The sequence below is a fragment of the Ambystoma mexicanum genome, chromosome 2q (genome assembly GCF_040938575.1).
Source record: "Ambystoma mexicanum isolate Mex_15411 chromosome 2q, UKY_AmexF1_1, whole genome shotgun sequence".
NCBI lineage: Eukaryota > Metazoa > Chordata > Amphibia > Caudata > Ambystomatidae > Ambystoma > Ambystoma mexicanum.
In genome coordinates, this window is record NC_090924.1 from 1,208,664,953 (window position 1) to 1,208,737,041 (window position 72,089).

Below are 72,089 nucleotides of genomic sequence, written 5' to 3' on the forward strand. Positions count from 1 at the left end.
TTAGATTTAGGCACTGCCCCACATACAGTTTTAGGAGCCAGTATCTCCCGAAAAAGATGTTTGACCATATCAATGTTAACCAGGTTTGCTGTAGTCATTGGCCGAGTAGTCTCTAAGTGACTCTGAACTGACCCTGATATACAGTTAGATAAGATAGTCGGGGATACTGCATCAATGGAGAAATCCTTTGCTTTAACAATAGCATTAGTAGTAGGCACAGTCAAGGCATTAACGGAAGTCGGCTTTGGTAAAGTTGGAGTTGTTGTCAGGGTACCAGAAGCCACAGAGTCCACAACCCCCTCGATATTGGGTCCCACTACTAGGGAAGGAATGTTGTTAGTCGAGAGACCATCAACCACACCATCCGGTAAGGGAGATAGAACTGCTGTAGTGGGAAGTAGGTCAGCTGCGGCTGCATTAGCCACCCTAATCGGAATAGGGGTCCTAGAAGCCACTGAATCAGCATGGTTCCCAGTCCCCTTCGGAACGAGAGTAGTAGATGAGGAAGCCACAGTATTCGCCAAGAAGAGATTTTTAAAAAATTGATTCGTATAAGAATTTAGATGTTTCACGTTTTTCTGATTTTTAGTTTTCTTCATTTGCTGAGTGATTTTCCTTTTCCTTCCTATACAGGGCACAACTTTTTGATGTAGGATTTCTTTGATGGGTTCAATGGAAATAGATGAATTCTCTGAAGTCGAAATAGATATGAACTCCAGGGAAGAGGCGATAGGGGGACCCTTGGAGAGATCTGCCAATTCTAAAGACCCTCCCATAAGGGGAAGACCTTGAACAATAGGATTAGGAAGCGGACCAGCCGCTTCCTCTTGGACTTTCTCCTCCATTGATACCATCGTAAGTTTGGTATGAGGGGTAGTTAGTAGTGGCTTCGATCCAGTAAACTTTCGCCGACCCTCAGAGGTAGTTATCGACATCTTAGCGGGTTGGGTACAAGAATTCAAAACTGGACCTTGAGGGACCGTAGGACTCTGGCCCTGAACTAAAACTACCTCCTGCATACTTGGCGTGATCACGGTAAGTCCTTTATGTACGGTATGGGCTGCAGAGGGTAGTTGATTAAGAGGAGTAGGGTCATGATCGTGTATAGGCAAAAGTGGATGTTCTTCCTTTATAATTTTAACTAGCTCTTCAAATCTGTCAAGGCCCTCTAACCTAGAATACATTTCAGATAAGAGGAGAGAGTGCGATCTGACCTCAGACCATATATTGTCATACAGACTCACAAAGGAACTCAGAACCATATTCAGAGCCGAAATAGTGGGTTGGGAAAGTTTAATTCTTTCATCTGCCTCCTTAAGAGTGTGATGTAAGATCGATTCGCTACCCTGATCCTTTTTTGAGTCTGGGAGTAAACCCCTTTCTTTCAACCAATTTTGTTTCTCTGTGTACTCATCAATAAAATTGATGAGATCAGAAGGAGAGCCTGCAAAGGAATCATCACAGATTTGCTGGGTGACATTATTAGTATTATTGCAATTAGGGGCCTGGTGACTATCAGCAATTGCCCTGTCTGCACATTCTATAATGCTGATATCGTCAATATCCTGAGCTGAAGGATCTTCAATCACCAATTTCTTAACTACATCAACTAGGTTAGTATGATCTAATGAAGACACTGTAGGAAGTGAGTGTAAAGATTTAACAAGGGTACTAGATGTAGACCTCTTTCCAAAGAAGTGTGAAATGTTTTTCCCTTGAATTGGTTTCCCTTGGGTGCCCAGATTGGATTTTGTTTTGAGGGTGGGATTATGGGATTTGTTAAATGGAGTTTTGAACAAGGTAGGTATCGATTTCCCTTTAGGCGTATATGGAGTACCAGCCACATTAGTAGACAGATTAACATGTATAGTCGAAGTATGATTAATGGCCCTAATTGCAGAGTTAACCTCGAGTGGAGGTTCAGTGGAAGGAAGAGCAGAGATCCCATTAACCGTTATCCTTGGTAATGCAGAGGCAGTAGCTACAGAGTCAGCCGCCCTAACAGATGTTGAAAGAACAGAATTAGCCACATTGTTATTGGAATAATCCAGATGGCCCTTATCCTTTTGAGGGGTAGCCCCTTTCGCAAGATTAGAGGCTAAGGTAGCTGCTAGGCGTTCTTCCTGTGTGTCTATCGAGATATCATGAGTTCCATTAAAAATGCAGCTATTGTAGACTGCATTGCGGGGTAAACTACCCATAGCATTGAGTACCTCGGACCTATCGCTGACATGAATTTGAGCCCGGGCTAGGGTTTTAAGAAGTAAAGGGTTATAAGGGGCATCTGGTGGAACATGCTGTAAATTCCCCATTGTAGCCGGGGAGGGACTGACAGTAGTAACTGATGAAACAGAGGGTAAATTACCAGTAGCAGACGGAGTCGTGGCCAGTGAGGCCTCCATAGCTGTCTGACTTCGCAGTCCCTTGCGTGTCATTCAGAGAGAACCAGAGCCCAGTAGTTAGAAACAGGGGACTTAAGAATATAACAGTGAAAGGTCAAGCTAAAAGTGGACTGAAATTGCAATGATACCTATTTTATACACCACAGTCGATAAAAATATGAACACAGCAATCTAATAAATGTTGCACTGAAGACCAAGGCAACCTCAGCCAACAAAAAAGAAAAAAATATTAATAACAATTGTCCCAAAAACACTCTTAGATTAAAAATACAGAAAGAAATGGATCTATGCAGCCCCCCCCCCAGAACAAAATAGTAAAAACAGATGTATTGTGAACTAAGGATAAAATGATCTTAGTCCATACGTAATCAAAGAATATTAATTTTGGCAGAAACCACAATTGTCAGAGGATCTAAGAGGAGCGCTCAGTCTCAGGGTAGGGAACGCCCGACAGCTTGTGGAGCTGCCAGAGTCCGACTCTCCACCCCAGACCCTTAGAGCTGATACAGTTTTATGTACTGTGCAACAGGATCCGAGTTCAGATTACTCACAGGTCACAGCCAAACAGCACAACAGCGACTCCAGCCCTTACTGCCTCCAGGGCTTAACGCCGCTAGGGTGGTTGGGCCGGCAATTTGTGTCGGATTAGTGACACGTGATCCGTCACGTGTGCAGGATAGGGTCCGCCCCCTCCAGGAAGCAGAATTGGCAGCAAGAGCTACGCTCGCAGTGCTGCTTGCAGGCAAATAAAGCACACAGGAGCAAGCGTTCGGGAGACAGAACACTCCTTCCAAGTTCCAATAACCACGCCGCTAGGGCGGTTGGGCCGGCAATTTGTGTCGGATTAGTGACACGTGATCCGTCACGTGTGCAGGATAGGGTCCGCCCCCTCCAGGAAGCAGAATTGGCAGCAAGAGCTACGCTCGCAGTGCTGCTTGCAGGCAAATAAAGCACACAGGAGCAAGCGTTCGGGAGACAGAACACTCCTTCCAAGTTCCAATAACCACGCCGCTAGGGCGGTTGGGCCGGCAATTTGTGTCGGATTAGTGACACGTGATCCGTCACGTGTGCAGGATAGGGTCCGCCCCCTCCAGGAAGCAGAATTGGCAGCAAGAGCTACGCTCGCAGTGCTGCTTGCAGGCAAATAAAGCACACAGGAGCAAGCGTTCGGGAGACAGAACACTCCTTCCAAGTTCCAATAACCACGCCGCTAGGGCGGTTGGGCCGGCAATTTGTGTCGGATTAGTGACACGTGATCCGTCACGTGTGCAGGATAGGGTCCGCCCCCTCCAGGAAGCAGAATTGGCAGCAAGAGCTACGCTCGCAGTGCTGCTTGCAGGCAAATAAAGCACACAGGAGCAAGCGTTCGGGAGACAGAACACTCCTTCCAAGTTCCAATAACCAGTAAGTAGGCCGGCTGGGACAGACACGTGCGTTACAATCATCCAATGTGCTACAAATTGAAGAAGCCACCACTGATGCATGTAAGGGGGTTGGAAGAACTGGGTGCATCTTGCACAAGACTCTGAGTTTAAAGTGATCTTGTTGACAGACCAGCCTGCTTGCACCTCCATAGAGATGCAGGAAGATATTTTAACACCCATATTATTTGACACTGATACTGACTGCGGACAGTAGGCCTAGGGATGGAGGCCAGAAGTTGGGTGTCTAGAGAGAAATGACAGATGGAGAGCCGATAATCAACACCTCTTCTTTATCGCTGTTCAGTTTAAGCCAATTCTGGCACATCCTATCCCCGACAGACCTCCGGCAGTGATTGAGAAAGATGGCCCTGGAAGGATTATCCAGTTTAAGGGGAACTATGATCTGCTTGTCATTTGCATACATAAAACAATGCAAACCAAAGGATTGAATGAGGTGAGCAAGCGCTGTATTGAAACAAATGGATGATGCTGACGAACCCTGGTGGACACTGCAGGTAACAAAGAGGGAGGTTGAAGTGAAGGGGTGTAGAGAGAGAGTTTGTGAGTGGTCAACAAGGAAGTACTGAAACCAGTCCAGCACTGCGCCAGCTATGCCAGCCCGCGGACAGCCAGTGAAGCAAAATGGTGTGATTTATAGTGTCAAAGTCAGGTGACAGTTCTAATAAGATGAGCATGCCTTGTTCACCCAGAACTGCAAGCCTCGCAAGACCATCCACAACCGACACCAGGACTGATTCGGTGCTGTGTCCCAGCCTGAAACCTGATTGGAAAGGGTCGAAAAAGGAAGAGTTTTCCAGAAAAGAGTTAAGCATGGGTGTGACTAGAGATTCCAACAGCTTTATCAAGAAGGAGAGCAAAGACATTGGATGATTGCTAGATGGAATTAGAGCATCAAGCAACAGCTTTTTCAGAAGTGGGATCACCAGGGTGTGCTTGAGGGTGACAGGGCTTGAACTAGAACGTAAACAGTGGTTTACAGCTGAAGTAACAAGGGATGCAACGTCAGGTATGAATTGCTTCAGAACAGAAAGAGGAATAGGGTCCTAAGGGGGAAGTTGATTTGAGTTTAAACATGGCCTGATTTATATAATTGGAGCCTATGGGTGGACCTTAAGGGGCCTCATTCCAAGTTGGGCGCCAAGGGATACCGGGCACCGGTAAGGACACTGGTGCTGGTAATCCCTTTGCACCCTATTCCGAGTACCCTTAGCCTGTCCCTTCCTTAATGCCTGGTTTTACCAGGTCTTAAGGACGGGACCCGTACAGGGACTTTAGAGCTAATAACGGTAGCGCAATTCGCAGTACCGTTATTAGCGCCTTCCCTCTTCCCATTGAGCCTTACGGGGGCTCAAATGGGAATGGGGAATGGTTTTTTCAATGGGGACTTACCAGTCCCGCAAAGGTCGGAATAGACCGGTAACTCCCCATCGAACGAGGGCGGACTCGGTACCGGTATTGGAGGTAGTCATGGTGCTAATAGCGCCATGATTACCTCCAAACTCGGAATGAGGCCCCATGACAATGAATCCATAGAGGCTACAGATGGAGCAGAACTGTCAGCATACAAGCTGGATGAAGATGCTGATATCGTTTGACGAATGACATTGATTTTGTCATTAATAAAATGTGATAATGTATCACACAAGGACTGCATGGGAGGAGTGCAGTCCGGAAGAGGGGGTCTAACTAAAAAGAATTTAACAACCTTAAAAGGTTCTCTAGGTTGATTAAAAGCCTGTGTAATTTGGCAAGAGAAGTAAGGGTGTTTAGTTTTTACTATGGCCTGCTGGTAGATATGAGTTGCCCTCCGAAAGAGAGATCTGGCAGGAGATGAATAGTCAGTCTGTCATTTCCTCTCAGCTTGGTTGAGTGCAGAATTCCTCATGGGATTTCTAGTCCTGATCCTGGTTAACATCTATATGAAGTCATTACATGACTTGATGACCAACAAGGGTGTGTCATTAAAAAACATGTGTCTGGGTTTGCTGTTGGTACTCTTGTTCAGAAGCGAATTGCCTGGCGTTTCGGTGCTGGACAGCTCTTGGGCAGGACAAAGACTGATATGTAGTGGACATTTCTCTTCTGTGAAAGAATGGTGAGCTAAAGAATCTGGTTGAGTCTCTAACCCGGTAAATTGGCCGGTTCACAGAGAAACTTCCAGAGCCCCTCTACTTATGCATATTAAGTAGCTTTGGGTTTTCACCCTAAGTTACTAGGGTAATCCAGATATGGAACCCTTGCTCACTGTTCTTAGAAAGACACAGCTCCACCTCACTGACAAGGCCCAACCAGGCCGAAACATGTGTCTGGGGTTGCTGTTGGTACTTTTGTTCAGAAGAGAATTGCCAGGTATTTTGGTGCTGGACTGCCCTTGGGCAGGAAAAAGACTGACATGTATTGGAAATGTCTCTTCTGTCAGGCGATGGTGAGCTAATGAATCTGGTTGAGACACTAACCCGGTACATAGGCCTGTAGATAGAGACACTGCCACAACCTCCATTACATGGTACCCATATGTGTAATAATTTGTCAGGGGATCTAGTCAGATGTCTTGATCAAATTCACAAACATTTTTAAACCAGCACCCACTTTTCACATCTGTCACCTTGTACACTGACTGCATTGCTCGACTTCTGTTTCTTCATGGTCTATTTGTGTGTTTTTCTTAGACGTTGGCTGTTGCTTTAAACGTTCACATCGCTTCCCCTTTATTAGGTCATAGTATCATGAAAGCACCACTGCCCAGGCTTGTGATGTAAAATAGACCCCTCTCCAACCACAATCATGTACAGCAACTTATCAGTAAGTCAGGGTTCACAGAAACAAGCTTTATCCTAATTTTCAGGCATCATTATGGGAAAAAGGGTCTGCCCACTCAATGTTTGCCTGCTGATGGAACATAGGCGGTATCACCTTCTTCTTGACACTATTGTTTTAAATATGTTTTCTTTTATGGTAGTTTAGAGTGATTTGCAACTGATGTCAGTCATGGCCGTGCTGGAACATAACATTGAGCTGGGCACCAAAGACAGACTGCTTAAATACTTGCCACAGATGGAGTTTTTTTTATATAATGTATTACACATTTCACATTATAAAGACTATTATTGGCCTCATTACGACCCTGGTGCTCACGTAATGAAGGGGGCCGGTATGGGACCAGCCTCCTTCATTACAGGAACGCCTATTACGAGTTTCCCTTAGCGGGACCCGGATCAGATGTTTGATAAAACCAGACGTCTTTTCCGGATCCCGCGAGGGGAAGAGGGTGGTAACAACGGGACACTTGTAATGTGCCAGTTGTTACCTCCCTCCCCATTCCTATTGAGCCCTATGGGGGCTCAAATGGGAAAGGGGAATGGTTCCTGCAAGGAGGATTTACCGGGTCCTCCTATGTAGGAATGACCCGGTAAGTCCCCATTGCAGGAACCCGGTAATGGAGCCCGGACTATGGGCCTCATTAAGACCCTGGCGCTCCCGTAATGAAGGGTGCCGGTACAGGACCGGTACCCTTCATTACGGGATGCGAAATAACGAGGTTCCCTTTGCGGGACCCTGTAAGGACGCCTGGTAAAACCAGGCGTCCTTTCCGGGTCCCGCTAGGGAAAGAGGGAGCTAATAACGGCCATTTGTAATGTGCCCGTTATTACCTCCCTCCCCATTCCTATTGAGCCCTATGGGAATGGGGATGGGTTCCTGCAGAAGGAATTACCGGGTCCTCCTATGTCGGAATGACCCGGTAAGTCCTCATTGCAGGGACCCGGTATTGGAGCCCGGTATGGAGGCAGCCATGGCGCTAATAGCACCATGGCTACCTCCATACTCGTAATGAGGCCCCTTTTGTTCAGTCATACAGGTCCATACTACTAGCTCCACTGTGAAGTATCCCATACAAGTATAACACTTTGACCAAAATACTGACCCTCTTAATAAAATAATCTGCACACAGTAACATGTTGGGACTGCACATTGTGCAATTTCATATTGCCCTGGAGGCCAGTACAGGCCTGTTTTGTATATGTAAACGTGATTTATGATGAACATGCGAGAGGGAGTAAAACTAGGGGCCAAGCGGAAAGAGGCATTCTAATGTTATGTTGGGTGTTTGTACAGCACTTTACACCATTGTCTGGCCATCTCAAGAGCTGAGGGTGAAGACAAAGGAGGAGCAGAGCAGAGAGACTATCTTGAAGTACTCAAAAGGCAGAGCAGTAGTTGGAGTGATGCCCGTGTTAGGTCTATGTTTTCTTCCTGAGGGTGTTCTCCCTCCTCACTATATCTATCTTTGTTTAGGGTCAGTGGCAGTTGGTGAATTGTTTGATTGGAGGGACGTATATGTTTCCCAGAAATCTAAGGTGACCGAACGTAGCAATGGTACTCAAGCCAAAAAAGAAGGGGTTGGTGTACTTTTTTTCCACTAGAGAAAATAATGGGTTTAAAACACACATTTCACAGTACACTTTCATTGAACATTTGGGTAAAAAGACAGTGTGTTTTTGTAAGGTAACGCCAATCCAAAAATGTAATAGATGCAAGTCACCAACCGTGCGCAGGAGCCTTAGCAAATGCATTGTTATGATGTATTTGCCCAAACTAAAAGCCAGTATAAGAAACATGTTCATGCTGGCTGTGTCCATACATTTGCGTGCTGGCTACACCAATATATGCCAGTATTCCTAGAGAATAAGACACTCATGATTGCTTTCTACATAATGCCTGTAATGATGCTATAAGAAAACATAGCCACACTGGCTCTGCTGATATATGGCAGTATCACCACAGAAGAACATACTCCTATTGGCTTTTCCTTTAAAAATTCAATAAGATAACATGTCCAAATTGGCTGTTCAATGCAAGCTAGTCTCGACACGTAATAGCACTTATCATGTTATATTTACCCTTCCTACCCAGTACACAATGCTGTGCCACATTAAGAAATGGCAAGACTGGCTGCACCAAAAAAGCTTGTCTATCCATGTAAGATGCTTAACATGCTGGCTCTATAAAAGATGCCCAGTAAAAAAGAAATTATGCTACTACAATAAATGGCTAGAACAGATGTCCCAGAATGCCTGTCTGGCCACTTAATAAGACTTAACATGCTTGCTTTTGCATAGTTGCCCAGTGAAAATACAATGTCATGCCACAGTAAGAAATGACTTAGACACCTGCCCCAAAATGCCAATCTAGCCACGTAATATTACTTATCCTGCTTGTTTTGTAAAACATGCTCAAAAATGCCAGTCAAGCCATGTAATAGCACATATCTGTTTTCACTGGACACCTAGGAGAGATTCCCTGTAAAAAATTACGTTGTTGCTGTGCCCTCCTCCTGCCCCACAAACCTCCAGAATCAGCGCCCCGGCTCAGTTCAAATACACGTGCATGTATATTAATTCATACAACGTTCACTCATTCATTCACACGCAGCATTCAGTCACTCATGCACGCATATTACATAATCAGGAATCTAAAATGAAATACATTCTTACCTGGATTCAGCAGTGGTCCGGACTCTGCTCGTCTCTGCTTCAAAGCCTCCACAAAAGCCCTCGTGCTCCTATGCAGTATTAATGCAATCAGGAAGCAAAGAGCCTTTCTTGTTTCCGGCATGTGTTTGCAGGCCCCAGAGTGCTTCTGACACACTACCCCGACTTCTTTCTATGTGCAGGGAGGTGCAGCAGCACCTCCTTGCACATACGCAGCTTGTATTTCCCCAGCCTTCATCCCCAATGGGCCATCCAAGGCTGAGCAAGCAAAACCTCTGTGGCCATGCATCATCCGTTAGGCATGCACGCTGGGGAACTAACCTGTAAAAGAGAAACCAGGTTTTACTTGGACAGTTTAAGCCAGCCCAGGCCAACAATCAGCTGAGGGAGCACTCCATGTGTCGTCTGGCCTGGTGTGGCTCCTCTATGACGGGTGAATGTTCTGACGGCGTGGCATCCCCTTGTCCATTATGGAGGGACTGTACCTGTTCAGGATATGTGCATCCAGACTGTATTTCACCCTTCATAGATTAGATGTGTCTATTCATTATGCATGTTCTTATTGAATATGTTGAAGCTTGGACTATACATCTGTCCTGTTTGTAAAACATCAATGAAAAAATGGGGTCCCCTGGAGCTGTGCAATCTTTTGTATATACTAGTCATAGATGGATTTTATTATTAGGAGTGAACTAAAGTTGAATTGTTTCTGCTCTATTAGAATGAAACATCATTTCTCAGTTTTGGTTACTTTGTGAACATTGTTAATTGGAATATTACCAATAGTATTTTATACCGCATAAAGTTTTGAATTTACAAAAGTTATTGATAATGGACTTGCCACTTCATACTTGGCACCTTAAGAACTCAAAAACTGTTTGTTTTAATATGCATCAGTTATCCTCACATCAAGATCAATTTATATAGATGTTACGTCTTAGACTGAGCTAACATTAGTATGGTTAACATTTGGGACAACATATGATATTTGCAAAGTGTTAACTGACAAAGCCATTGGGCCTCATTATAAGTTTGCCGGTCCGGTAACAACGGTACCGGGAAGCTTGTCGGTACTGTTGCTACCGGACTGTCAAACTACGAGGTCTGCTCGCGGGTGCCTTCCCACCTGCACTGGCTCGGCGGGTGTACCGGCACCCGCGAGCAGAGCATGTCGGATGCACCAGCACCATTCTGAAATGGGAATGGGGAGCATTTTTTTCTGGCGCCTGCGAATAGGCAATTACCGGGTCCGGCGGGGCCGTAATGACCCGCTAATTGTCCATTAGCGGGTGCCGTGAAAAAATCGCAAGTTTGGCCGACGCCGCCGGTTTTACCGGCAAGGTTACCGCCAAACTTGCAAAGCGTCCCATTGTGTTTGTTGAGCTGTTAACACCGAGCTGCTCAAGGAAAAGATGTCTGGCAATGTTGCCCTTTCTTTGGCACCTCTTAAGATGTGCTGCTAAAGTGTAGCCACTACATACATTATTGAACTCAAAAACAAATGGCCAGCAATTGAGACTTGCATGTGTCTGGGTAAGTGCTCTACAGCATTTTCTTCTGTATTTTCACTACAGCCACATTCATCCATTTCCATCTTGTTTTTCATGCAGAGCAGATGAGGGTTCTGTAAAATAGGTGTGTTCGTGCAAAGCATTGTTGCAGTCCATTGTGATGTGTAGCGATTGTATTGTGGGTTCAGATATGTTCTGGCATGTGGGGGACCTCCTTGGGGGCAGCTTATAAACATGGGACTGGCACCAACGAGAAGAAAGTTTAAACAAAATAAAAAATGTTTTGCAGGTGTTTAGTTATTTTTTCAGGGATTTGCAGACTTCTTCCTTGAATTGATCCCCCCAAACCCCTTGCAATTTCTCGCCTGCCTCATCATGGGACAGAGGGATAGCAAGGTTCCATCATTGTTGTAGTCACAGAGGTTAGATACAGCAGCTCCATGGTTTGTGGAGAATTTGATGTATTTGTACTGGCTTGCGTTTCTATCAGCTATAACAAGGTTCACACACACAGCAGCTGAAATGTTAGGGGTGATTGCGAGACAATTGTAACGCCTTGTGCTTCTGGTGATACGTTAGGGCACATATGGCAGCTGAAAATTCAGGGGTAACCGTGGGGTATTGACATTGCCGTCTTATCATAAGGCATATACAGCATCTTCCCAGTTGGGGCTGGTGTATTTGTATTGGCTTGTACCTCTGCATGCTTAGCATAAGGTACATAGCCTTGTGGCTAATAAACCATTATAGTGGTGGATGATGCAGTAAGGAAAAAGACAAAAAGAAACTCTTCACATATTATAACAGAAAAAAAACAACTTTGTCATCAACTTATTTCTGTTCCCTTATACACTTATCCATTCATGCACTTCACTACTTTGAGACTGCCTAGGAGCTTTTAGGGGCTACACAAGGAAACAGCACAATAACAGTATCTGCTTCCATGCTGTGTTCTGTAAGGATATTTGGCGTGTTACAGCACAGAGTACAGCACTACTGCACAGGTAGCAATTTTTCTTTGCAGCACCACCACAAGGGTGCGGTGCATTGCTATATGTGTTACCAGATTAACAAGGAAAGACAGGCCATTCAGTCAAAAACGATTTTAACATATAAGATGCAAATCTATTTTTACAGTTAAAAGCACACGTGCACATTCAAAAAATGCACACTATTTTTCACCTGAAATGCCTATGGTGCGAGAGACACATTTGAAAATAATAACTAACATTACTTATAACTAACCTGACTAATGAAACATAATCCACTAATAAAAATGTGTCTCCACTGCAGAATTAGGCCTATTCTGAAAGTGAACTTTTAAACGCACATCCATTTTTTTTTCTCTGCTGCCCTGTCCACATAAATTCAGGAAGCAAAAGGGCTCGAAAGAACAGGAAATCAGTTGGTTACAAAGTATTACTATAAAAATGAGCCATTGTGTAGAGAAGGAGGAGATGGCATGATTGATTCTGATTGGAGCAGCGTCATAGCAAGTATCATGCTAGAGGGAGTGATCAGAGTTTTGCTGGGGGGAGTTGGAGGAGAGAGAAGGAATCAAGATTTGGCAGAGCTGGGAGAAGGACCTATTTTTCCTGGTTGGAGCATTCCTATCTGCAAAAGCTGAGAATTCCAGGCAATGACCCCGGTTTGAGAAGGAAAGGCGATCCTTTTTACTGGGGTTAATCTTCAAGGGAGCCACATTCAGAAAGAGAACAGCTAAAGAAAACTTGACTGAACAGATAAGGTAATTACATAAGTGTGAGAGCTGAGTGTACGAGACGAGAATGTTCAGTCAGAGTAGGAAAAGAGATTCCGATGCCTTAATCACACTTTAATGTTGCAAATTATGTTCTGTTCTCTGCCAGTTTTTTTTTTCAGTGTATTTCAGACAATGCTGTTAATGTGCTGTTTTAGTTATTTCTGTAAAGAGTGAGATCGTGTTTAAATGCAACTTTTATAATACAGAAAAATATTTGAAAGCAGACGGGTGGTGTGTCTTCTATTTACCAATACAGTGCTGATGAGGGGAGATTTTTAAACAATGCAATTGTCATTTTAAGACAGATGTGTGCATGATCATATTCAGTATGGAGAGTTGAGAGTGATTGTTTGTAGCATAGCGCGTTGGAGGTACATGAGCCAACGGGAAGAGGGACTCTCTGAACATAGTTCCCTACCGTATATAAGGTAGTGGAAATTACCACAAAATTACCACATATAGCTCTCTGTCGTAAATAAGTCAGTGAGATCGCCCATGGTGGCACACTAACACTAACACTGAAAATGTGGTATTCCTAAAATGTAGGTCTGAGGTCTCTCTAGTGATTACACGAAAAATCTAAGCAAAGATAAGGGATTCTGGACATTGGGGCCACAAATAAAACAAGGGAATTATGCTCACCAAAATACCACCAACCACGCATACCAACCACGCATACCAAATATGCATGTCTGGGTGCTGAAATAATGCATGTCCACTGTATTATTGTTGTACAGGGCCCAATCTGAATACGAGGAGTGATTATTGCTAAGTTATTTTTCGGCGGTAATAAAATACCGTCAGGCCCCAAATCTCCACAAAATACCCTACATATTTATGGTGCGTTGCAGGCCGGGAAAGTGATCATAGAGTACCTACTGGGCGTGGCAAGCGTGTCTCACACTGCCATTTGCACATTAAAGGGAACCCATTTTATAATAGCAGTGTGCCACTAAAAACGAATTTCAGAATGTCACAAAGGGAAACCACATTCTCAGATCTAGTGCAATATTTAGAGGCAAAGTTGTTTGCACATGGGAATTGGTCGTCGAATAGCACGTTAGAATGGAGTAACCGCATTCAGGGTGAGGTGCAGAAAGAAAAACTAGACAATATTTTTGCAGAAGGCAGCATAATTCAGGTCTGCCTTACAAGATTATTGAATGCAGCCGATAAAAGTGCAGAGAAAGACTGTTTAATACGGCTATGCGGCAAAATATGGTTTATTTTAAACAAGTCCCTGCGAATGCAAGAGAATGATACTCAGCTAATTAACAGGTTAAAGACTGAATTAGAGGGGGCAAGTAAAAATCAGGAAATGTTGAGAGCAGAATTGGATGTATGCCAAAAAGACATGCAATTAAAATGCAGAGACTTTGATACTCAGTTATCCAAAAGCAAGAAACAATTTGAAGATAGTGAGCAAGAATTGGCACACTTAAAAGCCTTAGTGGATCACATTAGGCAGGATAAAGATGAGGTTGTTTCAGAAATGCAGATTTTACAAAAAGAACATTGTGAAAAAGAAGGTGATCTCCAGAGTGCAGAACAAGAAATGATTAAAATGATTCAAGAAAGAGACAAGAGAAATAAAGAGTTCAATGAATGCCAAATGCAAATGTGCGACATGCAGGAGGTGATTAATAAAATGAATGGTGAAAACAACTATTTGCAAGATGAAGCAAACAGACTCCTTAAAAAGTGTAAGGACTTAGAACAGCAAATGTGCATTCCCAGGTCCCAGGAGAGGCTGCAGGGTACCACATTCAATGGAGTGGAGGTGAATACTAGCTCTGCCCAAAGAGCTAGTGCTCCAGTGACTGGGCCTGTGACTGAACTTGGTTGCAGCGCCCTTGGGGGATTTAATACTCCCATTGGGGGCGGCCACCAATCTCATACACCTGAAAACAGGAGTGAATCACAAAATAGTGCAATTCCATGCATTGCAACAAGTAGCCCCATAAAAATAATGAAATCCATTAAAGCCCTGATCAAACCATTTAAAAAGGGAGGTGAATGCTGCATTGAGGATCACTTAGAAGCGGTGCATGACATTTTTAAAGCACTCCAGATACCTAAGGAACAGTACAGACAATATTTTCATTTAACTTTAGATGCCCCGACAGCCAGCATCATAAGGGGATTAAATGAACAGCAGAATATGACATGGCTGGAGTTTGAAAAAGAAATTAGGCGTCATTTTTCTCCTTTTCAGTCATTGCAGGAGGCAAAGAAAGTCGCGTACACAAGTACTGCTGGACCTAATATATCACCTCGCCAATTTTTACAAGACTTAAAAAGAGCATTTTCTCGCTTTGATGTATCTTTTGACTCAAATTCCAATGAGTTTAAAACTGCATACTTCTATGGGCTACAGAAAGACATCATATCCCAATTGGTCCGTGAATTTGACCGTGACAAGTCCCTTGAATGGATTGTACATCAAAGCACAAAACTATATGAGGTACTCTATTGTCAGGGTAGAGAAAGTGATAAAATGAAAGATACTAGACCTAAATCTAAAGAACCCTCAGCCACAGTAATGGAAATCAGGTCAGCCAAAATGTCCCTTGAGTCTGCTCAAAGCCAAGGTAAAAATAATGTGACACCTGAACAAAGGGGTAATCAACAAAGATCGCCATTTCCTGTACCAATGTTCCAATCACATGATCCTAGTAATAGATAGAGCTACATCAGCCCTAGGTATTTAGGGGACAGACCCCGGGTAGGATACCAGCCTGATATGGCAGGTATGAACAATAACCAGAGACAAAATCAAGATCAAAGAAATGATGGTCCCTACCAGTCATTGGGGACACAGAGCAGATTTGATCCCAGCACCATGATATATGGTAATCAGGATAGGCCCCGATATGTGGATCGATTTACTGATAATGGAAATCAACATAGGGGCCAGTTGCAGGCCGGGAAAGTGATCATAGAGTACCTACTGGGCGTGGCAAGCGTGTCTCACACTGCCATTTGCACATTAAAGGGAACCCATTTTATAATAGCAGTGTGCCACTAAAAACGAATTTCAGAATGTCACAAAGGGAAACCACATTCTCAAATCTAGTGCAATATTTAGAGGCAAAGTTGTTTGCACATGGGAATTGGTCGTCGAATAGCACGTTAGAATGGAGTAACCGCATTCAGGTTGAGGTGCAGAAAGAAAAACTAGACAATATTTTTGCAGAAGGCAGCATAATTCAGGTCTGCCTTACAAGATTATTGAATGCAGCCGATAAAAGTGCAGAGAAAGACTGTTTAATACGGCTATGCGGCAAAATATGGTTTATTTTAAACAAGTCCCTGCGAATGCAAGAGAATGATACTCAGCTAATTAACAGGTTAAAGACTGAATTAGAGGGGGCAAGTAAAAATCAGGAAATGTTGAGAGCAGAATTGGATGTATGCCAAAAAGACATGCAATTAAAATGCAGAGACTTTGATACTCAGTTATCCAAAAGCAAGAAACAATTTGAAGATAGTGAGCAAGAATTGGCACACTTAAAAGCCTTAGTGGATCACATTAGGCAGGATAAAGATGAGGTTGTTTCAGAAATGCAGATTTTACAAAAAGAACATTGTGAAAAAGAAGGTGATCTCCAGAGTGCAGAACAAGAAATGATTAAAATGATTCAAGAAAGAGACAAGAGAAATAAAGAGTTCAATGAATGCCAAATGCAAATGTGCGACATGCAGGAGGTGATTAATAAAATGAATGGTGAAAACAACTATTTGCAAGATGAAGCCAACAGACTCCTTAAAAAGTGTAAGGACTTAGAACAGCAAATGTGCATTCCCAGGTCCCAGGAGAGGCTGCAGGGTACCACATTCAATGGAGTGGAGGTGAATACTAGCTCTGCCCAAAGAGCTAGTGCTCCAGTGACTGGGCCTGTGACTGAACTTGGTTGCAGCGCCCTTGGGGGATTTAATACTCCCATTGGGGGCGGCCACCAATCTCATACACCTGAAAACAGGAGTGAATCACAAAATAGTGCAATTCCATGCATTGCAACAAGTAGCCCCATAAAAATAATGAAATCCATTAAAGCCCTGATCAAACCATTTAAAAAGGGAGGTGAATGCTGCATTGAGGATCACTTAGAAGCGGTGCATGACATTTTTAAAGCACTCCAGATACCTAAGGAACAGTACAGACAATATTTTCATTTAACTTTAGATGCCCCGACAGCCAGCATCATAAGGGGATTAAATGAACAGCAGAATATGACATGGCTGGAGTTTGAAAAAGAAATTAGGCGTCATTTTTCTCCTTTTCAGTCATTGCAGGAGGCAAAGAAAGTCGCGTACACAAGTACTGCTGGACCTAATATATCACCTCGCCAATTTTTACAAGACTTAAAAAGAGCATTTTCTCGCTTTGATGTATCTTTTGACTCAAATTCCAATGAGTTTAAAACTGCATACTTCTATGGGCTACAGAAAGACATCATATCCCAATTGGTCCGTGAATTTGACCGTGACAAGTCCCTTGAATGGATTGTACATCAAAGCACAAAACTATATGAGGTACTCTATTGTCAGGGTAGAGAAAGTGATAAAATGAAAGATACTAGACCTAAATCTAAAGAACCCTCAGCCACAGTAATGGAAATCAGGTCAGCCAAAATGTCCCTTGAGTCTGCTCAAAGCCAAGGTAAAAATAATGTGACACCTGAACAAAGGGGTAATCAACAAAGATCGCCATTTCCTGTACCAATGTTCCAATCACATGATCCTAGTAATAGATAGAGCTACATCAGCCCTAGGTATTTAGGGGACAGACCCCGGGTAGGATACCAGCCTGATATGGCAGGTATGAACAATAACCAGAGACAAAATCAAGATCAAAGAAATGATGGTCCCTACCAGTCATTGGGGACACAGAGCAGATTTGATCCCAGCACCATGATATATGGTAATCAGGATAGGCCCCGATATGTGGATCGATTTACTGATAATGGAAATCAACATAGGGGCCAGTACCCACAATCTGAGAGACAGGACATGAGGCAAAATGTGAACTACAGTCCACGCCAGTACAATGATTCCCCACCATGGGACTATAATCAAAGGATGGGTGCAACCCGCTCCCCTCCACAAATGAATCAAGAGTTCAGAAACCATCCCAACCGACATCAATCACCTGAGAGGTATCAGAATAGATCCAATCAGGGGGAAAACAATCAATATCGACCTAGGCCACAGAAAGAGGATCCTAGAGAGATGGAAAGGTTCCAGTGCCTTGAGGCCCAAGTGAAAATGTTGATGAGCAAATAGGAAAGCTCTATGCAGCGCAAAAACAACCTTCCAAAGAGGGGGCTGAAGGCCATAGCAATGACCGGGGGGCTTCCGAAAAGTGACTAAGTACTTATGATAACTGCAGTGCCAAAATGACAGATTGCTCTGATATAATTTTGCATAACGACTCTAAGATGCTGAATGGATTAAAAATGAAAGTACCAGTAAATGAATTTGTGACAGAAAGTGCAAATACTTCTAAAAAAGAGGTACGGTTTAACTTAGAGCTAAATAAAACAGTAAAGATTTGCACAAATGAAAAAGAAACATTAGGAATTCCAAAAGAACAAAGGGACAGATTTAAGAAAAATGATTCATGCATGGGGAATACCAGTGAACAGGGAGTAAGTGGGGATGCTATAGCTCCTTCCCTGGGCAAGCTAAACAATGACCAAACACAGACAGAAAAAGGAAATACTCACAAGGAGGGTACAAGTCAATCACCTGAAGAATTCTTTGAGCCACATATTTTTGAAGAGGCTGAAAGGGCTGGTATCACACTAAATGATCACAAATGCACAGAATTAAAAAATGACAAATTGCTGAATGATGTTGTTACACATGTTCAGTTGGAGGATTGTAATGTGGTCTCTGATGTTACCCAGATGGATGGGCGAACAGTGGCCACACTCCAAAAAACCTCTGAACATGGAGAAATGAATAAAACCTCTCGCGCAGAAATGGGTAAAAAGGAGGGAAAAATGTCTTTCCATTTACCAATGTGCTTAGCCAAAAGTGAAAAAGACCTGAGAAAGGTGAGCCCTGAAATCAGTAAGAATTCACATTTCTTATGTGTATTAGAGGAAGTTGAGGACAGATATTATGCACCCATCACTGTAGAAGAAAAATGCCACACCTTTGCTATGATTGACACTGGCGCACAGGCCACAATTATGTCCAAGGAGCTGGTAAAGAGTATCAATGAAGGGAGACCTCCACAGAGTCAGATCACAGTGAAGGAAAATCAAGGCCCAGTGCATAACTTTAATGGGGAGGAGGTGCACATCATAGGTGTAACTGAGGTTGACATAAAAATAGGAAAGCACAGAATGAAACAAGAGGTATTGATCACATCTATTTGTGAAATTCCATTTCTGATGGGGACAGATTGCCTGAAAAGATTGTCTCCTCTCATAGATGGGGTGAATGGAGTGCTGTGGTCCTTAACCAAAAAACCATTGAGGCCTAAGAAACTAAAATCACAAAACAGCAATATAAATGAATGTCACACCGTTGCCAAAACAAATGATGCTGTGGAGCTATATCTCCAGAATAGCTGCATACCCAGTGTCACTGTCATATTAATGTGTCAAGACAAAATGCAGAGCGACAATGAAAAACTACCTGTACAAATATACTTGGACCCAAGGAAAGATTGGCAGACTGCCATAGATGAGCACACATTATGTTTTTATCTAAAAGAGAAAACATGCAAACAGAATATTGCTCCTAAAACAGATTCAGAAAAACACATTACCACTCTGGCAGAAATACACATGGAAGATGAGCAACCATGGGTTCATGTTGGTATAAATGATTATTTTAAAACAATAAAAGCCACTTTAGCGCTTGAACATGAAAGGAGTTTCATTAATGAGAAATTGTTGCAAAAAATAATGGAAAGGGAAGAAATCCCGAGATTTAGGATTAAAAACCAATATGTTTCTGGCTTGGACAGTCCAAACTTTGAAAACCGAATTGCAGGCAGATGCATGCTTAAAATTAGCATTGGGCAGAAAACAATTTACCATAATGTATGGATAGTGAGTGGAGCACAAAATGAATTTTACATGGGAAATGACATCATGCACAGAATGTGTATGGTGTTACATTTCCTTAATCAAAAAATATGGTCACGCCTAGGTGGTCCGGCACCTGAGTTTGAAGACAAAAGAAGGGCTTATCATTGTGCACAACTGGTTCCTTATGCAATCGAATTACAAATGAGGAAAAATACTATTATTCCTGCATTTACAAAACAGTTTGCAATAACACTGAAATGCAAAAATGGACAGCAGATGAAGGGCTCTGATGCATTTGTATGCCTGAATGAATCCATAAAACAGCAAGGCCTGGATTGTGAATACATTCCATTGGTAGACATTGGTGAGGGATCTGTAAAAATCATGGTAAATAATAAAGGTTGTCAGGATATTCATTTAGAGGAAAACTCCCCATTAGGAATGGCCATACAAAAATCGCATTATACGGCAGATTTAAATAACATGGTGATTGGGAATATTCCTGAAAAATATGTAGATGCCAAGGGCGAGTTGCCAGAACACCTGGACTCTCAGCCCAAAGGAATATTTAAAATTCATTCTGTGTATCCTTATGATTCAAATGAGACAGTGTGCTGCCATCAAGAGGATTGCATAATATTTAATTTAAATGAAAATGAAACAGAAAATCAGCCCATTGAAGTGGAAGCTGATATGCCAAAATATTTAAAAGTGGCAGCTTTACAAAAAGACACAGCCACACAGTTAGAGGAAAGCGCCGAGATTCCCTTACCAGAAGATTTTCCAGAATTTTCCAAAATGGTAGAAGAGCAGATCTCCTTAGCGGATGCATGTGAAAGCAATGAAGAGAGGGACAATCTGAGGGAGATATTTATGGAGTTTAAGGATGTATTTGCAAAAGATGCTTATGATTGTGGTTTAACTGATTTACATGTGGCCACACTACCAGAAGGGTGTAGCAGAAATCCAGTGTTTGTGCGCCAGTATAGACTACCGCTGGCATGTTTAGAATCATTGGCAGAGATTATTAAAAATTTGGAATCGCGGGGAATCATCAGGCCCATTCATAGCACATCCAATACACCTATTTTAGGTGTGTTGAAGCCAAATGGTCAATGGCGGCTGTGTGCAGACTTGAGAGAGTTAAATAAAAGAGTACCAATATCTAGATGGCCACTGCCATTCATTGATCAGGGCCTAGCTCAGGTACATGGTTCAAATGTATTTACCACATTAGATCTCACCTCTGGATATTGGTGCGTGCCATTGGCAGAGGAGATACAACATTTATTTTCTTTTACATTTGACAGGACTCAATATGCCTGGCTTGGAACTCCGTTCGGGTACATCAATAGTGGGAGTGAATTTGGCATATTTTTGAGAAAGCCCATGCCGGATGCAGCGGAAAGAGGAACAATAGTTTATGTGGACGATGTCCTGATAAAAAATGAAAGCCTGAAAAGCCATTTTGATGAAATAAGACATGTACTTGGCCAATTGCAGAAAGCAGGCGCCAAAGTATCTTTGCAAAAAGCACAATGGTGCAAGAAAAAAGTGAACTTTCTAGGACATGAAGTGACTGAACATGGGCTAAATCCACAAAAGAAGAAAATAGAGGCCATACAAAGATTAAAAGATCCTAAAAATGTGAAAGGAGTAAAACGTTTATTAGGGATGACAGGCTATAACAGAAAGTTCATTGAAAATTATGCAGAAATCACTCAACCATTGACTAAACTGCTTAAACTGAATACTCCCTGGAAATGGGAAAAGGGGCAGTCTGATGCAGTGGCTAAATTAAAGGAATGTCTTGTAAAGGCACCATGTTTAGCATACCCCATAAAGGACAGGGATTTCTTTATAGAAATAGGTTTTTCTGAACATTGTATGTCAGCAGTGTTATCACAAAAACACGATTTGAATCACAAAACCATTGCATATGCAAGTAAGGCATTTTCCCAAGTTGAAATTAAATTTAATGAATGTGAAAAGGCCCTATTAACCACTGTGTGGGCGTTACAACATTTCCGCCCCATTGTTCAGGGAGAAAAGGTAATTATTGAAACAAATCATCAACCTTTGCAATTTTTAGAGAGTAAAAGAATTAGATCAGGTAATCTAGCGCAATCCAGAATCACTTCATGGACGCTGGCATTACAAGGTTTTCCGTAGAAGTGAGATATGGACAAAATAAAAAGAACCCAATTGCTCAAGGGTTAGCTGACTTACATGACTGTGCAGCTGAACAAATACCAAATGAAATGGAAGTAGAAACTAGTTTGCAGGAATTTGAACAATCACCACACAAAGCTTTTGATGAAAAAACATGCAAGGATTTGCCAACTGTATATGTGGATGGTTGTGCTTTTCACATTGAAAATGACAGTAATAAACAGTTAGTGGCAGGAATAGGAAATGTCTGGTTGAAATGTGAAGGTGTCCCCAGTATAGGGATGAGGATTGGAGATAGGAGCAGTCAGGTGGTGGAATTGGCAGCCATTTATAAAGCAATTGCTACTGCAGTTGATAAAAAGTTCAGTGAAATTGTCCTGGTGACTGATTCTGACTATGCACGGAATAGCTTTGTGGAGCATTTGCCTGGTTGGAAAGCAAGAGGCATGGTTACATATAAAAAAAAGCCACTTAAGCATGGAAAAATGATACAAGCCATAGACAAATTGGTGTCAGAGAATGAGTTAACAATATACTGGAGAAAAATTCGTGGGCATTTAAAAACACCAGGAGAGGATAAGGAGGGAAATGATAAGGCAGACCACCTGGCTAAGATTGGGGCTGTGATGGGAGAATTGCTACCTATTGATTATTTAATGGGTGAAATACAAATTGATGCAGTCACACGTTCTAAAGCACCAAAGGAGGTAGATCAACCGGTGGTGCAGTGGAGTCATGACACGCCAGACCAAGATTTGATTGAGGCACAAAAGAATGATCAAATTTTGGGAATCTATTATAATCATTTGATAGACCCCGAACAAAATCCTTTAACAGAAAATGATTGTATGGGAAAAGAAGAGTTGAGGGTGTTATTAAAGAACAAAACAAGAATTAGATTACAGGATGGACTCATGATTAGAGAGTCCATAATAGGACAAATACAGTGGGTAGTACCCCTTTCATTCAGAGGACTAATGCTACACCATGCACATGATGCCATAACCGCAGGCCATAGAGGTTCACAAAAAACATTAGAAATACTAAAAGATTATGCTTACTGGCCACATATGTCCCAAGATGTGGAATTATATACTAGAGGATGTCTAGTATGCGCCCAATTTAAACCTGCTTCACCAATGCATAGAGCACCATTGATGAAAAGAGGCCTAACTCTCCCATGGTCAGATTTGCAAATAGACTATGTAGGTCCTTTAAAAAGGTCGAGCAGGGGACACCGTTATATTTTGAGTGTGGTATGTTTGATGTTGAAGTGGATTGAATGCATTCCTGCACCAGATTGTAGTGCGCAAACAGCAGCCACATTGCTGGTGAACCATGTGTTCTCAAGGTTTGGGTTGCCACAAAGAATTGAGTCAGACAGAGGAAGTCATTTCACAAGTACTCTAATGAGTAAGGTATGGCAAATACTAGGTGTGAAAAGGAAACTACATATCGCATATCGGGCGGCGTCTTCAGGTACAGTTGAAAGAAGCAATAGGTCTGTTGTGGATATTTTAAAGAAATTTGTGGCAGAAGCAGGTTCCAGCTGGGATTTGCGTTTACCATTGGTTTTGATGGCAATCAGGTCGACTCCTGCCAAAGCAACAGGTGTTAGCCCCCATGAGGTCTTAACAGGTAGGAAAATGGTGTTACAACAACACCTACTATACAGAACACATGAGCAAACCCTTGTGAGTGCATCCACAGTTCATGAATATATTGATTAACTGAGGAGGCATTTGCAACATGCATTTGCTTTTGTGCAGAGAAATCTGGAAAGAGCTGCTGACAGTGCAAAATCGTATTATGATAAAAAGACATCAGTAAAGGAATACAGTGCAGGGGATCAGGTATACAAGTTTCATTTTGGAAAAAGTAAACAGAAAAATTCTAAATTTCTAGCAGCCTGGCAGGGGCCATTTCGAATTATAGATAAGGTCTCTCCTGTAGTGTATAACATTTTGAAAAATGAAGGTGAAACAGCAATAGAGCAGTTTGTCCATGTAAATCAAATCAAACCATGCCATCCCAGGCATGAGATCAGGCAGCTTGAGCATGTAGAAACAGATAAAGTCCCTTGAACACAAAAAGAGAAAATAAATGGGTGTAATCAGGAGGCAGTGACAAAGGAGTTAAAAAAGTTGATTGTTATGATGGCACATAAACACTGTAGTATATGTAAAAATATATAATATAAAATAAATAAATAAATAAATAAATAAATGCACATATAACGGAAGCTCATGGTTGGTGTGCAGAGAGAAAATGTATTAAATATTGAATGCTGTTTATGTGTGCTTGTTTTCTTTTAACTTGTGTTTAATTTCAGAAAAAAAGAAAAAACGAAATATTTTTACCAAGCATGTTTTATTTTTGGCAAAAGGGTGAAGTTAGTATTGTGCTATGTACTTAATTTGTTTATTTTCTATTTAATTTAGAAAATTAACATTATTTGGTCGGAGTTTCCGGGATCAGAGGCCACGGGAGACGATGGAGTCCTGGAGTCCCCTGGATGAAGACCAAAAGATGCCTGCCTCCAGGTGGAGGTGAAGACAAGATAACCAGAATGCTAAAAAAGATGACTCCTATGGATCTAAGATTGCCAAGATGAAAGTGTACTCGAATGAACCAAATAACATCGCTGGTCGGGACATATCAGAGACAGACAAGAGTGCTGACATATGGAGTTCCACGTATTTATTATTTTAATTATTTATTTTAATTTGTTATATTAATTATTTGTTTTGGTTAGTTGTTTTATTTCATTGTTTTTAATTGACTTGAAAAATATAAACTTAAAGTAATGCCACTTCCACTGAGAAGGCAAATGTAGAACATTTTGTAAACTAATGAACTCACCTTCTGAGCCACATTCAGAAAGAGAACAGCTAAAGAAAACTTGACTGAACAGATAAGGTAATTACATAAGTGTGAGAGCTGAGTGTACGAGACGAGAATGTTCAGTCAGAGTAGGAAAAGAGATTCCGATGCCTTAATCACACGTTAATGTTGCAAATTATGTTCTGTTCTCTGCCAGTTTTTTTTTCAGTGTATTTCAGACAATGCTGTTAATGTGCTGTTTTAGTTATTTCTGTAAAGAGTGAGATCGTGTTTAAATGCAACTTTTATAATACAGAAAAATATTTGAAAGCAGACAGGTGGTGTGTCTTCTATTTACCAATACAGTGCTGATGAGGGGAGATTTTTAAACAATGCAATTGTCATTTTAAGACAGATGTGTGCATGATCATATTCAGTATGGAGAGTTGAGAGTGATTGTTTGTAGCATAGCTCGTTGGAGGTACATGAGCCAACGGGAAGAGGGACTCTCTGAACATAGTTCCCTACCGTATATAAGGTAGTGGAAATTACCACAAAATTACCACATAGCTCTCTGTCGTAAATAAGTCAGTGAGATCGCCCATGGTGGCACACTAACACTAACACTGAAAATGTGGTATTCCTAAAATGTAGGTCTGAGGTCTCTCTGGTGATTACACGAAAAATCTAAGCAAAGATAAGGGATTCTGGACATTGGGGCCACAAATAAAACAAGGGAATTATGCTCACCAAAATACCACCAACCACGCATACCAACCACGCATACCAAATATGCATGTCTGGGTGCTGAAATAATGCATGTCCACTGTATTATTGTTGTACAGGGCCCAATCTGAATACGAGGAGTGATTATTGCTCGGCGGTAATAAAATACCGTCAGGCCCCAAATCTTCACAAAATACCCTACAGTTCCAGTGAATATGTCCCTACCCTATCAACATGTTCAACAGGCCAGGGCAGTTTGACAATTCGACATCCTCCTTTTGTCAGTGCAGGATGGGATCTCAATTGTTCTCCTTAATGGCAGAACATTGCAATGTGACAAAAAAACCTTGTCCTCTATTGCTGGCTTGGAGGAAGGTCTTGTATTTGGGGTGTGTGCATGTGTGTGGGAGGTTGAAGTGCGTGGCAGGTGGGGGAGGTTATTTTATCCTCTGTCTACTTCCTCATGCCACCAAGTGTGAAGAGAGCTGCATGTTACCCTTAGCTGGAGACTTCTTGAAAGAAGGCATTTGGACATATTTTGAATGCATGAACTAAAATACAATATGCTGCCAGAAACACTTTAGTGGTGGGTCCATGTTGTTGGGAATTACTGTGTGATTCCTCCGGTTTTAATGTAATTCCATCATGGTTTTGACACAGTTTTGGAAACATTCCCCAGTTTATCTACTGCTGAAATCCCCACTGATCCAGCTAAGGATCCAGACCTGGGAGTTCAGCTTTGCAGCAACTTCATTTTTCTTGTGAAATGTTTTAATGCAAGGCTTTCTGCCTGAGGTCCCTTTTTTTTGGAGGAAGGTCATGTGTTTTTCAACTCCATTCAGTCAATTCTGGGGATGAAGTATAGCTTTGGTCCTGAAATAGTTTGTTGCTGTAGAAGAGCAGGTGCCAGGATGCATGCGGGCAGGTCCTCTCCCGACCCCTCCTCACTTGGTGTGATGGCATCCTTGGAGCTGCAGGAAAACACAGAGCTGTTGCCACAGGAGAACATAAGAGAGACTTCTACAGAGGATGGCAGAGCCAACAGCTGCACAGTGCGATGTGACCTATGCCACAACGCAAGCAAGGCATCCCAAACCTGTCTGCTGCAGCCTGTGAAGTGGAATCCACTAACTAGCCCACCAGAGAAAATATTTTAGAAATATTTTCTACAACGGCCTATCTAACAGAAACTCACTAAACCAACAGGGATTCTACAGGGGGCCTGAAATAACTGGTCCCAAGTGTGGCGCTGCCCGATGAATGGGCGCGCATGCGGCGGCGTGACGTTGCACGCCGCCGCGTGCAACATAAATAAACGGGGCGTTCCCGGCCGCGTCAGAGCGACCGGGAAGCCCGAACCTAGAAGGACATGTCCGTGTTAGTCCATTGGTGCCGGGGCTTGCGGCGATGCGCAGGGGGGCGCCAGCAACCCCCAACAGTGGCGAAGAGGATGGCAGACGATGCCCAGGCCCGGCGGTGACTATGCATATAATTTTTTCACCGAAACGAAGTCGGATTGAAAACTTCGTTTCACGCCGCGGGTAGTGCGTTACCCACGCGGCTGGCGGCCATTTTGTCAAATGGCTGTGGGACTTCACGAAGCTCCGGTTTGGGCTCTGAAGCGGAACTCTTGATTGCAGGCAGGCATACCTGCATGCACATGTGCCTGAAGAGGATTTTTGGCTTTTCCTTGGGTCTTCTAAGTCGAGTGAAAGCAAGAAGGAGAGCCATAATGTCTGAGTTTGTATAGCCCACACATTTTCTTCTTCCAATTTTTGGAGCAGCTGAAGGCTGGGGGGCCTTCTTCATCCTCTTCATCATCAGACTGGTGGCCCCACTGATCTTCATCCTCTTCATCATCACAGAGGTGTGGTGCAGCAGCTGTTTTTCTCCATTGGTGCCCGCTGGAGGTTTTTGGACTGGATGTTTGAGTTGCGGCCCCTGTCTTCCACCCTGGGGGTGCCTGTGCGCTCGAACTGATGAGCGATACTGAGGAACAGGTTGGAGCGGCGGTGCAGCAGCCTCCACGTGCGCCAGCGGCACCTCTAGTTTTGCTGCCTCCAGTGCAGCCGGCACAGCAGCCTGTGGTGGGTCAGGCAGGCCTTCAGGGTCCTCTACTTCCAGCGCCGCCTGTGGCAGCACCTGTTGTTCAGTAGTTTCTCCCCGTTATGGCACAGGTACGTGCAGAAGCGGCTCGACAGCCCATTCCGGAGTTTGATGTATCGGGCCCACCAACCAGTTTGGGGCCCAGATGGAGGAGGTGGGTGGACCGCCTGGACATGTACTTTCGGGCTGCCCAGGTGGTGGATGATGATACCCGGCTGGCAACCATGCTGTACTCGGCAGGTCCATCTGTCCAGGAGACTTTTGAATCGCTTCCGCATGGGGATGGATCCTATGACCAGGCGAAGGCCGCTCTGCAGGCCTACTTCCTGCCTCTCGCCAATGCAGATTATGAACGTTTTGTCATGCTCTCTGCTAAACAGAAAGACGATGAGACTCTGGACACTTTCTACAGGCGCCTAAGGCGTCTCTCGCTGGCTTGCGCTTGGGGTGATGCGGAGAACATGATCAGGACGATGCTGATTCAGGCTTGTTCATCGGGCAAATTAAGGTGCCAGGTGCTAAGGGAGCCTGGAATGATGCTTCAGCGCATCCTTGAACTGGGGAGGTGCCATGAGGTGTCGGAGGCGAGGGCAGCTAGAATGGAGGCCGGGTCGCGCCCCATCAAGACCGAAGAGGTATGTGCGATGTGGTGAGGTGGCGGGGCACCCGAAGACCTGGCAGCAGTCCCCGGGACGAGCCGGGAGGGCAGGAGAAATCTACCAAAAATGTGGGTATGACCTGCCCCACCCTGCTGAATGCCCTGCGGCTGGAAAGACCTGTGGACGGTGTGGGCTACCCGATCATTTCTCGAGAGTATGCAAAGCAGCAATGCCGGTATTGGTACCGAGGGGCCCAGGGCGGTCCAGTCTCAATCGCCAGGGTCGACCATCCAACGTCGCTCAGGTGGATCAGACTGAGGAGGATGCCCAGGTGGAGGAAGCAGAAGAAGAAGACAAAGAGAACGTCTTCTTTGTCTCGAGTGTGGGGACCCTGAAAAGCAAGAACAGGAGACAGCCAAGGTGCGTGGTCGAGGTGAACCGGTCTCCAGTCCCCGTCCTCGTGGACAGTGGGGCGTCGGTGAGTGTAATGGCCCGTGGACACTATGATGCCATGGACAAGCCCCCCAAGCTGGCTACTCCCAAGGCCCGCATCTTTGCCTTCGGTGGTGTTGACCCCATTTCTCTGGACGGTGTGTTTGTGGCAAAAGTGGAACATGAGGGCTCCCAAATCACCGCACGATTCTACGTGACACCCGTGAGCACCAACACGCTGTTAAGTTGTGCGGCAGCAGAGGCTCTTGGTATCGTCAGCTTCGCATACTCTGTCTATTTAGAGGACATTAATGACCTGCTCGAGAAGTATGACGCACTTTTCAAGGGGATCGGGCAGATGGCTGGTGACCCAGTGAGGTTACACATTGATGAGTCAGTGCAGCCCATTGCCCTGAAACATCGAAGGGTGCCGTTCCACCTCTGTGACCTTGTCGACAAGGAGCTAGACAATTTGGTCAATCTTGACATTATAGAAAAGGTGGAAGGCCCGACGCCCTGGTTGTCCCCGATAGTGGTGGCACGGAAGCCTAAACAACCCGATGCTGTGAGAATCTGCGTCGACATGAGGCTCCCAAACAAGGCCATTAAGAGAGAGAGACACCTCACACGACGATCAATGACATCATTGTGGAGGTACAGGGCGCTCGTTTCTTTTCAAAACTGGACCTTCGAGCAGGCTATCACCAGGTTGTCCTCCACCCTGAGTCGAGGTACATTACCACCTTCACGACACACCGAGGGCTATACCGCTATAAGAGACTGAGTTTTGATGTGTCCTCGGCGGCGGAGGTGTTCCAGAACATTATTCGGGGCGCCCTGGCTGATCTACAGGGCGTTCTGAACATAAGCGACGACATCCTGGTGTTTGCAAGAACAGAAGTGGACCACCTGAGGTGGTTGGCGAAGACGTTCAGAAGACTACAATCTTTGGGACTCACCCTCCACAAAGAGAAGTGTGAATTTCTCCGACCATCGATAGAATTCTTTGGATTTGTATTCAAAGAAGGGGGGGTGTCTCCTGATCCCCGGAAGGTGCAGGACATAAAGAAGGCACGGCCTCCGGAGTCCGTGTCTGAGGTGCGAAGTTTCCTGGGCATGGTTACATACTGTGGACGGTTTATTAAAAATCTGACCTCCAGATCGGAGCCGCTCAGGGCACTGACCAGGAAGGATGTCATCTGGAATTGGGGCCCGCTAGAACAGGCGGCTTTTGAGGACATAAAGGGTGCCCTGGCGGCTGAAGACACCATGTCGTTCTTCGATCCAGCATTACCATCAGAGATCATCGTTGACGCCAGCCCTTTCGGCCTGGGCGCTGTGCTGACACAAATTGACAGTGGTGGGGGCGTCCGCCCGGTGGCATATGCCAGCAAGGCCCTGTCCGATGCGGAGCAGCGATACTCGCAGATCGAGCGCAAAGCGCTGGCAGTGCTGTGGGGATGCCAGTATTTCCGGCTCTACGTCCTTGGACGCCCGGTGACGGTGGTGACAGACCACAAGCCGCTGCTTCCCATCCTAGCAAGGTCATCATCCAAGTCACCGGCACGCATTGAGAGGTGGATGCTCGCTCTTTTGGAGTATGGAGTCACCTTGGTATACTGGCCAGGGGCGAACAACGCTGCAGACTATCTCTCCAGACACCCTGGGGCATCCGCAGGCGAAGTCCAGGACGTCTGTGCAGAAGAAGCAGAAGAGCACGCCCGTGTGGTGGTGGAGGCGCCACGCCAAATGTCATGCCTCTCCAGGAGCTGGAGGCAGCTGCAGCGCAAGATGAGTGCTTCCAGATCCTAAGGCACTCGAGGCAACAGGGCTCTTGGAAGTCGGTGCTGGAGGCTCTGGCGGGGCACACCCAGGAGGCCAGAACCGGACTGGAGCAACTATGGAAAGTCCGGGAGGAATTATCGTTCTCAACATCTGGCCTTCTGCTCCGTGGAGATCGGATTGTGGTGCCTCAATCGAAGGTGGACGAGGTGATCGCCTTGGCTCACCGTGGTCAACAGGGTGCCGCCAAGACCAAGGCACGTCTACGGCTGAAGGTGTGGTTCCCGGAGCTGGAACGCAAGGTGGATGACTTTGTGGCAGCCTGTGTGTGGTGCCAGGCGGCATCTCCCCTGCAGTGGGAACCTGCAATAGAGACAATGCCTAGGGGGACGCGCACTTGGGAGACTGTTCATGCGGACTTTGGATCCACCACCATGGGCACCCACTTCCTAGTTCTGGTCGACGAGTACTCGAGATACCCCGAGGTGGAGTTTGTGGACTCTGTGGCATTCGAGCACGTGGTGGTGGCCGTGGAAAAGGTGTTTGTGGCCCATGGGTTCCCACGCACTCTGTGCTCGGACAATGCGGCGCCATTCCAGAGTGAACGCTTCTCGGAGCTGATGGAGAGCTATGGGGTGGTGCACAGGAAGATCATGCCCCTCTGGCCCTGAGCCAATGGTGAAGCAGAACGGCTCATGAGGACTCTAAATAAGACTTTTAGAATTGCTCAGGGACAGGGGCAGTCACTCCAGAGAGCCCTGTACCAGTTTCTGAGGGTGTATCGCACCACGCCACATGCATCCACTGGAGTGGCCCCGGCGGAGGCATTTTTCAAGCGGTGTCCTCGGGGTTTGCTACCGGAGGTAGGAGAGAAGGAACCGGGGGTGATCAATGACCAACAGGTTGAGATGGACCGGCGGCTGAGGATCGAGCAAGAGAACATTCGGAGAGGGCTTCGCCCGCAGCGGCTGGAGCCTGGCGATGAGGTCCTCATTCGGAATAGGCATCCCCATGGGAAGCTCTCCCTGCCGTAGGAGCCGGAACCGCTCGATGTTGTCGCAGTCCGGGGATCCATGGTGACTGCATCGGATGGACGGTCGGCGGTAACTCGCAATGTGAGTTTCTTCAAGAAACTGCGGGATCCAAGAACTGATCCACCTCCTGATCCAGACCCAGGAGAAATCCCTGGGGATGAAGGGGAAACACCATGTCTGCCCGAGTCCCCGGCCCGGGGCATGCCCGTGGACAGATCACCCGTGCCGGAGGTGAGCAGGAGGCACCCCCAGAGGGCTGGGCGAGGGAAACCTGCTCACCTCAGCGACTACGTGTTGGGTCACCTGGCTGATTGTCCTGATGATGAGTACTGTTAAGTAAGGGGACCCGGGTGGATGTCAATAAAGGGGTGTTTTGAACATGGGGCCTTGTGAAATGTTAAGTATTCGTTTTGGTGTGGTTTGCAGTTGTTAGGGAGAATTCTCTGTTTAGGCTGAATTTCCAAACCTAGTGAGTCCCCCAGCAGCTTTGCTGGATTTCTGGAGTTTGTTGGTTTCCATCCTGCCAAGAGTGAGACTCTTGTTCTCCCACTCTTGGACATGAATGTGTGTAATTCCTTTGAATGTAAAATGTCTTCTATGGGCTATGGGGTCTTTTACTCAATAGGGTCTCATATGTTTTTCTATGTGTGTTACACCGCACCCTACGTGCCGTAACACTGGGGCGTCCTAGCGGACCTCCATCATAGACTCCATACCCGGGGACTGACTACTGTCTCCCCGGGCATGTAAAGTCACCATTGGCTTTACTAGACCTAAATTTACTAACAGAACTAGTACCAACCATCCTATTGTGGACGTACTAGTAGGGGTAATTCGATTACTCCTGGATCTGTTATTCGAGAGGGCACTGTCCCGTCCCCCCTCGTCGAGTTTTGGCTGGTGGCAGTGGAAACTACTTGTTATGTTCGACCCCGAACATAACCCTATGGGATTCTTCCCATTGTTGGAGATTGATACTTTTCCTCGTTAATCTCTAACATACCAGCGGTCTACTTATCTTAAATAAGTTTATCGGATGGTATTTTCTGCCAGAACTCGGTTTTTAAAATGGCGTCTGTGCTCGTCTCTGTGATTCCTAAACCAAAGGTTGAGCCCTTTGTTCCACTTTTGGCGGGCCTCTGTACAGAGACCCTCCAAAGTGGTGCCGTTCTGTCTGGGTTACCACAGGGGTGTGGGAGGGGGTTTAGGCACCCTGGACCGAGTTGCCTTGCCAACTCCGGTCGCACTCTGGTGTGATTGGCCCAAGTGGTGAGCCTCCCCGCTCACCACTTAGCGTGTGTTGATTGACAGCTAGGCTGAATGAATGGGGGTTTTTCTGCATAAAAGCAGGGCTTTTGGGACTGGATCTTCAGAAGTCGCCACAGGACCTAAGAATCCGACGAGGGTAACGCTGAGCCGACCTGCACGACGACACTTCGGTGGAGCCCTGCGGAACCGACTCACCACTTCCCGACGACAGAGGAGATCTCCCTGCCGGAGAGTCTCTTCCCCTGACTGGTGGGAACAACCAGTCCCCTTTGCTTTTTCTTCGCCTCAGGACGCAGTGGTCGAATTGCCCGTGCAGAGCACCTCGGCAACCGGATAGCCACTACCCCTGTACCGCGACCAAAAGGTGGTGCCTTGTGAGAGAGCACTCCACGGCTGGTGTCTTCCCTGGTGGTGCACCGGACTTCACTTTTCTTCGACGACGAGATCATCTCTACTCTTGGCAAAGACCCAACGTGCATCCACCACCAGGAACAACTGCCCCCGCCGGAGCTGTCTCTCCACAAACAAGGTACCGTGTCCGCCTGGCTTCCCTTTTGATCGGTTCGAGTGAGGTGTCTTAATCCTCTCCTTTCCGTTGGGTCGCCTACAAGCTTTCTCACGTATTGTTCTGAACTGGTTCAATCTGCCGATAACGATTTGCTACAAAGACTCGAACGCATTTCCACTAAGAGACTTTTTGGGACATATCGCCTTGCCTCTCTCCGAGTGGGCCTGGCCTCTGAACTTTATGATCTATTGTGGTTCTTGCCTTCTTGCCTTGCATTTTTCCCGTGAAGTATTGAACTGTGTTAATTTCGTAACCTGCTTATTTTTCTCTCTCGTCCTAACTAATATTAGAGTGCCATCTAGGTTGAGGCATACACCTCTGTCTGTAAATAAGTGATGCTGGTAGAACCTAGACTTGTCGAAATATTGTTAGGGGGATTGATCGTTTCTTCTTCGTAGAGTAATTGTGATTGAAGTGTTTGCCGTGATAGTGCCATAGTGTTTTCCATAGATGTTCCGTTATAAATAAATACCTTAATATCTTTACACTGAGCCTCGCTGCGTGTTTGCTTGTCTTACTGTGAAGAATTGCCCTATATTGTATACTCCACATACTGCTTAACTCTTCTTGAGGGAAGTCTGACAGCTCAGCCACAGCTACCAAGTGAATCTGTGTGGTACAGACTGCTACCAAGTGGGTTTACTGCCAAACACCTGTAGTCCTAAATCTTTTGCAGTGGTCCCAGAGGGAACTGCACAGGTTTCCGCCTAACACTGGTGTACAGCGGTGGGATTTGTATCGAGTATACAGTTTAGAGTGCTTTTCAACACTTTAGGATAACTAACCACAAAGCTTAGCACTAAAAAGCAACTTTCAAAAACATGTCTACGATGGAAACTTACAGTCAAGAATCCTTGTCAGGTGAAAATACTGAGAGTTTGCGAGCTCTCTGAGGGCAAGAGAATCTTTCTGTAAGAGGCAAGAAGTTAGAACTAATAGAGAGATTGCTGGCGAACCAAAGTCTGGGTACTGGTTCAGAGGAACCAAGTTCTCCAGCAACTGTAGATAACAGTGATGGTGTTGATCTAAATCGTAATTCTGAGGATAGCGATGAAGAGGCTGACGAGGACGGAGAGGCTAACAAAACTGTCTCCCCTGCTCCTCTACCTGCCTTACCAGCTGTGCCTACAGGGCCCATACCAGGTCCCACATGCTTATTTTGAACTTGAAAATATGAAGCTCGAATTAGAATACAAACGGTTCTTGGCTCAATCTGAACGAAACCAAGAGCTCGAGTTCAGACGGATGAATGCCCAGGCTGAGCAGAAGCAAGCTGAGTTAAGACTCAGGGAAATAGAACTTAAACACGAGTTAGAGATGAAAAAGTTGTCTATAGAAAATGCTTCTCTCTCCGCTGGTTCCTCTAGGAGCTCCAGTCCCAAAAGACCCCGGATGCCGAAGGAATTAGTGGGTATGTATGAACCGAGATTGGATGTGTTGGATTGGTTAAAACTGTTTGAGTACAATCATGGGCTCCAGGACATCACCGGGAATGATTTGCTTCCCTGGTAGTTTTCTAGGCTCCCTCCTGTTGCGACTGATGTGGTAATGAAGTTGGGGGAGGCGGATAAGACGGATTACGAAAGTGTGAAACTAGCTTTGATAGCTAGATTCGGGAAGACCCCTTCCCAGTATCTTAAGAGGTTTAGATCCCTCAAAAAGCATGATGGTACCCCTTGGGCTACCTGGGTGAGTGAAGGGTTGAAAAACTTAGAGGGATGGATTAAGGGTTACAAAGTGAACACTTATGAAGGTATGAAGAATCTTTTTATGTTGGAGTCTATTTATGATGCCTGTTCTCCTGAGCTCAGACAGCACTTGGCTGATTCGAAGGAATTGGATTCCCGGAAGCTAGCTAAGGCTTCTGACTTGTGGGTTGCCAACAGGGCTACTCATAAGGATTCTGGGGCAACTCAGAAAAAGGATGAGGGAAAACAGCCTAAAAAAGACTCAAAAGAGAATTCGAATTACTCAAATTCCAAAGAGGGCCCCAAGCAAAACCAGAAGGGTAAGCCACCGGGAAAACCACAGCAGCATAGTGTGTCTTCTGGTGCCAAACCGGACGGAGGTCAGAACAAGCCACCATTCCAAAAAGCATTTGGTAAATGCTTTGTTTGTGGCTCGACTGACCACGTGAAAGGAGATCCCAGATGTAAGGGTAAACCTTCAGGGGTCCAGCTTGTCTCCTTAGCCTTCGCTCCAGAGGAGGAAGTCCAAATGGCAAGTGGAAACTTTCTACTGCTAGCTGACGAACCCATTGGAGTCTCAGCCAGCGTTTCTTTAGTATCTCTGGGGTTGTGGGAACAACAGAATTTAGATGTCTATAATTCTATCCCCGATAATACTAAAGAGTATTATAAGGACAGTGTCCAGGTGAATGGCCAGGAGACTCCTGCCATTAGGGACACTGTGGCCAGCATAACTGTGGTGGATAAATCGTTTTTTCAGGCTGAGGATGTTGCTAAGGCACCCAAACGCCTCACCAAGTTAGCTGGAGGGCCTGTGCAGATGCTTCCCCAATTACCAGTTCTCATCCAGTGTAACGACATGACTGTGAAGACCCCTGTCAGCATACAAAGTGAGGTACCAGGAAGCGTACTGTTGGGTAACGATTTGAAAACTCTCGAGTTGTATCGCATACTCCCAGACCTCCTAGTAAATGGTTACAGGAGCTAACCAGACCCGCAAGAGAGAGGACCAGGCGCGGTACTCTCCAGGAGATGATGAAGAAAGAGATCACTCCTGCTCCACTGGAATTGTCGGCAGCTGTCTCCAAGAAATCAGAAGCGAAAGGGAAACCTAAGACTTATATCCCGAAACCAGCAGCCAGCATTTCAGTGCAGCCAACACGGACTTCCCCGCGGTTGTCCAAAGTTACACCCGTAACTCCACCTCCGGCTGAGGCTGAGAGGGAGGTACAACCCTGTGTGGTAGAATTAGACTCTGAAGAAGAGCTAATGGAAGGCCAGGAACTCATTGGAGATCTGGATCCTGTTGACCATCCTGAGCTGCAGTCTTTACTGGCAGAAGGTGGACCCAGCAGGGCAGACTTCAGTAAGGGACAGAGAGAATGTCCAACTCTGGAAGGTCTTCGCCACCAGGCAGAAGCTCAAGCTGAAGGGCAAGAGCCTGGGAAATACAGGTTGCACTGGGAAGATGGCCTCTTCTACAGTGAACCGACCGAGTCTGCACCTGGAGACTACAAACGACTTGTAGTACCCCAAGAGAACAGACCACAGTTCTTGCAGTTAGCCCACGAGATTCCTTTGGCTGGTCACTTGAGTTTCAAGAAGACTAAGGAAAGGCTCTCCCTCTACTTCTATTCGCCGAAGATGGGGGCCGAAGTAGAAAAACACTGCAGGAGCTGCCACACCTGCCAGACCTCTGGTAAGGTTGGCTCCAAGAATGTGGCACCTTTAGTGCCTCTCCCAGTTGTGGGAGTCCCGTTTGAGAGAGTAGGGATTGACATTGTTGGTCCCCTTGATCCTCCAACCTCCTCAGGCAACAGGTTTATACTTGTTATAGTAGACCATGCTACTAGGTATCCTGAGGCAATTCCTATGAGGACTGTTACAGCCCCGGCTGTGGCTAAGGCCCTCCTTGGTATTTTTACTAGGGTCGGGTTTCCTAAGGAAGTAATCTCTGACAGGGGGTCAAACTTTATGTCCCACTACATAAAAGCCATGTGGAAAACCTGTGGAGTTACTTACAAGTTCTCAACAGCTTACCACCCACAAACCATTGGGTTGGTAGAACGGTTCAACCGAACCATGAAGAGCATGATAGGTGCTTTAGAAGAACCCCTTAAGTGTAAGTGGGACCTTCTACTGCCATGCCTTCTCTTTGCTTATAGAGAAGTCCCTCAGGAGGGAGTAGGTTACTCTCCCTTCGAACTACTCTATGGTCATCCCGTCAGAGGTCCATTGGCCCTGATTAAGGAGGGGTTGGAGAGTGCTCCTTCCCAGAAGCCAGTCAGAGTGACTGACTATGTGATAGGTCTCCGGAGGAGAATGTTGCACATGAGGACGGAAGCAAGCGATAACTTGAAAGCTGGACAAGCATTGGTCAAGCACTGGCACGATCAAAAGGCTAACATGGTTGAGCTTGTTCAAGACCAGATCGATCTCGTTATGATCCCAACAAGGCAGAGGGCCTTGCAAGATAAGTGGATGGGACCCTTCAGAGTTGTGGGTAAACTCGGAGAGGTCAACTATCTGGTGGACTTGGGCAATCCCAAGGAGGCTCCGACAGTCTTCCACACCAACCGACTCAAAGCGTATGTCTCAAGACCCGATGTAGGAGCGTTGCTTCTAGCATCATCCGAGGAAGAAGAAGAGAGTGAAGCTCTTCCGGATCTCCTCAGAGGCTTACCTTTAGACGAAAAAATTGAAGGAGTAAATCTCTTCTCCAATCTGACACCCGAGCAACAAGAAGAGTGCAAATCCATGTTGAATCAGTTTGCCTCTCTGTTCTCGCTTTCGCCAGGCTTGACCCCTTGGGGCCGGCATGACATACTCACTGGTGACTGTCTGCCAGTCAAAAGCAGAGGATACAGAATGTCAGAAAACGTACGAACCCACATCAAAGGTGAGGTCAGCAAGATGCTTGATCTCGGGGTAATAGAGCCCTCTACTAGTCCATGGTCTAGCCCAGTTGTGTTAGTACCAAAGGCCGGATCTAAAGAGCTTAGATTCTGCGTGGATTATAGAGCTCTTAATGCAGTCACCAAGACTGATGCCCACCCTTTGCCAAGAACAGATGAGTTGGTGGATAAACTTGGCGCCGCCAAGTTCCTCAGCACATTTGACTTGACGTCAGGCTATTGGCAAATAGCCCTGACAGACCATGCCAAGGAGAAAACTGCATTTTCTACCCCCGTTGGCCAGTTTAAGGTAATGCCTTTCGGATTGAAGAATGCACCTGCTACGTTTCAATGGATGGTAAACCAGGTTCTGAATGGGATGGAGGACTTCTGCATGGCATACTTGGATGACATCGCAGTGTTCAGCAATTCCTGGGAAGAACATGTAACCTACCTGAGAGATGTTTTGCAGGCTCTTGGACGAGCCAATCTGACCATAAAGGCGAGTAAATGCCAAATTGGACAGAGTAAGGTAGTCTATCTTGGACATGAGGTAGGAGGTGGAGAAATGAGGCCTTTGCTCAGTAACATTGAAGCTGTGCAAAATTGGACAACACCTACTACTCAAACCCAAGTGAGAGCCTTCCTAGGCCTTACTGGGTATTACAGGAATTTCATAGAGAACTATGGGATCATAGCTTCTCCACTGAATGTCATCTCCTCGCCCAAATTTCCTAAAAAGGTTAAATGGAACGAGGAGTGCAATCAGGCTTTTGAAAACCTGAAAAAGGCTCTTTGCCAAGCCCCAGTACTCAGAGCTCCTGATTACCGCCAACACTTCATTGTGCAGACAGATGCTTCAAAAATAGGAATAGGTGCCGTACTCAGTCAACTGGATGGGAAAGGTAGGGAGTACCCCGTTTGCTTCATCAGCCGCAAGCTGAAGGAACCTGAAACAAGGTGGGCAACAATCGAAAGAGAGTGCTTTGCTATCGTGTGGGCTCTGAAGAAGTTTAGGCCGTAGTTGTATGGTTCTACTTTTGTCATTCAGACTGACCACCAACCCTTGAGATGGTTAATGCAAATGAAAGGGGAAAACCCAAAACTATTGAGATGGTCGATCTGCCTGCAAGGGTTTGATTTCACCATTGAGCACAGGTCAGGATGTCACCACCAAAATGCTGATGGTCTCTCTAGGATGTATGTGAGTCCCCCAGCAGCTTTGCTGTATTTCTGGAGTTTGGTTTTTCCATCCTGCCAAGAGTGAGACTCTTTTTCTCCCACTCTTGGACATGAATGTGTGTAATTCCTTTGAATGTCAATGTGTTCTATGGGCTATGGGGTCTTTTACTCCATAGGGTCTCATATGTTTTTCTATGTGTGTTACACCGTACCCTACGTGCCGTACCACTGGGGCGTCCTAGCGGACCTCCATCATAGACTCCATACCCGGGGACTGACTACTGTCTCCCCGGGCATGTAAAGTCACCATTGGCTTTACTAGACCTAAATTTACTAACAGAACTAGTACCAACCATCCTATTGTGGACATACTAGTAGGGGTAATTCGATTACTCCTGGATATGTTATTCGAGGGGGCACTGTCCCTTCCCCCCTTGTCGAGTTTTGGCTGGTGGCAGTGGAAACTACTTGTTATGTTCGACCCCGAACATAACCCTATGGGATTCTTCCCATTGTTGGAGATTGATACTTTTCCTCGTTAATCTCTAACATACCACCGGTCTACTTATCTTAAATAAGTTTGTCGGATGGTATTTTCTGCCAGAACTCGGTTTTTAAAATGGCATCTGTGTTCGTCTCTGTGATTCCTAAACCAAAGGTTGAGCCCTTTGTTCCACTTTTGGCGGGCCTCTGTACAGAGACCCTCCAAAGTGGTACCATTCTGTCTGGGTTACCACAGGGATGTGGGAGGGGGTTTAGGCACCCTGGACCGAGTTGCCTTGCCAACTCCGGTCGCACTCTGTTGTGATTGGCCCAAGTGGTGAGCCTCCCCGCTCACCACTTAGCGTGTGTTGATTGACAGCTAGGCTGAATGAATGGGGGTTTTTCTGCATAAAAGCAGGGCTTTTGGGACTGGATCTTCAGAAGTCGCCACAGGACCTAAGAATCCGATGAGGGTAACGCTGAGCCGACCTGCACAACGACACTCCCGGTGGAGCCCTGCGGAACCGACTCACCACTTCCCGACGACAGAGGAGATCTCCCTGCCGGAGAGTCTCTTCCCCTGACTGGTGGGAACAAACAGTCCCCTTTGCTTTTTCTTCGCCTCAGGACGCAGTGGTCGAATTGCCCGTGCAGAGCACCTCGGCAACCGGATAGCCACTACCCCTGTACCGCAGCCAAAAGGTGGTGCCTTGCGACGGAGCACTCCGCGGCTGGTCTCTTCCCTGGTGGTGCACCGGACTTCACTTTTCTTCGACGATGAGATCATCTCTCCTCTTGGCAAAGACCTGACAAGCATCCACCACCAGGAACAACTGCCCCGCCGGAGCTGTCTCTCCACAAACAAGGTACCGTGTCCGCCTGACTTCCCTTTCGATCGGTTCGAGTGAGGTGTCTTAATCCTCTCCTTTCCGTTGGGTCGCCTACAAGCTTTCTCACGTATTGTTCTGAACTGGTTCAATCTGCCAATAATGATTTGCTACAAAGACTCGAACGCATTTCCACTAAGAGACTTTTTGGGACATATCGCCTTGTCTCTCTCCGAGTGGGCCTGGCCTCTGAACTTTATGATCTATTGTGGTTCTTGCCTTCTTGCCTTGCATTTTTCCCGTGAAGTATTGAACTGTGTTGATTTCGTAACCTGCTTATTTTTCTCTCCCGTCCTAACTAATATTAGAGTGCCATCTAGGATGAGGCATACACCGCTGTCTGTAAATAAGTGATGCTGGTAGAACCTAGACTTGTCGAAATATTGTTAGAGGGATTGATCGTTTCTTCTTCGTACAGTAATTGTGATTGAAGTGTTTGCCGTGATAGTGCCATAGTGTTTTCCATAGATGTTCCGTTATAAATAAATACCTTAATATCTTTACACTGAGCCTCGCTGCGTGTTTGCTTGTCTTACTGTGAAGAATTGCCCTATATTGTATACTCCACATACTGCTTAACTCTTCTTGAGGGAAGTCTGACTGCTCAGCCACAGCTACCAAGTGAATCTGTGTGGTACAGACTGCTACCAAGTGGGTTTACTGCCAAACACCTGTAGTCCTAAATCTTTTGCAGTCGTCCCAGAGGGAACTGCACAGGTTTCCGCCTAACAGCAGTGTCTAGTATTAGCATTGTTATTGTTCTCCTGGAAAAAGGAGGAGTGTGGCGCTGCCCGATGACTGGGCGCGCACGCGGCGACGTGACGTTGCACGCCGCTGCGTGCAACATAAATAAACGGGGGGCTTGCGGCGATGCGCAGGGGGGCGCCAGCAACCCCCAACACCAGAGAGCTGCCATACGCTTCAGATTAGAATGCAGCCAGTTCGAATGGATAAGGGAGTGGGGCTTAAGAGCCCTTTTGAAGCCCCTATGCCCGTCCTCATTCACACCCCATGGAGGTAAAGTAAGTGATTGGATAGGGTAAGTGACCATTCTGGAGAGGTGTTGTGGTATTTAAGAAGGTGTGTGTGTGTGTGTGTGTGTGTGTGTGTGTGTGTGTGTGTGTGTGTGTGTGTGTGTGTGTGTGAATGTTTGAGTGAGGGTTAGTTTGGTGAGGACAGGAGGTGAAGGCGGACGTCGGAGAGATTAGAGAAGGAGAGTGTGACAGGAGTGTGGAGGTTGTTGGAGATAGGTTAAACGCGATAAATGGGCACAAAAAACTGAATCAACTCACACACCACTTGAAAATGAGTTATACAATATGTGGGTTTGGTACTTCTGACTGAGTAAAGTAAACCTGCAACTCTGTGCATTGAGTGTAGTGGCTCTCCCTGTCACCTATGACAAAATGCACTATGTTATATTTTGGTATATTTTTGTTATTTATTGACTGCTGTCACCATCTCCCAAAGTGTTTACAATATTACAAATAATGTTACATAACATATGTTCCTGGCCTTTGACGCCAGCTCTCACACGGTGTGCAGTGATTTTACCAAATTAAAAATAACAAGTAACATTTTTCCCTAAACATTTTTGCTAAAAAAAATAATATTTTTTTTTAAATATATATAAAAATGGGGGATGGGGTAAGGGGTTCAAACGGGTGGGAGGGGGCTTGGGTTGGGATTTTAAAGGAAGGGAAACGGTGGGCTTGGGGCCCCCCAATTAAAAGATTTAAAAATCACTATTTTGTTCGGTAAAAATGTTTAGTAAAAAAGGTGTTCGTTATTTTTTAATTCGATAAAATCACATGTAACCCTTTCACTCTGCCATTTATTGATGTGAACAGGTAATCTTAACTGTCAGCTTGACACCTTAAGAGGGTAACCTGATAGCCCTTTTCTTCGGCCCTTGAACCCTCATATTCACTATATGACACCTATTCTTGGTCCTGTTTTTTAGGCCAATTTCAGGTTAGTTGTGCACGTTCCATGGTATCTTTTCTGTCCTTTCCCCCTTACTGTTGTCTTTATTGCCACGGTCACTGGTCCCAGCTATGAATATGTCTGTCCTTGCATCCCCCGCCTGCCCCTTGCTTATAAGTGATTGATTGCAACCTAGCGCATTATTAAACACCTATAGAAAATGGAAATACAGAGCATGTGTTTCTGTACTAAATTCAGACACCTGTTAAATGCACACATGTTTTGGAGTGTGTCGTCTTCAATTTGACAGTGGCTTCTTTGTAACACAGCTATGGTTCATGATCAAATATCTGCAGGTTATTATAATGCTGAAAATGATTCCATGGCTTCTGTGGTTGCAGGATACTCGTATATGGTCTTTGCAGTTTAAGGCTGGGTCTTGTGTTACCACTGTAATACTTCAATGGGTTTGCACCACTGTTCTCCAATGCAGATGTCGGTTTTAAATGAGAAGCAGACCAATTGGTTATGAGCTCAGCCTTCCATAAGGTGCTAGAATGTCTGTAAAACATCAGCTGCTCTTTTGGTGTGTTATTTTTTTAAGGCATTTCCACCGTCTACCGATTTGACATTTCACTTCATTTTGGAAAATGGTGACAGGATACTGAAAAATTTGAAAAAATGTCCTTTGTGTCTCTGGCGGCTACATGGCTTTCTTACAAAACCCACCTCTGTTTCCACAACCGCAAACCAATAATTTTCTTTTTGCTTCCATCAGAAAGGAATTTCAAAATATGTGCTTCTGGACCCATGGTATTAATCTTTTCCCCAGAATTATTAAGGAAGCAAGGATTTTTTATTGCACACAGTTGTCTCTGATAGTTGGAATCACTTAATGATTGCAGCTTAAAAATATATATTTTATTCGGAAGTAGCTTTCTTTCAAAGTAGCTCGTATGTGATTGTCTTAGTTTGGTATTAAATTGCTATTAAATATATGAATCTGTTGCAGTAAACTCAGGAATCCTTACTTGGGCCATTGTACACTTGCCAGCATTCACATCTCGGTCAAGTCCCTGCCAAATTTCTTGATGTCATTGGTTTGGAATGTTCTGATTCCTGTGCAGTAGGACTAAGGCAGAACAACCTTAGCTAGTGTGAAAAACATATGCATGTTTTTCTGACTTAATATTCTAAATCCTACCATTTGCAATACCCACAGTACCCTGTTGGAGCCAAGGTCAGTCATTATACTTAAAGAATAATGCAGCATTCCAAGATTACCAAGTTAAAGGCCCGAGCAAAGTAAGGGCGATTAACGAGGGCTAGGGGACTTCCCAAAAATCACCTGAGGAGAGAGGAGACATTAGGACGTTATTGGTATTGGAATATTGCAACCAATTAATTGTAGAATGTTCTCTTTAAAACAAGGAGCGAGAGACAACGTTGAAACTTTGGACTGTTGGGAGAAGTCCTTATAATTAAGCCTTATTGAACACGTTGGGTGTCATTATCACATGACAGCCATCTGTCCCAAACTATTGTCTGTGGAGAAGGTGAGGACTATAAACTGGCAAAGGGTCATTATCGAATATGATATTGACCCCCCTCCTGACGTCTATTAGGCTATTGCCACATGGAGTTATGTAACTAAAAAAGGAAAGTGTTTTATTGTGAGGGAAAATCAGCACAAACAATATCATGTTATATTGATATAAGGAACTTGTAACTAATAACTGTACACATTGTTTGCATAATTCCAGTTTCTTCATTTAGTGATGTGACAGGATTCCTTTTGCGAGGGAGTGAAAACCCTGGCTTTTTTAAATTGACATGAAATTAAAAAATATATGTGATTAGTTGTCTCATAAAGTTCTGTGCCAAAAGCATAGTTCATACCTCTGCATTTGCTGCTGTAGTTTCCTGACAATGGCGGCACCTGGCCTTCAGAGCCACATGGCAGGCTAAAAGGTCACATGTACATTAGCGTGGCTGTAGCGCGGCAAGAGGTGACGTTTTAACTTTTTTATCTCTCACCCAAACTTAAATAAATGTTGCCTTATTCATCTGGTGGCAGGGTAAATTCTAAGAATAAACTTTACTGATTAAGTATAGTGACTGAAAGAGCACACAGTTATTAAAGTCACACCAATTTGATATCATACAAGTGTTAACCCTATGATCCTAGACCAACTATGTGAGAGTAATGTGTATTCATGGCAGCCTGAACGTCTTCACTTCAGCAAGCAAGACAATAGGCAAGATGGTGGCCTCCTTTAATTCCCTGGGGGGAGTGTATCACTGCTACAACGTTGATACATCGACAGTGTTTTTTCGATGAGTTTTCTGCTGAAAAACTCATAGAAAAATATGGGTGGGTGGGTGGTAAAGGGGATGTAAGTGGTATGGGAAATAGAGAGTATATATTAGGAGAGGGGGATTTAGACGGGTAACCCACCAAAAATAAAACATAACACATTTTTGGTGATTTTATATAGCAAAAAACTATCAGCAAAGCACTCTTCGAAAAAATACTAGTGGTGTAGGGACATAGAACCGTATCACCTCCCTTTAGGCCACAAACGCTCTCACCAGGGCACGAATGGGTGATGATATGTTACATAATTACTCTTGAAGTCATTTCCAGATTCAACTGTGCATGAAACTGAAACCTGCACTGGCACAGCGGCTCTGCTGCACCGCAGCACCATCACATACTATGTCATGCAACAATATTGAAAAAGTACGGCAAATCATGCTGCAACTTTAGGTTTTGGCACTGAAGAAGCATCACATATCCTGGACCTAATTAAATACACTGATAGAGAATGTTATCCACAATATAAATAAACTCAGGACCAATTTATTACACAACTTGAGCACAAGCTTTGAAAAGAGATTGATTTAAACCTGCAAATGATTAATTTAGGTAGATACTACAGACCAGTGAGGCTGAAACATATCTGGGGTTGCTTGTGGTCTCATGCAGAAAGAATGCGACCAAGCAGTTTGAGCTGGACTTCCCCTTTTCGGGCGGGGCCAATCCTGATCTGCATATTGTCTTTCCCCTTTCTGTAGTTTCTTGGCAGGCAAGGAACGATGGGCTGGAAGCCCCAGAGCAATGCATGAGATTAATATTAATTCTAGATCTTCCAGCCATCACTATTTTGTTTTGATCTACAAGGAGGCATAAGGGATCTTCCAGAAACAAACAAGCCAGGAGTCAGAATCAGGGTACAAACACACATTAGTAATACAAATTATTCGCAAACCACATTTAACATATTTTGTGAAACACACATTATCATTAGGACTATTGTACGCCCCGACACACGACACACAGGATACGCATTATTTTATTTTAAGGCTCTTTAAAAATAAAAGTATAATGAAAATGCAACGTAAGATCTTTTTTTCACACCTATCCACATTTTGATGCACCAGTATATCTTGGATAAAACTACTTTTAAATGAGACCGAAGAGCCCTTTTCATTCACAGTTCTGAAATGCAGTGCAGAGCTTTTGCTTTTACCAACAAACGCATTAAGAATTTAGAATGTATTAATTGTAAGCCTTAAAATATGCCAATTTCACTACCAGTGTATTGGATACAGTTAGAGCATGATCACAAAATGATTCTTTAACGAAAAGGTCAGAGCACTAATGATCATGGACTCTGATAAATATCACAACAAATGCTTGCCTCAACTCAATCCCATCACCGAAGAATCACCGAAGTATAGGAATTGCTGAATACTCTCTTGACAGATGCTTTACTGGTACAGTGTCCTCTAATACCTTTTTTCAAAACAATCTCAAGATTCATAAAGATCCAACCCATGGATATACCTATAATTGCAGGCACTAACAACCTACAGCAACCATTGGGTTTTACATAGACACTTACTTGCAGCCATTGGGCCTCATTACAAGTTTGCTGGTCCGGTAACTACGGTACCGGTAAGCTTGCCGGTAGAGTAGTTACCCGACCGGCAAACTACATGTTCTGCTCGCGGGTGCCTTTTCACCCGCCAGATCGCACCTGGCGGGCATACCGGCACCCGCGAGCAGAGAATGTCAAATGCACTGGCACCATTCTGAATGGTGCCGGTGCATCCGGCCTCCAAATTCCCATTGAGCCCTATGGGGCTCAAATGGGAATGGGGAGTAAAAGTTTCCAGCCCCTGGTAATGGGGAAATACAGGGTCCGCCAGGGTTGTAATGGCCCTTTATTTCCCCATTGCCAGGGGCCGGAAAAAATCACAAGTTTAGCGGCAGCCTGCTGGTTTTACCAGAAAGGCTACTGCCAAACTTGTAATAAGGCCCAATGATTCTAAACACTGTGCATACTTACATGATTCTACACACCATATTAACTCTTGCAACACTTTCAGCACATTGAAGATACTTTACTTCTATTGTCTTAGTACGTCAAAGATATGTATACAACAATTCCACATATTATTGGCATGGAGGCTGTGGATTCTTCTTTATTTATTTATTCTGATTTCTCCCTTAACATTTAAAACATTACAATCACAGAATCAGATTTACATTCATATAATACAAAATTCGGCCCATAACATGTATACCATTATGACACGTTGAGAGGATAAGTATCCAAAACTGGTCATCATATTTGGTTACATAAAAACCTACTACCATTAAACTAAATCTAAAGTGTTTAAAATCATCAAAATTCAAAATACCACAAACTTTCGATTGAATTAGGCTGACAATAAAAGTGTGGCTTGAACATACTCAAATGCCAAGGCTGCATATTACAATCTGATTAAGTTAAGGCTAATACGACTTTTATTTTATTGTTACTGTATGTTGCCTCTCACCACATCTTTTTTCAGATACAAATAAGCATACTATGTGCAATGCAGTGGTACTTCGATGGGAGCCAGAATGGTACCATTGTATGCACACTTGTTCATGTAATTTTGAAATTAGTATTGCTATATTCAGAGCTTGCAAGATTAGTCTGCACTGTGTGTTCCAAACCACAATGGAAAGGGTGCTGGCCTCAGAAGTCTCTATTTCTTTGGGGGCATGGCTAAGTCAACGTCCAAAGGGACCACATTTTAATTCAATGAAAAAAGGGTGAAGTTGCTTAGTGGCATTTACTGGAAAGGCAACAATGTGTTTCTATAGCTCAGTGGCGGAATCTTAATAATTGAGAATAATATCTAGCTGTTGATCTACACTCATGTATGCAATTAAGGTTGCCTCAACCACTTACAATGGAACATATTGCATTACATGCACATGTGGGGAACATGTATCTCTCAGTGTGTCTAAGATGTATGTGCTAAGTAGGTCTCATGCTGACTGCATCAAGGAGGTGTTGTTTTGCTTCAATTATTTCACTGATCATCACTTGCTTTATCCCTTATCAACACTATGGCTAACATAAAAAACACAGTATTTCAATATATTCTCAGTGCCATGGGAGACTCAACCAAACTGACAAATTCTGACTCTCCTCCAACTCCCCCCAACTCCATCTGAAAATACATGTGAAGCCCTGTTGAATGAAGTAAGGGTGCTAAAACCGCACATGTCAGTTACTAATGTGAGACGCTAGATGTTAGGTGAGAAACGGTCCACCTATGAAGCCAGGGGGAGCAAGGATGGCTAAAATGTAGACAAATTAGTGCGTGTGCTAAGAAAGAAGGTGAACGGGCTGTGGCATCACAACATGGATTCAGCCAGCAGCAGCAGTATCAACCTCCCCTTTTTCATGCCTGCTAGTGGGAGAGGACCCAGTTAAGTTCATACAAACCCTTCTGTGTAATCTTTTGTTTAATCTGCTGAACTGTCATATTCATGTCCATGGAGCACACAAGGTGGTGCAATGGACGTGTGAGAACCAGGGAAAGAGATCATAATTCATCTTACATCTACTTGAACATCACTGGTTTATCTCCAGAGTGTGGTTTTGACTATAGTATTAATGGAGCTGGCAAACACATTATTTTCCAGGATTCAGCCCAGACTGGCCAATACATGAGTTATACCAAAGTCCAGGGTGACAGAGTTATTGTGCAACATCTCAGGGTCTTGCCTGCAAAATGAAGCTTCCTGGACTTACAACTCCCAGGACTCAGTCTGCAAGTAGGGAAGCCATCTGGAGTGATGTGATTGGCTCCCAGAGAGACATGGGACTGCCTGAAGGTTTGTTTTAAATAAACAACAATTCTTTGGCCGCTTGGTCACATCCGCTCTGCCAGAGGTCCATGTGCACCCTCTGAGGGCCCTGCCTGCAGAACACATTTCCCTGGCCTAAAACAACCAGGACTCTGCCTGTAAGTGTGGAAGTCATCTGGAGCACTGTGAGTGGCTCCCAGAGAAACACGTGACACACTGCCTCCCTTATTCTGTCTCCTGTGGGCATTCAACCCAAGTGTCTGGAAGCAAAGTCCAAAAGCATCAAAGGGCCTAATCCCTGTCTGGCCATGTTTGTGCCAGAAACAGCCTATGGCCAGAAACCCTACTCAAGCCCAGACTTTGCTGAGTACCTCCTTTACCTGACTTCAGCATCCATACATTCAGAACCTTTGAGGCATTGACTTTTCTTTCTCAGCGAACCATTTGTGACCTCACAGGACCAAGAACCATTGCTGTATTGGACAGGTTAACTGTCTTGTGGTTACATGTAGCCCCATTCTACCCCAACTCAGAACCTACACCTGCTTCTCCACAGCTAAAATTACACCCCTCTTCATCTTGGGGTGCATCCTTTCTTTACTGTCTTCTCTTGCCTACTTCTTCTAACCTTCATCATGCATTTTCACATTTCTTCGTTCCACCTTCTACTTTCTCTTCTCCTTCCCTTCTGTCAGAACTTTCAGCCTCAACCTGGTGTAACTTCTTCATCACTCTCTGGCCTCCACATATTGCTCTTTTGCTCTGCACCCACACCCCTCCAATAAGAATCTCACATGCTCCCGGGATCGCCAACCTCATCTATCCCCTTAGTCAGCCGCACAACTCTTACTCATCTCTCCAAATTGATACCACTCTTATAGCTGGCCTCTGGAAAGCACAAACCCCCTGCAACAAGTCCCTCCTACATCACTGACCACTTCGAATCAGATGTGCCCCTCAGCTTTCACTTCTTGTTATCACAGAAGCATCGATATGTTAAACGGTAGTTATATAGTGCCTCCTTAGTATTTATATTGGCCTAAGCCTATTTGCGCTTCACGGAAAAACATGTTGCAAAGTTCAAGTTTTTGGGTTAACTTTGCCGCAATTTTAAGATTCATGCACCATTTTGATTTTCACTTGTGTGTTCTACGTTCTAAAATGGTGGACTATGTTTTCGACTTGCAGCCAAGCCTTCCGACCTTTGAGTTCTGTTAATTTTTAGGTTGCCCGAGAGCCGGCTGTTTAGACTGAGCAAAGAGACCTTGTGCTTCATATGAACTGTCATTCAAGTGTTGTCTGCGCTCACAAGCCTCATCCTTGTATAAACAATGGGATAATGAAGAACAAACCTTGAGCGTATGCTTTAGCTGAACTACAATGTGAAGAAACTTGAAACAAGGCTTACCATGGGATCCGAGAATATACATCACTATTGTGTCTTCATGGAAATACAACCTTATATAATCCTTCGCATTGATATTGTAAAATCTGTATGTGAACTAGGCACAAACTCCAGACCACTAATTATTAACATGAAGAGAGGCTGGACAATATTGTAGGAAATGTATAAATACACTAGTGTTTAGATGTTCAGTACTCTCTCACCTCCCTTTGTCGGCTGGTACACACTGCGAGGTGTTGGGAGCCAGATAGCTATCTGTTTTGCTTTGCAAACTGTACAGTAATAAAAGATCTGTGAATCTTTTTAGCCCGTGATTGGGATATTTCAGCCTCGATATTTCTTTGTTCTTTCAGATACCCCGTTTGATTCTGCTGCATGAGCAGCTCCACAAACATGCTTATCCCATTCTTCCAGACCTGTTGAAAAGATCTGTGGTGTGTGGTTCATTATCAATAGGGCCGCCTACACTGATCCCCTACCCGCATCTGACATCAACTTTTCCTCCATTGAATATGCCACTATTCAACTTCTCCCCCTTCCTAGTATTACTGTTCTGGCTCTCCATTGACCCTCTATCCTATAAACTCCTTCTTCACTGATCTGACCCTTATCCTTGAGTCACTTCCTACTAACATCCCCATTGTCATGCTGGGGGTCTTTCACCTCCCCAAGACCTCGGCAGTCACCTGCAATGAACTTAACTCTTTCCTGACCACTCCCACTAATCCCTCCACCACCTATTCATGCCTCTTCCATTTACCAAGCTTTCTCTGACTTTCACTTTGCAATTATGACTCCATTTGACCAACTGTATCCTGCTCGCACTGTTATGACTGTGACCAGGATACATAGGGCCTCATCACGACTTTGGCGGTAACCCTTAAATCCAGTGGCTATTACCGCCGGATTCAAGGGTCCGCCAAATCAGGGCAGCTCTGAGCTGGGGGGAAAACTGCCGAAAATTCACGCTATTACCACCGGCGGGAAATCCGCCGGCGGTAAGAGCGTGAAAATTCCCCATTGAGCCCAATGGGGAATGGGGCATTCCCGAATGGGCTCAATCGGGAATGGGGATTAACATTACCGCCAAACTCGTGATCCGGCGCTATTAGCGCCGGGGAATTCGGCGGTAGGGCCGCCGGCGGTCACGCCCAAGTCGTGATGAGGCCCATAGTCAGAACTCAACATCTCAGACAGCTCAGGGTTTAATTACTAATCAGGATGCAAATGTATGGCATTATTCAGGGCAGAAAGGCATGATCACCCCACATTCATGGACCACTTTGTTGAATAGGCACCATTCCAAACCATTCCAACAGCGGCTGGGGCTGTGAAAAGTAATTGCACCAAAATGGCCACTGACTGATCGTTAACAGCAGAAAGCAGGAGTGCAGTCTTCAGAGGACCCAGAGCAATAAAAAAACACGCTGGGTCACAACCGTGCTTCGTGTTGTTTTCAAAAGCACTGAACCCTCGCCTAATGCTTACTGTCATTAGAAACCTTGTTCAACGCTTCTGTGTCTGCACTTGGAGTCTCTACTAAAGCTGCTGCGGTAACCTGTGAATGAAGAAGGCAGAAGTTCAATCACTGATTTCTGCAATTTCGCGGCAAGTGAGGGAAGTTAAGATCTTCAACTCTGCATGTACAGGTGAGCACAACCTTTGCTAAGCTGACGCGTGCTAAGAAAACATGTAATTGAAGTCATTGTGATACACACTGGCAGCGCACAGTAGTGAGCCCTGCTGTTTTGGACAACATTAGCTCAGTGAGGTACAACTGAGTGGAGCGCCCGGTGCGCACATTTGTTTTTTTCAGGTCTTCATTTGCTCAATGAACATAACTGAGCCTACAATGAGCCTACAATAAAACATGCTTGCAGAGAAGAGTGCACACAGTTGCCTGTGAACATAACGCGGCAACTTCAAAAGACACTTACCTATTATCAGTCCGCAATCTGCTGCTTTTGTTTGTCTCCTGACATAAACCTGCAGATCTGCAAGAAAGAAAGGGAGAATTACAAGAAGAAACACATTTTGACAACACTTCGTTTTACTGTATGCAAGAAATAGACAGTAAAGTCTGCATTAAAGGACAATAAGCAGGAGAGGATCACAGCAGGCCTGGATATTTTACTTATCGAGCGAAAATTAACTAGAAGAAAACCTGCATCTGCACACTGCTTGAATTCACAATTGTTCTTAGGGTGAGTCAACATTGTGGGTTATCATAGCTCTTACAAATCTGTAGAGCGCGGTGTGTGTAGGGGAGAGTGCTACTATTGGATGGTGTCCAAACCCCCTTCTATCTCTTTCAGAACACATCTGCATTGGGGTCAGATAAAGATCAACACTCAAGGGGGAACCATCCTACATCACCACAAGCAAACCTCCTCTTTTGGAGCAAGTCTGTGCGAGCACATCTTAAGCGCCACACATGCTTGTTCCGGAAGAGGTATGGGCATAGTCAGCACACAGCCAGCTGGGACCTCATCCATCCCTGCAAGACACCAGGTAAGAATTACATGGACATTAACCGTCCTCAGCCTTGGATCACCTGTGAAATTCAGGCCCTCAAAACAAATATGGTCTGTGAAACACAATACTGACTAAAATTACAGATACCTACCCTCTTCCTAGCTTACGAAAATGCCCTTGGTTCCCTAACCTCTGCACTGGACTCTGACAAATGTTCTTCCTTCACAAACCTAATGTTCCCCCCTTCACAATCACTCCTGCAAACTTTCAGCTATCATCCCATCTTTGCTCACACCTCCCAAACCAATATACCTCGACTCCACCCTTTCTGTATTAGCTTTGCTTATTACTTTTTCTCCTAAATCTCTAAAATTCGATACTTTTGCTCCCCAATTGTTCAAAGACCTAATCACAATCACCTATCACTCTGAGCTCTTTAAGCTTATTTTCTCCACTGGACTCCTTCAAATCTGCAACTGTTTTACTCCTATTGAAGAAACCAAACTGTCACCCAGTTTCTCTCCTTCCCCTTTATTCAATTATCCTTTGCAGGGTTGTCTTTAACTGGATCAATAGGTACCTTGAGGATAATTGCCTTGGAAATCCACTTCCATCTTGCTTCTGTAGTAAACACTCCTCTTAGACTGCACTCTTGTAGGTCTGAAACGTTCTCTCTAATATGCACCACTCTATTCTTTCTTCTGCAATCATTATTTTACAGCTTTCTGTTGCTTTTGATAGTTTTGACCACTCCGCTCTCCTTTTCACACTCCAAGACTTTGAATTTTTTCAAATCCGCTCTTGCCTGTATCACGTACTACCTATAAATGTCTTTGAACTTCAAACCTCTGACTCAAACCATCTCCCTGTCATCACCCTCCCTAAGATCAGTCCTTGGACATATGCTCTTCAGTCTCTATATCATTGCCGTAGGAAGACATATCTCATCCTTTGGCTTACAGTATCACCTTTTGCTGATGACACTCACATAGTTTTCTCATTTCCCTCATTCAACCCAGCCATCTCAGAATGGATTACAAACAGTCACACTCCAATTTGTCATTGGATGTCTTTCCACTTCAGAAATGGAAGTCACCTTTCTCCCGGTTTCCAATGACATCACTCTCCTCTACTCTCACATTCTCACCTGAGCTTCTTGCTTCCTCACCCAATGCTCGCAACTTGGTGTCCTCTCTGATAGCGACCTACAACTGCAACAATGAATCACTACCACTGCCTCTAATCATGGACGTCAATTGCCTGGGGTAGCGGAAGTGACATCACCAATCCAATGACAACACAGGAAGTGATGTTGTATGAGCTTTGAACCAAAGTGGTGTACTTAGAAATAACACTGGCAGGACAAAGCTTGAATTGGCTGCTTGATAGAGCTAGATCAAAGACATCTCGGGAGGATGGGTTTTGGGTGGCGAATGGCAATAGGATTTAACATGGCCATGGGTAGACAATGAGCCCCATTATAAGATTGCCAGTCCGGTTGTAACTGCGCCGGTAAGCTACCGGCGCATTACTACCACACCGGCAAACAACAAGTTCTGCTCACAAGTGTCTTTCCTCCCGCCAGGTCTGACCTGGCTGGCGTACCGGCACCAGCAAGCAGAGCATGTTGAATGCACCAGCACCATTCATGAATGGGGCCGGTGCATCCGACCTCCCCATTCCCATTGAGCCCTATGAGCTCAAATGGGAATGGGAAGTCATTATTACCGGCACCCGGCAATGGGGATGTACGGAGTCTGCTGGGGCTGGAATGTCCCGGTACATCCACATTGCCGGGTGCCGGTAAAAAAACGACTCTGGCGGCAGCCGTGCCAGTAATTACCGGCACAGCTACCGCCAACGTCGTAATGAGGCCCAATGGGTTGATAAATAACTAAGCAACAACCTTAGACTGTGTGTCCTTCCTTACATGTCATCTCCCTCGCTCTTTTCCAGTTCTTTAGCCAACATTAAAATTAGACTGAATTAAAACTAAGGCAAAACACATTTCTCTGAATGGTTACCCTTCTGCTCCTTGGCTGCTCTGGTGAGTGACTCTCTTCTGGTCCTTTGCTCCCTTGTGATTTGTTTCATTAGTCTACCCCTCTTTTTGTGTAGAGCTCCCTGGTGGGTCCCCGGCAAAAACAACTGGAAGCAAAACGCTTCAATTTTCTGTGTGCTGTTTTTGTCTGAAGTGCACTTTAAAAGCCTTGAATTGCCACTCTTGCATGGTGTGTCCATGTAATCATATATGGCCTTTATTGCAGAAAGAAATGTAACAGTAACTGTCCCAAGTATGCTATCATCTAATTACCAGGTGCAGGTTTACTTCGGGCACTTGCAATTCATTAATTCTCTCACGGTTAGAGATAACCAATCGCAACTGTTACCTGTAGATTTTTCACTCATATGTAATTCTCACAAAGGTACGGGTGCATTATTAATGAATGAGCATGCCACACAGTGATGGGGCTCAGATGTCACCTAACCACTGGATCGTGGGGGAATTCTATGTATTAATGGGTGTTGGTCACACATACCTTAATTTGCATTATACTTTGCTGGAATGTTTTATGATAATATGCATGTATATATGACCCAACCTACATGGCCACGATGTATGGATCTCATGTTTCCCATTAATGTACTTTGTATTATGTATATTGGGGGTTTACGAATGGTTGTGTCATGATATTATTGTTATCTATTTTGATGCATTACTAACCTAACAACCTGGAAGAAGACAGTGAGTTTGAAACACGTGTCAGCGGTTCTCCTGGGTTTAAATATAGTTTCATGTTAAATTAGCTTTGAGCGCAGTGTGGTTGTGTTTTTGTGGATTTTATAGTGATTTAGGACTCTTTGGGCATAGGGTCCTTGCTTGCATCACCACCCACAGCTGTTTACAGTGCATCTCATTTGCATATATATTCCCTTTCTTTTGGACTTCCTGACGTGCACATCTGGTTATAGCCCCTTTGCCCGAATCATCTTTATGAAAAAGAAATGAATGTAACAAGAACCACTTCAAAAATCATTATTCATCCAACCTTAACTAACCACACTCTGTGGCTCATCCAACAAAACAACACAGGTTACACAATGGTACAATGGAACATTCACCATCTGGTGGCACGTGACTGCACTCAATTTCTCTGAACGGCAAACTAACCCAACCCAGATACACATAAACACAAATCCCCATTCTCCTTAAGCAGCTTCTAGAAAGACAGGCATACAATCACGCAAACAAGTACCTTAGAAAAATGCTCCAGACAAACCAATCATGCCTCTCATCCCCATGCTACTGCATTAGCCCCTAACCTAGGTCTTGCAGATCTTGAAGATCCTATAAAGTGTGAAACTGGCAAATGGTGTGCAATGAAAGATACAATAACAGCACAACAGGACATAGCAAAGAGTTTCACTCATTCTCATGTGGGCGGTACTCTGGATGGCCAACACATTTTTTGTAACTTTCAGCAACAGGGAAGAATGTTTAATTTTGGTTCTACTGCAGTTAGTCTGCTCTACTAGAATCTCTTCTAAACTGACTTTCTGGTAAAACTATACATCTGCCTGTCAATTCGAGTGATGTTGGACTGGGGGTGGGAATGTGAAACAATACTGCAGTTGTAGATAACAATCTTGGGGACAACTATCAGAGGAGCAGCTGGGTTCACCATGTTGTCCCTAAACTCATTAAATATGTCCCAGTTTAAAGGTGTGAACTAATTCACTTATAAACACTCAACTGTATGCTTTTAAGTCAGAGGGAGATTACATTATTTGCAAAGGATCACACACTTTGGCTAAAAAGTGAATCAGGGATTTTAACACAGTCTGCAATTTAGACACTTGACCACATACCTTTCATGTGCTACTTTGTGCAAATATGTAAGTTTTGGATGTCAAAGCCAGCAATAAAACTCTCCAAGAGAGTTTACTAGCAAAATATGCAAATTGCACAGCAAAGCAACATGACAAGTACATTCTCACAGCATCATGTTAAGCCAACGTAATATGATGTCAGCTTAATTTTCCACATCCTGAATAAAAAATTAAAAGTCCCAGAATTCAAAATTAGTCACACCTGAAAAATCTCTTTACCCGCTGTACATTCAGTGCTGTAAAACGCACAATAAAATAAGTTGTGTAATACACTTTGTTATCTATTGTAAATGATTGAGTGTAAACTTCCAATCAAGTGTGGCAGATGTTTAACCAGGCATACATTTGTCAGAGTCAGGCACAGAGGGTTTCAATTATATAGGGGTAAGTTCCACATAGATTAAACTGATATAATTTTTAGCAGTGTAGTTCAAGTGTTGTTCATTTTTACAGACACCTAATGACTCAAACTTGTGTCAGAGGTTTTCTGTAACTTCTATACAAGAAAAAGAAGCCCCTGATGAAAGTCTAAGCATTTGGAGCAACACCCAGACAGAAACATGTGCATGAAGGGCAGGCTGAGTGGGTAGATACCTACCTATAGAGAAACAATTGGCAATCTGTTGGGTTCTGGAATAAATGTGTTTTTGGCTATAATGTGTAAAACACCATCAGATATTAGATATCCATCAAAGCACTAATTAGGTGTAAATGTTTGTTCTATGACGTTTAGAATGAGATTTGTATTCTTTTTTGTTATTGTTTTTTGTAACAATGTATATGTCATTTGGATTTTTAGAGGTGTGGTAGCACTTCAGGACCCCTTAGTATAGGGCAGGGAATATATATGCACTTTATTCTGCAAGTTATGTGCACTTTATAATATACACTTTACTCAGTGCAATGTGTGCAGTATTGTATTTTAACAATTCATGTAGGATTATAAAAGTATTGCATTTGTATCTGTATTTTCAACTGTTGCAACATTATTAGATTCAAACAAAAATTGTTGAATGAACGGGAGTAATGAATGTAATATTGAAAGTATAGTTGAAGGCAAGTAATGTTAACCACTGCATAACATGGTCACATATTTTATTTGCTAAGTATGCAAATCGCCAGTGTGTGATGAGGGGTAGAGACAGTGGGCCTCATTGGGAGTGTGGCGGCCGTGGAATGAACAGTGCCGGTAAGGGACTGGGATTTTATACAGTAATGCAGTACCGCTGGTGTAGGGAGAGAGGGTATTTTATTCCTCCTACAGGTATTATTGCAAGAGCCACATTTTTTGTGTTTCGCTGAACTGGACAATGGTAAGGGAAATTCAAACCTCTACCAGATGGTTGGGGCGCAGCAGAAGGACTGCTTGTGAATGTTGTCTTTGTGGGTTAGATTTGGGCCAAACCTATTAATAGTTTTGCTATGTGAGGTGCGAGGGACTCCAGAGTTTAGCATCCAAGCATGTTGGTATTCCATTTGAGACTGCTTTGTAGGTGAAACATTCAATTTTGAATATTGTCCTGGCGGGGTGGGGGGGGGGCAGTGAAGCATGCGCAGTGTTGGAGACATACAGTTGAATTTGTGGGCACCTGTGATGAGGCGGGCGTCTGAGTGGTGTGCTCCTTTGAGGTGGCAGGTGTGTGACTGGAAGCCCATTAATTAGGCCATTTCCCTCAAACAGATGTCGTACTGCTTAGGTCTGGAGTGGGGGTCAGTGACCAACTCAAAGTAAATTAGGAAATACATCCTATTAAGTAAATTAGGCATCCTAAAGACAAGCCCTCTGGATGACTGGGAGAGAAGCAATAATCACCCCATTCTTCATGTTTCCAATGCAACTTTGGACAGGCTAGGCCTGCCATTACATATCCCTGCTACGTGGGATCACAATATAACCTGGGGAAATAGATATGTAAAAGTGGCCTGGAAGCCCGTCTTTTGGAAAACAAGATATGTTAAAGGGATATGCACAGAAAGCCAAATCTGTCAGGAGTGAAATCTCCTCTCATTTCAGGAAGTAGAGAAAGTTGCTGGTTTGGAAGTGCTTGGTTGCTGCAGCTTTTGCAACCTACACACATAAATGGTGTGCCGCCTCATGTACTGGCCTTCCTTTTAACACCCAGCAAGGTCAAGAGCTCACATATTTATATGACATTCTCAGGGGCTGACAAGGGCCTAATGAAGGGTAGAGTGGAGTATTACTAAGAAGAGAGTGTGCATATCGGACTAGAAGAACGCTCTTGGAGTCTACGTGCACTTTTGCTCATTTTATCTCTATGGCTGCAAAAACAACCCAATTATTCAGCTTAATCATGCATAGTTCATATTTTACCTAGTATAGGCTAAGCAAATTAGCACAAAGTTTTAAGACACAAGGATTAACATACAATATAGGGGTAGCAGATATATGCTGTTTGATTTGGCTTTGAAAGAAAATGGGTGGAGGAATCTCGGGAATTTTTCAGGAAATATTCATTTTTAGATGTTTTGACCCTGGCCAACGTGTTGGGACTATGTGCAAGATGTGCAGGCCTCATGCAGGCCTCCAAAGGATTGCACGTAACTGGAAATCAGCAACTAACCTAAAGCAAAGACCTTGTTGGAGCACACCATGCTATATGCAAAGACTTGGATGAGCTAATCCTCGTACAGTAGCAACACTGAGGAAGCTTTGGAAAAGATGGTAACTGTTGGAAGACTTTTTAACAGAACACAAAAGTGACTTCAGCAAATGACCCGTAATCTTCACAGGATTGGAGTTATTACTAGACAGCAGTAGGTCATTTTTATGTGTTTTTGCATTTGAGGAAAGTGATTAATCCGATGATATGATATGATATGATATGGTATTTATAACGCACCTATGCACAAGTGTTTCAAGGCGCGATGAGGAGAGGGAGGGGAACAGAGGGATAGCAGAGACAACGATCTTACTAGACCAGGTGACATTGAGATTGTGCAAGTGCTGGGGAGGTGAGTAGGGGAAGTGCAGTACATCGGATAACAGTAAATAATTAGAAACAATAAATAGGAACAATAAATAAATAAGAAGTGCGGAGAGCCGGTGCCCGGTGCAAGGGTAAGTGCAGACATCAGGTGTCAAGTGCTGGTAGGGGGCTGTAGGGATGCATAACAGCCCCAGAGCACAAGGGTTGCCAGGGGGGGTCAGTGCAGGTGTGCAACTGGTGGGCCCGTGAACAGAGGGTAGCCATGTGAGCAGTGCATTTTCAGTTTCAGCCAGGATTTCAGCAGGGGAAAGGAGGAGATAAAGCAGAAGCAAAGAGGAAGGTCTTGAGGTGGTACCAGAACCGCAGATGGTTCTCCTCAATTTTCAGAGAGGCAGGGAGGCTGTTCCAGAGGGAGGCACCAGCCGAAGAATGAGATCTACCACCAAATCATTGCGTGGAGAAGCAGCTGACCCTGAGGGAGTTGCAGTTGGATGATGTCATCACTTCTTTGCCGGAGGTAGCCTCTTCGCATGTGGCCAGGGGACGGCAGCCACTACCTGATGCTGACCCTGGGGGTAGTTATTTGAGGGAGGATCACATGGGTGAGGACACCCTAAGGGGGCAGTGGGGTGAGGCGTTAACGGAAGGGACGTGCTATCTCCCTTTCCCTTTTAGGGATATCCCTTCCATTCCACATGCTTTGATGGCATATTATAATTCCCCTCAGCAACCCATAAAGCATCTTGACAATATCCTTCAATATTCAGAAACCAACCTACTGACAAGCACTTACAGGAAGAGGACAATCTGAATTAAGATTGCTCAACTGAAGCAAAACAAGCAGTTTAGTAGTTGGAGAAATCTGATTGGCTCTGAGCATCTTCCTTTGTGAGCACAGGAGTTTAAAGATGGAACAGCTGAGCAACACAGTGAGATCCGACTGGCTAGCCTTTGCCGGGTAAACCAAGCTGTCAAAAGGATAGATGTGCATTGAGGCACTAAAAAATAATGGAGAAAAATAAGGAAGTAAGTGAAGCTGAAGAGCGGAGCAGATGGAGCAGGCAAGGGGATGTCTGTGTTCGCGGTGCACTCCCACAAGTACAGAGAGATGCCAATGAGGGATGCTAAGCAGAGAGGAAGCTTTGTGCCAGCAAGGACAGCCAGGGTGGCACATTGAACACATCTGCTGCAGAGCTGAGCCGTCCAACCTGAAGAGAAGAAAGAGAGCAGACACAAAGCAGGACCCAAATGGGGGTCGGAGAAGCTACGGAAGCTGTTTAAGCACCAGTGAGCCCATAGTAAAAGGCTGAGGCACCGGGTGAGAGTGGGAGAATGGACTCCTAAGTACAAGTGTGAGGTGAATCCCTACAGCCTGCTACGTGGCTTACCTTCATAGTCCCAGTACTAGGAAAATACAAGAACCTCAAATGGAAAGGAGAACTTGGGAAAGCTAAATAAACCCCTTGTTCCAGATGCTGTTGGTTGTTGTTTTGAGAGTACTAGCAGAAGAGTACACCAGACGAACAGTGAGTCTGGGACTCACACCCTTAAAGTTGAAATTGAATGTCCTGCAAGGAGAGTATACCAGGAAATCTAAAGAAGTGAAGCAAAATAGAAAGGAAGAGCAATACCCCTTCTTGAAAAGAACTGTACAAAGTATCTGGCAGGGGAGTATACCAGTGTTGTGTATATTCAGGAATAATTATCAAATAGCCAGAGACTTATAAGGTGGACCATTTCCTTTAATCATCTTTTCATAACTCCACTCCCAATATTCTAACACCTCCTTCCACATTCTATATTCCAACCAGTGATATATTACTATTCTATATTCTGATAAGTGTTCATAATACAACTCCCCCCTTACTTAACATTTAACATTATACATATATACATATAGTCATTTTCAATTTCTTAGTTTCATCAAACACACATGTAATGCATTTATTCTGTACTTACAGTTTGTTGACTTGCATAAACATCTACATTTGCTCAATAAGCCTATCTGGCTTCCGCACTGTTCGGTAAGGACGATTCATCCCCATTGGTAGTGGTTCAATTCCTTCATCACCGCTACCTCCTAGACCTCCACCCAGAGAGCTCAAACCACCATTATCCTGACCACCTCCTGCACGTTCAGTCAGCTCCTCACTACCCTGAGGATCTCCTGAGTCCACAGAAAATTCATCCCAAATCGAATTGTCATTCATTTCACATTACCATATCTTGCTTTGCCTGACTCATTATGAACCTGGTCCTCTTGAAACAACCTACTGAAAAACAATGTATTCCGTGTAATCTTGTGATTGTCCTCATCGACTACAGGTACCATGAGCCTCTTTACTTTCTTTACTTTCCAAATCACCGGCTTATATCTCGAATCCAGCTTAGAACGTAATCTTTGCCGAACTAGCACCTTCTCTCCCACCTCAATATTGTTATTTTTGGCCCTTCTTTTATTTTCAGTGCATTCCTTGACTTTTTTCTCTTCACTTCATCCCGTCTCCTTATTTCATCATATTCTTCCAGGGTATAATCATTCAGCTGTAGAATCCTAGTTTGAGGTTCATACCGAATCATTAGCGCAGATGGGGAGCACCCCTTTATATCATTTGGAGTATTTCGATAACTTCTGAGCATTTGTGATACTCCTTGAGTCATTGCCATATTGTCCACCATAGCCTTATATCTTGTTTTTTTAGATTAAGCATGAACTCCTCAACCATGCCATTCACTTGTGGGCACAGCGGTGTGATCTTCTGATGTTTAAATCCTAAATATGCTGCAACTCTTTCAAATTGATGTCCTTGAAATGGAGGGCCATTATCTGTTTTGACTATTTTGGGAATTCCCCACTCACCGAAAACTTCATCTAAGACCCCCACTACATGATGGATCGCTGTTGAAGCTACATGTTTTACCAATGGAAATTGTGAATATTCATCCAGTATCACCAGTAAATATCCCCCTTCTTTCAATGGTCCATAGAAATCCATAGATATTATACTCCAAGGTGCTTCAGGCAAGGGAACAATCCGAAGTGGACAAACATTGCTCTCAGGTGCCTTTTCATGCGCTCTGTGCTCATTCCTCTGTGCCCTTCATGCGCTAGTATCACAAGTATTTTTCTCAAACTTTTAGGTGCCACCAGTCTGTTTCCTCTTAAAAGCATGCCATCATTGGTTGATGTCAATTCTCCACTTATCTTCGCCGTCCTCTGTAATTCTCTTACATCCACCTCCTTACTAAATTCCTGTTTTGATGATATCTGTTTCCACTGACCTGTCATTGTCAACTTTACTGCTGCTTGAATTGTCGAATCACCTTTTCTCTTTTCAGCAAACATTTCCTTTGATATTGTTGGTGGTAAAGCATTAGCAGACAAATATGACACATAATTTTCTGCATCTACTTGCATTTTATCTTCATTTTTTTTTGCTGGATGACAAGATAAATAATCAGCTGGGTTTGCTTCTTTACCTGGTTTGTGTACGATAATATAATCATATTCTTGTAGTCGTATTCTCCATCTTTCAGTTTGTGGAGGCATTTTTATTCTAGGATTTCCAAATAAAGATATCAAAGCTTGGTGATCCATAGTAAGTACAAAAGGTCTTCCTAGTGATGACATTTTTCACAGGCCCACACTGCAGCTAAGCTTTCTTGTTCCGCCTGTGAGCATCTCTGCTCAATTTCGTTCAAGGCTCGACTAGCATACATTATGACATGCCTTTCCTGGTTTTTTGGTTAAACTTGTGCCAGTATTGCTCCCAATCCCACAGGGCTTGCATCCACTGTAAATTTTGTTTCCCAATCTGGGTTATAATAAGCCAACTGCCTGCCATCAACAAGCTCTTTCTTTATCAACTCAAAGCTAGTCTTGCACTTTTCGTGCCACACAAATACTGTTTCCTTCTTTAACAGTTGTCGTAAAGGCTCTGTTAACATTACAAAATTAGGCACATAATGGGCACAATACCCTGTCATTCCCAGAAATGACCTCACTTCACTTACATTTCTTGGTGGCTTTAGATCAAGAATGGTGTTTACTTTGCTTAAATCTGCTCTTATCCCTTTTTCAGAGAACATATGTCCAAAAAAACTAGACTCTTCCTATTTACATCACATTTAGATTCATTTAGAGTTAGTCCACTATTTTTCAACACCATGCACACTCCTTCTAATGCTTCTTAATGTTCCTTTTGAGTAGTACCATATACCAATATGTCATCACTGTAATTAAATGTGTTTTTCACAGGAGCAATGACTTTCCTATTCGCTTCTTGGAATATTTCTGCTGCTGATGATATTCCAAAGCTTAGTCTTTTGTACCTATATAAGCCTTCATGGGTCGCAAATGTGGTTATATCTCTGGACTCAGGATCAAATTCTAGTTGGTGATATCTTTGATTTAAATCAAGCTTCGTAAATCTTGGTGCCTTATTTAATCTTATGATTATATCCTCGATGCTAGGTCCTGGGTGTCTTTCTCTCTGTATCGCCACATTGGGAATCCTCATGTCTACACATAAGCGGATACGCCCATCAGATTTTGGAACCACCACTAGTGGTGACACCCATGGCGTGGGACCACTTTCCACCTTCTCAATTATGTCGTTGTTAATTAACTGTCTTAGTTCTTAAGACACTCTTTCTTAGAGATTAAACCCTATTTTCCTTGGATGTTGTGGTGTTGGCTGAATTTGTGAGTCAATGTGGAGGTTAGTGCATCTCCCTTTAATTTTCCTACTCCTTCAAACAATTTAGGACATTTCTTCTTGATCACTTCTATGTTTGTTTCGCCATTCATTATATTTTGTATCTCTTTTCTTATCATCTCACTTTTATTATAGGTCACATCAATAATTTTCAAGCCTGTTGCAGTCTTGCAGCTGATGAGGCATCTTCCTTCCACAGGGCTTTCAATGACAAATATCTCAGTGGGCATGTGAGTATCCTTATGTATTAGAGCATATATAAATTTCCCTTTCACCGTTAGTGGCCGTGTAGCTCCCATGGAAATATATTAGCTCTTGATGTCTGTAATGGATACAATTGTGCTATTCCTTCATATATTTTGTTGCTCATCATGTTCACTGTGGCTCCAGTGTCTACTAGGAAAGGTATGCTTTGATTTCCTAGATTTATAGTCACTTTTATAGCTCTACTTTCATCGGATGCTCCATAGATTAATCTTACATATTCTTTGCCATTCATGTCATAGTCTATATATTCCTCATTTGTATCACCATCTATGTTTCTTCTATACTCTATTGGAGGGTTTTCATAAGGATCATTGTATAATTCATTGATGTAATTTTGACTCTTGTTTATTTGTGACAATGTTATTTGTTCTGAACTTGCTTGTTCTATCTGTCCATTCTCATCAATTTCCAAAGCACCCATGGTCTTCACAAATCCTGGCCGAAAATGTGGTTGATTTGATCGAAAAATTGATTGACTTATTCTTGACTTTGCTTCTTCTCCTCCTTCTGTGTTTGTCCTTGTATTGAATTGTCTCTGATTTTCATACCTTCGGCCTTGGATTACTTGTCCACGCGATCTCTGTGTGGGTGTCCAAGGCATTTTTTCTCTGCATATATTTTGAAAATGATTTTCTTGACCACGACGTAGGCACATGTGTCCTAGAGCTGGACATTGACCTTTGTGTGGGAACTCAAACCCACACCTGTAGCATTGCCTCTCACCGTAGCTTCTACGATTATTAGACCACTAAAGTTCACCTGAGTTCTTCTTCTGCCACTGTGTGTTTTGCCTCTGACCCATGACAGCAATAGTGTCTATCCCTTTGGGATTTTCTATGTTGGCTGCCTGCATAACCACCCTTTCATATATCTGTGCTAATTCAAGTACCCCTTTCAATGGAAGCAACTTTTTTAGCAATTGCTTTCTGAACTGTGAAGACAAACAACCTTCAATTATTCTCAATCTGATTGCTTCATCATCATTGAAATGTGAAAAATTACAATATATGCCCTTCCTCTACAAACGCAATGCAAATTGTGCAATGGTCTCATTTGGGCTTTGAGTGCATTGGTTAAAGATGTACCGTTCATAATCTCTGTTGCGAGGGACAATGACCTTTGAATTTATTGCTGTTATTAATAGTTGATATGTTGATTTATCTTCTGGAGGTATTGTCTTAATAACATTTTTCATTTCTCTCCCTACTAGGTTTGTGAAGATGTCTAGCTTGTTGACAGCATTTTGATTTCCTACTGCTCTCAGAAACTCGTCAAAATCTTCAATCCATTCTTGCCACCTTTGTCCCTGATTTTCTTGAGGTTCTAGATCAAAGGGGTTAGGTTTCTTCAGAGAGTTTGTTGGATCTGTTGATATGATTGATGATCCTGATGTTATTTGCGAGATAGCACTTGTAGATGCAGTATTCATATCTCCACCTGCATCTACAGAAGACACATCTTCTGTTTTTGCAGTTTTATCTTATATCACTGTGTTTTCCTTTCCTTTGCTGTTTATTATTTATGGAAAATTCCTGTTGCCTTTCCACTTTTTATTTTTGTTTTTCTTTTTTTTATTTACCCGAACTCTGAGGAAGACTTTGTTTCAACTTTATTAGTGACACAGAGCTATATTTAATATCCCTTTCCGTATTGTTTGTTTATTTGAATTCCAGATTTGACTCAATTGCATTACTATGAGTGTCATTCTTATGTTTATTCAAGTTGCGCCACTCATTTTGCCTGCGCCGAGTATTTCAACGGTATTTGTGTCCGTAACGTGCTGTACTGCACGTAGTAACGTTGTTATGACAACGTAATGCTGCTTAATGTTTATTTGCCCAAGATGGCGGCACGCTCCGGCACGTCTTTGGGTGCCTTTTTCTGATGCGTGTCTAGCGCTCTTACCTCACTCAGGGGAGCCGATCCGGAGCTCACGCTTTCTCTCGTTCGCTCTCGCTCAAGGTATTAACGTTCTTTATTTGAATTACGCAGCACCTTATTATGTACTTGTTTTGCGCTCAACATTACTCCGCACGTCCTATGTATTGCAAATTGTTGTAAACCGTAATGTTGTTCGAGCTTCGCCTATATAGCACAGCAATATTATTTAATTTTTTTACGTTTGCCGTATCGTATCTTCTTTACTTGCCTTCTTTACTTGTTGACACTTCTCTGCATGCCTTTCGTCACTTCAGTGTTAGTTATCCAATATCAGTTGTCCTTTATCACCTGGTTCATCCTCATCACCAAATTGTTGTGTATGTTCAGGAATAATTATCAAATAGCCAGAGACTTATAAGGTGGAACATTTCCTTTAATCATCTTTTCATAACTCCACTCCCAATATTCTAACACCTCCTTCCACATTCTTTATTCCAACCAGTGACATATTACTATTCTATATTCTGATAACTATTCACATTACAACAACCAGGTGTTGTGTGAGTCTGGAACCCACCCCCAGGTTTTGGCATTCTAAAGAGGGAATCCAAAGGAAGACTCATACCCTTAGGATTTTGAACTGCATTGCATGATGAGAAAATCCGGGGAAGGGAGTAATTTCCCCTGGGAATGAATGATCACACCAAGGGCCTCATCACAAGTTGGGTTTTAGCCCTTAAATGCAGTGGTAATGGTATTACAGCCAAATTTAAAATCTAGCCCTATCCAGAGTTGGGCGCGAAATTGGCTGTTTTACCTCCAGCCTTTTCTGGAGGCCAAATCCCATTTAGTGCCCTATGGTACCGCGGGCTGTATTAACATACTGTATTAGCACCAAAAATGACCTAATGGGTCCAATGGCAATGGGGATTTACAGTTAACGCCCAACGCGTGATCCGGTGGTAATACCGCCAGACCGGTGGACGCTAATGCTATTACAGTTGGGCAGTATTACAGCCTGGATACCGCCCAACTCATGATGCGGCCCCAAGAGGAGGGAGTTATCCTCTTGGGCTAGAGGAACTAGGTTATTCTTTTTGAACTTTTTACTTTGGTGAAAAGAAACCTGGGCAAGGGAGCCATCCCCTGGAACTGTGAACGCCATTCATTTGAGATATCTATTAAATGTTCATGTTTTGTAGAACATGAACATGTGTGCACTTTTTCAAGACAAAGCCATTATCCTAGCACCTTATAGTTATTTTTAGTGTGACGGGAGGATAGGATTTTGGACACAGGGCATTTCTTTTGGGACATCTTGACAACGGACAACCCATTTCATTTTTGGTTCTTAACATACGTCTTCTGTGTCCGTGTCTCATTCCTGGTTCTTCACAGGATGCTTTGTGCATACCTTCTTGGTGAATATGCACAATAATAAGTCTTGCATTTTATGTTTACAATTCCTATTTCCAATATTAGATAATATGATTGTATATAATATGCATCTTAATGTTTTCAACCTCTCTCCCCCTCTCCCACTCCTTTTCTCCCCCATTATATGTTATGATTCAATCCAATTTCATTGTGTTAAAAAAGCTAAATCTATACCTTTCCTTGGACTTATAATCTTCCTTCGATGGGGTACCCAGAAATGAGCGATAGCATTCTTTATTAAGGCAGAACATACCAAACAAGTATCGTCCATTTACTGGTTATATACCAACAACTCTGCCACTGTCAGATGGGTAACGGGGGGTTGTAATCACTAAACCCTTTGCCGTTGAAAACGGAGTATGACAGGGATGCCTGCTCATCCCAACTTTGTTTTGTATTTGTATCAATGAAATCTCACATGAATTATCTGATTTTCAATCAACGCAAAAAACGTATTTATTTATTTATTCTTTGCCGATTTGTAAGGCAAGAAATACATCAAGAAATTGTGTTTCAAAGTGCCCACGGGGCAAAGGGGAGGGAACAAAGGAACAAAACAAGACAATGGAATAAAACAACAATGATGAGCAGAAGGCAGAGGCAGTCGTACTAGGCCTTGTGAGCATTTGGAACGTGCAAGTGCAGAGAGAGAGATGGGACAGAGGAGGTGGGTAAGTGCTAGACATTGCACAGAGGGGATAATGCCAGAGATCCAGTTTCAGGACAACTGGTAAGTGCCAGGCAGTGACCACTTGGTAGTAGAGTGTTTAACTGCCAGTACAATAAGTGCGGGTCCTTAAAACAACACAGGCCAGTGGGGCTGCAAGGGATTGGCCAGAAAGCCTGGGCCCAGAAGGACACATAAGGGCCCATGTCACCAATCTCAGCGACTGGGGGTTAGCATGGTAGGGACAGTGGGGAGGAGGAGGAGAAGAGGAAAGTCTTGAGGAGTGTGTGTAATTTGAGGAGATCTGGCTCAAGGCAGAGAGGAAGGGGAGGCTGTTCAATAGGAGGGAGCCAGCCAAGGAACGAGACGGGCACCAACTCTCTGCTTAGAGAAACGTTTGACAAGCTGAGAGTTGAAGCCGGAAGAACAGAGAGATCTGATATGATAGGTAATTTATAACGTGCTTAATACCCAGAGGTTTCTAAGTGTGGACCCGGGAATTGAACCTGTGGTGCTCCATGTCATCTTGCTTCCAAGGCAAGCACATTGCCCCTGAGCTATCCTCCCGAAATGAGGAGGAGTATTTGGTGAGAGACCCAGTCAGCATTATGGATGATGCAGAGGGATTTGATCCTTGTAGCAACCAGGAGCCATTGGAAAGGTTTTAGGGCTGCAGAGATGTGGTTCCTGGGCTTGAGGCCAAGGATAGGTCTCGCAACCCTATTCTTGATTAGCTGGAGGGGCGGAGAGAGGAAGAGGGCAGATTAATGAAGAGGCTGTTGAAATAGTCCAGCTTAGAGAGTACTAGAGCTCTAGAGACATTGGGCCTCATTACAACAAGTGCGGACCCGTAATGAACAGTGCCAGTAAGGCACTGGCACCGTTCATTATGGTCCGCCTCATTACGAGGTCTGCAGCGGGTCCCGCTCAGGATGCCTGTCCAGACCAGGCGTCCTTAGCGGGACCCGCTAGCAGACCAGGATGCTAACAACGGGCCTGTCATTAACGGGCCCATTGTTAGCATCCTTCCCATTCCAATTGAGCCCTATGGGGGCTCAAATGGGAATGGGGATGTACCGGGCCCGGTTCCCTAGAATGGGAATTAGCGGGCCCGCCAAAGTTGCCATGGCCCGGTACTTCCCTATTCCTGGATCCCGGACCCGGTACCTGGTATGGGGGTAGCCATGCCACTAAAAGCGGTATGGATACCTCCATACCCGTAATGAGGCCCATTGAGTTTCTGGGGAGAAGTGAGGAAAGGGAGGGTAACTCTGAGGAGGTGGAGTTAGAAATGGGCCTTCTTTGTCAGGTCCAGGATGTGAGGATGGAAGAAGAGAGAGTTGTTGAAGGTGACCCCAAGGTTTCTGGCTTCAGAGGAATGAGAGGGCAGAGAGTGCATTGAGGGTGGCAAGAGTAAAGGGAGGAAAGAAGGAACAGGAGTCTGATTAGGAAGGATCTCGGTCTTGCTGGCATTGAGACAGAGATCATCAGTGGCACACCAAGACTGGATAACAGGAATGATAGAGAAAGTGGGAAGAGGTTCAGAGGGAAGTATGAAAAAGTTGGCTGTCATCTGCGTAAGGTGAGCAAGCAGAGCGAGATAGATGTTAAATAAGCAGGGTAAAAGGATAGAGCCCTGGGAAACGCAAGTGGAGATAGAGGTGCAGGAGGAGAAAGAACCCAGGATAACCTGGGAGGGACGGTCAGTGAGGAAGGAGGTCTGCTGGTTTAGTGTCTACTCCGAGATACCAAGGATAGAGTGGTTGATCGTATTGAAATCAGAGGAGAGATTGAGTAGAATGAGAATTGTGGGTGAGTTAGAGTCAAGAGATGCACATTTGCTCAGGTGAGCAGTTCTGTGCTTCTGGATGCTCGGAAACCTGATTGATGGTTGTGAAGGCAACCAACAAGCTCAGTATGTTGGGGAGAAGACCGACTTCTCCAGAAGTTTCCCAAGGAAGGGAGTGATAGAGATAGAGAGAGGGTGGTAGTAGCCGGACATCAGGAGTCAGTCAAAGGCTTTTTCAGCAGGTGGTGCACAATGGAGTACTTGAGGGAAGAGGGAATGAACCTAGTAGCAAGAGAATGATTACAGAAATCAGCAAGTGCAGGGGAAAGGGAGCCAATGTTGTCCTTAAATGTTCTGGGAGAATAGGGGGAGACCTGTTTGGAGGAGACCTTTATAGAGCGTACAATTCAACTGACCTCTTCTGATGTTATAGGAGAGAAGGAGGAGAGAGAGGATGAGGGAGGATGAGAGGCCAAGGGTGGCTGATGGATCTGAGGGGGGCAGTGGGACATGGAGCATGAAAGAGTAGTCATCATGTCCTGAGTTTTTGCAATGAAATGGGTGACCAGTGTAGTGCAGAAGGCCTGGGAGGGCAGAGGCAAGGTGGAGACTGCTGAAGGATTGGCTAGTTCCTTGCAGATTTTCAAGAGTTTGGCAATGTTGTTGGATGCTCCAGAGATGCAAGCCTGGATGTGGGTCCTCCTTTTGGAATTAATGGAGAGACAATATTGCCTTTGGAGAAGACAACAGGGCAGTTTGTCAGAGGATGAGATTGATGTCTGCCACTTCTGTTCAGCAGCTCTGCACTTGCATTTCTAGAGCTGCTAGATCATAGTGTACGAAGTGTTACGCTTGGTGCCAGGTTTCAGGTCGATCTTCCTGACAGGGGCTAGTATTTTGATGGTGGGATGGATGTTGTTGACAACCGAGTCAGAAGTAGAGTCAGCAGTGGGAGGTGGTGTGGGGTGAAGGTTAAGCCAAAAGCAGCAACTGATACTTGTTTTATTGGACGGATGTCCATACAAAAGGCTGACAGAGCTGGGGGAGGTGCGGCCAGAGGGCCGAGAGGACCCAGGTGGGAGGAGGGGAGGGAGTGGTCTGACCAGAAGAGCAGAGTGGAGCAGAGAGCAAAATATAAGTATGGATGAAGGTATCAAGAGTGTGTCCAGCCGTGTGGGTAGGCCCAGAGGGGAGAATAGAGAGGGAGAGTGAGGTGTAGAGGTCATGGAAGATAGTGGAAGCTGTGATTGAGGAGTCAAGGTGGATGTTGAAGTCCCCCAGGAGGAGGAGGTTAGAATTAGAAGTCAGGAGAGTGGAGGGGAAAACAGCTTATTCTGAGAGGAATGGGCAGCTAGGGCCAGGTAGCTTGTAGATAGTGGCAATGGTCACAGAGGAAGTAGGAGAGATGCAAAGGTTTCAGGCAAGGCTTTCGAAGGAGGAGTAGGGCTTGATGGGTATGAGGGAAGAAGGGACCCACTCAGGGATGATCAAGGCAACCACACTGCCAGCACGGTTAGGGCGAGGCTTAGAGATGATCTCGTAGCCATCAAGGAGAAGGGAGTCAAAAGCAGTGACTGACCTGGCATTGAACCATGTCATTGAGATCAAACCCTACAAGGAGGAGGCAGATGTCAGAAGAAGATGATGCAGTGTTGGTATCACAAACAATAAATCATCTCAAAAACCAAATGGAGAAATGTGTGGAACTTTGTGCATTAAAGGGCTGGATCTCAATATTGCTGAAACCAAATTGATGACCTTCACATCAAAGAACAGCAGCAGGCAAAAAGTGTACTTGTGGGTAAAAGGTAAACCGATCCTTGAATGACAATTTAAGCCTACAATTCAATTGGAATGGGAGCTGGGCATCCCAATTGGATAAGTCCAGCAGCACTCTAAAGTACTTCTTGGAAGCTACATGAAAGTTCTCTAATACCCATCAGGGCAATAGGACCAACCCTCCAAGTCTATGAAGACAGAGCAAGGAAGGTGGTTTACTATGGCGCCGAGTTGTGGGGTCACTCTTGCAGCTCATCTTTTATAACTGTAGAGCACTGCTTCTAGAAACACGTTTTAAGTTTACCAAAATCAGTCCCTTTATCAAGTGTACACCTTGTACTTAAATATCAATGTATCGGCAATGTATTAAAATTAAAACCACTGTTTATTAGCTACGCCTGTTAGCTACGCCTGTGGGCAATGTCAACACTTCCCAAATGTAAAGA